Below are 72,089 nucleotides of genomic sequence, written 5' to 3' on the forward strand. Positions count from 1 at the left end.
GTTGCTCCACATGACCGCCAGATTGTCTCCATATTTCGGGTTGTGTTGAGCCACCATGATCATCAAATTATTAGTACTGCGGTCTCGATGGTACAGTAGGGCAGAACACGTATAGACTACCGGTGTACCCTAATCCTCCGGTCTGGGTCTATTATTTTGTGCCGGTCTGCCCCCCCTGGGTGGGAGAGGTATGGAAGTCTCAATATATTGTGTGGCTTCAGCCAGAGACTCGAAAAAGTGCGCCCTCCCCGCATGTTGAATCCTCATCTTGGCTGGGAACATCAGGGCGTACGGGATCTGGCGTTCTCTGAGGAGTCTTTTGACCGGTTCGTAGGATCTTCTGTTAGCTTGAAGAAAAATCTGGGTAAATGTGTACCCGGTTTCCTTCGTACTGTAGTGTACCAGCCTCTCTGGCCATTTGGAGGATTGCGTCTCTATCCCTGTAATTAAGGAGTCTAGCAATTATTGTGCGGGGCGGTGCACCAGGTTTCGGGACCGGGGCTGATGTACGGTGCGCTCTTTCCACTAAGAAATGTTCAGAGAATGCCTCCTGACTGAATAATGTTTTAAGAAGCAGTTCACGTTGTTTTTCCATTTGGCCTTTTCCGATTGTTTCCGCCACTACACGGATGGTATTTCGTCTCGATCTTGATTTAAGGTCCTCGCATTTGTTCTGCATTTTGGACATGGCCTCCTTGAGCTGGGAGATGTCGCGGCTGTGGTGCACAATGGCATCCCCGTTAGTGCTTATTCTATCTTCCGTTTCCGTGATGCGCGCACACTCTTTTTCAACCCTGGCCTTTAATGAGCCCATGGTAGACACTATATCGTCTAGCTTCATATTCACCGCACGGAATCCATTCTGCACAATTAGTGTAAACTTGTCCTCTTTATCGCCAAACTCTGCATTCAGGGTTTCATTGGTATTGCCGTGCACCTCTGTAGTAGTAGTTTGCACTTGGGTGTCAGTGTATGCATCCATAGGGCCTTTCTTCTTATTGCCGGGGGTCTTGCCTCCTTTCCCTGTTTTTTGGGGTTTGCCCATGGTGTCGACCAGTATTCAACTGTTATTGTGGCCCTCGTTGGTTAGCTACCAAGAGCTTGCTCGCCCGTGTCTTTGGAGGCCCTTGTGATGCTTCGGTGCGGTGTGTGTGGCAAGGTGCCGCCCCACCATCTGCTGTTGTTATGTCTTTCGTTAGCTGGCCGCTTTGAGCTCGCCCGACCATGGCTATTAGATTATTTGAAGTGTTTCAGTGCGATATATGCAGCAAGGTATTAGGGCATATCGGACGTGCACTGATCATGGACTGTGCTCTTCCACGTATCGTGTCAGCAGGTCCTGTGATTAATGGTGGACTGCAGTGGCGCAGCTCCGCGAGGCCTCACGAGGCCGTCTCATGCATCGGATCAAATGTTTCAGCAAGGCCTGATCACAATAAATTCAATCCCGGGATCGGCGCGTCCCACTGGCCAGTTCAAATCTGTGTGTGGATTCCAGGCCACTAGCTGCGCGGAGCCGGCAATCAGGGTTTATACAGTCCTTCAGGGTCTTCCCGTTGCTGTGCTAGGCTGGGGAACGCGGCGGACCAGGCCCGCTGCCCCCGCCGGGATGCAGGCACGCTAATGCGCGTGGAGGCAGAGGTTGAGCAGCAGATGGGGGCTGCCTGCCGGACACTTCCCACGGGCCACCTTTTCCAATCTCCTTACCTGTTGGGGTAGGTGCCTTCCGTACATCGTATGATGCTGACCGCTTGTCGGGACGCTCCCCGCCGCGGCGCTGCAGGGTACGAGGCGCCCAGGGGGTCCAGGGGCCGGGGCGTGGAGAGAGCCCCGATTCAGCTATCTCTTCCCAGCCGACCCGGGCAGCTGGTTCTGGCCTCACAGCACGGATGTGAGTCGGGTGCAGGCCGCAATCTCAGGCCCCGCCCCTCTGCGGCCCTCCGCATGTTCGGATCTGCAGTCTCTCTCTGATTCCCCACGGTGCTCCATGGCGGCCCGCACCTGCAGCGAGAGCCGGTCGGGGCTCAACTCGGCACAGCTCACTCATTTTCAGACTTAGCTAAACCAAACTTTCTGACAGTGGGGACGAGTGTTTGGTCCGTCTGCACCGCAATTTTCAGGATGTTAGGCGACTCCGAACAGGATGTTTCATTCCAGGATTTCAGGCAGCCTTCACTGTAGTGCGCAACAGCGCCCCTCTCTGCGACGCCTAAAATCTTAACGACATCTGGAGACATAGCCACTGGGAAGCCCGTGAATACTCATTTCATTCATGGCTCTACAGCACAGACTCGCGTCTAGACTACCTGTTGGTGTCTGTACAGAGCCAGCACCACTGGGGACAGTGTCAAATCCTACCAAGGACCCTCTCAGACCACTCCACCGTCACCCCTCGAATGCACTCTATCAGACAGCAGGAAAGACAGGCCACAATGGAGATTTAAACCCGGATTCCTCCAAGACTAAGTCTTCGCAGGTGAATTGCGCAAAGAGATAACCTCCTTTCTTGAACTAAACCAATCATCATTCACATCAGCCGGCACTCCCTGGGAAACGCTGAAATGCTACGTCAGGGGGGTGTGCCTGGCGAAGGACAATTGAATATTAAAGCTGATCAGAAGTGAACTAGCCTCCAGCGAAACCAAGCTAAAGGAGTGGGAGCTAAAATACACCCAGTCGAAAGACCCCAGATCCCTGGCTGCCCTCAAGGTGGAACTTGACAACTTCAGATCAATAGCAGAAAGAGAACTAAAGTTCCAATCCCAAGACCACAAAATCTGTCAATTCGGGGAAAGCCAAAAGCCTGGAGCCCTCATAGCCCGACTAATAGCAGCAGAAAGGAATCCCACCCTAGTGGAGAGAATCTGAACTCAACAAGGAGACCTAGTACACACAGGAGAGGACATTTTCGAAATATTCTGCATCTTCTACCAAAAAATGTACAGTACCAAATATACGGCAGACCCAGAAGACCTCCTCCAATATCTCGAGGACATTGAACTATACTGGACCAGCGCCGAGCTGAGAGAACCACTGAATGTCCCTATCACCCTCAAAGAAACTCTCACAGTGTTTAAAAGCCTCCCCAACACCAAAGCTCCACGGCCAGATGTCTGACAGGCGAATTCTATAAAGCGTACACCTACCTTCTGGCCCCCCTACTGCTGCAGGCGAATGAAGAAGCGCTGGAAACCGGAACGCTACCACCAACCCTTTGCCAGGCAAACATGATCCTCCTTCATAAGCCAGGAAAACCGCAAAAAGATTGCGCTTCATATAGGCCAATATCCTTAATAAATTTGGATAACAAAATACTGTCCAAAATCCTAACCTCCAGACTACTTCCTTTAATGCCCAGTCTGGCGCTGGCTGATCAAGCTGGCTTTTTACCCGGTCGTAACACTTTATTCGGCATCAGGAGAATGTTCGGAGCCATGGAGGCACTCAATCCCGAGCCTCAGGCAATAGCAACCCTACTAGACGCTGAAAAGGCATTCGATTAGTTGCAAAGGCCCTTTCTCTTCAAAGTCCTGCGACGCATGGGACTAGGCAAGTACTTTCTCAAACTAGTACTTGGGAGTGCTAACCTCACAGGCTGAGGTTAGAACTCCCAAATACTTGTTCTTCACTCAGATGACAGTGGAAGATCACCTTTCTAACCACACGACTGCAGCTATTTCTCAATTTATATTACACCAGTCCCAACACTAATCTTTTTAGACGTGCGCGTCCCTGGTACGGGTTTTTGCTTCCACAAAACCTAATCTTCACTCTCTCAAACTAATTGTCCTCCTATATAAATACCCAACCTCCACCATCATCCTGGGAAATACCAGATCTTCAGAAATAAATCTACAGAGGGGGAGCAGACAGGGCTGCCCTCTGTCAGCAGTGTTGTTTGCGCTAGTGATTGAACCAGTGGCATCCGACCTTCGAACTCGCCACCTGAACAATGGCCTCTCCATCGAACCCCACAAAATGATAATTTCCCTCTACGCGGACGATATATCCTTATTCATACACAACCCCGTAGAAAACCTGAATTCAATCATGCGAGAGGTCATCAAATTTGGTAACTTCTCTGGATTGAAGTTCAACCACTCCAAATCCATCATATTCCCCCTAACCGCGACAACATCAGAATTCGCAGACGACTTTGGTTTTAGCTGCCAACAATCGAAAGTCAGATACCTCGGTGTCTTTCTATCCAGGTCCCATCAGGACATTATGCAAGATAACTACGAGACAACAGTGGAAGCACTACAAAGTAAAATAAACAGATGGAAACGCCTCCCACTCACCCTCTGGGGCTGTGTCTCCCTGGTCAAGATGGTAATTCTGCCAAAATTGCTATACCTCTTTACAAACATTCCCCTATTATTAACACAGTGGTTTCTCCATCGGATTCAGAGCCTGATACTTGAACTACTATGGGGAGGAAAGGTAGTGAGAGTGGCATATTCCACGCACATCCAGCCCATGACAAAAGGCAGCCTTGCACTCCCAGACCTGTAACAATACTACTGGGCCGCTCAAGCCCAGTTCCTAGGGCATTGGTATTCTACTGACTTCATCAGACCCCATGTTCAAATTGAGCGAGCAGTGGCAACGCCATGCCTCCTCAGAATGACAATTTCAAGTAAACTCAGCATTTCCCAGACCACGCTAAACATAGTTCATACTACATACGCCGCCTGGAAAAGAATTGTGCAAAAAAGCGGCATCCATACCAGGTTCTCCCCTTTAATCCCAGCAAGATTCATAACTGGATTCCCCTTAACTACCAAGACGACATACCTAAGATGGGCAGACAAGTTGCAAATACAGTCAATGGGAGACCTCTTCGTCGACGGCACGTTCCTCACCCCACAACACGCCAGAGACTAAGGCGGCAACAACGCCCTGTACCTGTTCATATACTTCCGACGACTACGCCACTTACTCCAAACCAACTTCACCACGTTCCCTCAACAGCCACCTATGTGGCAGCTTCCTCACGGAGTGATACAATCACAAGGCAGTGGTAGATTGGTTTCGGAAATATACAAGTCTCTCCTGAATGACACAGCGCCCACATCCTCAGTATCTAAAAGAAGATGGGAAAAAACCCTGAAAACCACAATAGCAGACTAAGACTGGTCCTGCATCCTGCATCAAACCCAAAAAGTATCACTCAACACATTCTACAAACAAATACACTTCAATTACGTACACCAAGTATACTATACACCGACAAAACTTTGCTGGCTACGAGCGATGACCCCAGACCCCAGCAACGCGTGAGCACTGCAAGGCTCCGAATGCAGACTTCCTACACCTAGCGTGGACGTGCCCAAACATAGCCCAATTCTGGAAGTCAGTACTGGAAAAAACTGCAGTAATCACTGGAACGCAACTAGACCACAACCCCACTTTGGCACTTCTTGGGTTAACCAGACTCTTACCGTCCTTCAGCCGCAAACTGGCAGATCTACTACTGGTCCTAGCGTGAAGGAGGGTGGCAATGACATGGGGACGTGGACCCCTTTAACCTTCAAAGCTGGCTAAAAGACGTGACCTACAGTCAGGATATAGAAACAAACTTTATAAAGATGCTGCCACTCCATGCCCGGCCTCCAGACATTTGGGGCCGCTACATCGCGTACCTGATGTCCACCACTGACTCAATCTCATCACAGAACTCATCCCCTGGTGCAGCCTCTTGAGGTCACCGATACTACGCAAACGCCATCTGCTGAACATAAAAATAATGCATTACGGGTGGACTTGGTTGCTGTTGGGTTGGGGGAGGGAGTTGGAAGGGTGGATTGTTAGCTGCAGCCTGTGCAACGTTGTTGCGTTATTGTTATGCAAAAACCAAAAATAAAGTTAAAAAAAAATCCCGTTCTCTGGAGACCCGTAGATTAATCATCTACCATGGGTGGCGGTGGGCCAAGATCCTGTTCATACAATGGCTGACTTGGCGGGTTTCGATTGGGTTGAGCCTGGGGCTTATTATTCTTGTTTGTCTTTTCAGCTCTCCAGTCCCCTTCGATGTGTTGTTCCACCCATCTCCACGTGTCTCTGGGATCTGTGAAGTGCACTGTTGTACCTTTGTGGTATCTCTTAAATTGTGCTGGGAACAGGAGGCCATATTGAACATTTAGGGATTATAGTTGCTTCCTGAGTTGGTTGAAGGAATCTGGCCCTATGCACTTCTCTTCTGTAGTCCGGAAAGAAGGCAATCCGGGATCCGTTGTATTTTATCGTTCCTTTAGCGCTGGCCATCTGGAGTAGCGCATCCCGATCCCTGTAGTTAAACAGTTTTGCGATTATTGTGCTCGGTGGGGCGCCAGGTGTTGGCCGTCCGGTCGACATGCGATGGGCGTGTTCGATCGAGAAAAAATTGGAGAATGTCTTAGGCTCAAACATGTCTGTCAGCCACTGTTCCAAGAATAATTCCAGGTTCGGCCCCTCCAATTTCTCAGGTAGACCCAGGATGCGGACATTGTTGTGTCACCATCTACCTTCTCCTTCATCTACCCTTTCCGCCATCGTTTTCCGGCGACCCATGACTCTGGACATCTGTTGTTCCATGTTTCGGATTCTGTCTTCCTCCCCAGATAAACGATGCTCCGTGTTAAGAATAGATGTCCAGACCAAAGATGGGCACTTTGATACTTTATTAAGTATCTATCCGTGACAGCAGGCACTGCCTCCAGCAACCTGCACCAACTGAACCATACAGAACGCTCTCAAAGCATAACACTCTGAAAAGAATGTATTACCTCATAATGGCATGGATAGGTAATGAAGCAGAGTACAACTCTATTGTATGAACACCTAACACATTCTGAATCTAAACCTTGAATAAAGCAATACAAGTAATATTTGAATAAGTCAATGCAAGAAATATCCCAACACATCTCCTCCCTTACAATGTTGAATTCAATTAAGATAATAATCTCTTAACCAGATAGGTTTACTCCTCACTCTCTCCAAATTCACATTCACATTGCTATCTTTTAATGCATTATTGTTCACACTCATGTTTGCATTGGAACTCGATAACATATTATCATCATTGTCACTCTCAGTGCCTTCATAATCTTCAACTGGCCCATTGTTGTTACATTTCACCAACCTTGACATGGACCAGCATTCACCTCCCTCCATGATGGCTACATTTCCTCTCACTACAGAAATTCTTTTGGGCCCAATGAATTTGCTCTCAATGCACTTAGGAGACATTCTCGGGTTTTTTATGTAAACCATGTCTCCTTTATTCCAAGCTATTGTTTTGGACTTCCTTTCAGCATTCGCCCTCTCTATATACTCATCCTGAGCCTCTCTTATGAGTGACATAACTCTGGTCCTGTCCACATAAGTACTCCTAGCCAAATCCAACCATCCCGGACACAATTTGGTCCCTGGTTGCCTACCTTTGAGGGACATAAATGGGGAAACTCTGGTAACCGAATGTGGGGTGGTGCAGTAATTCCACACCATCTCCCGTAACACAATTTGCCAATTTAGACCTGAGACCATGGCTAACTGTAGCCCTCCTTTTATAAATCGGTTTGCTCTCTCTACCAAACCATTTGCCCTAGGCTGGTAGAGAGCGGTTCTGTAATGTTTGATACCAAACTTTTTAAAGAACTCCACCATTCTGTCAGAGCAGAACTGAACGCCATTGTCTGATACAATCTCTGTTGGAAATCCCTCTCTATAAAATACCTCTTCAAAAAATGTTATCATTTGAGCAGTGTTAGCCTCTCTTATCGCCTTCCACTCCACCCATTTAGAATGGTAATCCACAAGGACAATCAAGTATTTAAAATCATTTCCCAAATCCTGCAAAGGCCCCATCAAATCTACCGCAACTTTTTTCCATGGCTCACTTGGAACACTTACGGGTCTTATGGGAGCCTCCCTAATAACCTTACTCTTATCACTCTTTTCACATTCTCTACAACCTCTCACGCATTTCTCGACCTCACTCAATTCCTGGCCACCAGAAATATTGCCTGATATGTCTTTTCGTGCCCCCCAAGCCTAAATGACCTTGATGCGCAATGTTAACTAACTTGGACCTAACACTACAAGGAGGAACCACCCTTAGTCCCTTCCTGAGCTGAAAACCATCCTCTGATAAATTCAATTCTTCTTTTATACCATAGTAACCTTCATATTTCTTTTCAATGAGATCTTTCCTGGGCCAACCTATTTTTGTCCATATTTTAACTTGTCTTATTATCTCATCCATACCATCAGCATCCTTCCACTCATCTCTCCCTATGGCTTCGTATTCTACTTCATAAATGCTCAGACCATGCTCCACACTTACTTCCCTAGAGTCGTTATCTTGCACGGGCAACCTTGACAAACAGTCTGCCACTATGTTGTCTTTTCCAGGTATATACACAACTTTAAAGTCATAAGCCAGTAAATCTACCATCCATCTGGATATTCTAGGGGAACCCTTTGCCCATTCTACACTTCCTAGCAATTGAACCAATGGCTTATGATCCGTCCTCACAGTGAAAGGTTGACCCCAGAGATACAATTTGAAATGTTCAACAGCCCACGAAACTGCTAGAGCCTCCCTTTCTACAACAGAATAATTTTCTTCAGCACCCCTCAAAGGACGAGAAGCAAAAGCAATAACGTGTTCCACTTTACCAGCATCAAACTGGGAGAGAGCAGCACCTAAACCCAAAGTACTCGCATCCACTGCTAGTACAGTTTTCCTATTGGCAACAAACCCTCCCAAAGAGGGAGCACCCACAATACAATCTTTGATCTTTAGGAAAGCACTCTGACATTCATCAGTCCACATGTACTTAGCATTTTTCTTTAACAAATCCCTCAGAGGCGAGGACATGGTGGCAAAGCCGTCGACAAACTTGTGGTAGTACTCTGCCAAGCCCATGAAAGAGCGTAACTGCTCCTTGTCTTGTGGTTGAGGAGCATACTTAATACTGTCCACCAGGGATTTCTTGGGTGAAATTCCGTCACATGAGATCCTGTGGCCCAAATAATCCACCTCCCTCACGGCAATTTTACATTTTTCTCTCTGCACAGTCAAACCAGCTTCTCTGAGTCTAACCAACACTGCTCTCAATATTTCATTATGTTCAAGCTCATTCTCTGCAAAAATAAGAATGTCATCTTGAAAGACTGTGACCTTCCTCAAACCCCTGAGTACTTCTTCCATCACCCTCTGAAAAACAGAGGCTGCGGAGGCCAATCCAAAAGGCATGCGTTTATACTTAAACACACCCTCTGGTGTGATGAAGGAAGTGAGATGTTGGCATTCCTTGGATAATGGAACTTGATGGTATGCTGACGAAAGGTCAATGATGGAAAACCACTTTGGCTCACCCAAGGTTGACAAAGTCTCAGAAATGTTTGGCAGTGGATGTCTCTCAACTATGATGTTCTGGTTCAGGCTGCGAAGGTCAACACACAACCTTAGTTTCCCATTTGCTTTAGCCACCAAGACAATGGGCGACAACCATTCCGTGGCCGTAACCGGCTCAATGACACCCTTGTGAACCAAATTTTTGAGCTCTTCCTTGAGTTGATCTCTCACTTTCAATGGCACTTGCCGCACCTGTCTACCACAGGCTGTGCATTGCTTTTGAGATTTATATGGTGTTCGAATTTCTTCAGTTTGCCTAACTTTTCTGAAAATACTTCTGGGAAGTCCTTGGTCCAAATATCTTCTATTTCTGCTATGGTCACAGGATTGGGAGCACTGGCTTGAACTCGCACTCCCAAGCTCCTCTGCTCCTCCCAACCCAGCAACGAGGTACCTTTCTTCGCTACTAGTACCATAGCTTGACAACTTCTTTCTTTATACTGTATCTTAGCTGGAAATTCCCCCAGAATGTCTATAGCCGATTCTGCGTAACCGCAAGCTCTGACACTGGTGGGTCGAATTATGTCTTCACCTTTTCTTAAGACACTGACTAGGGTGTCTCGGGATATGATAGTCCAAGGCGAGCATGTATCCACCTTCATGACTAGCTCGCACCCATCAACAAGAAATGCGTCCACTGGGCCCTTCGTTTCCCCAGACAAAGCTGATATCTCAAAAACATGCTTGTTAATTGATTCTCTCACATCTGCCACTTCCTGTATGTCATATCCTCTTCTAACATTTTCTTCTTTGCTTTCTTCTGCTCTGTGTTCTACATAACTGACAGCAGCGACCTTGCAAACATTTGCAAAATGTCCCTTGCCCCTACATTTGAAACATTCACCAAACTTAGCAGGACACGATGGAAAGTTTGCGCCGTGCCTGGAGCTCCCACAGCGGGAACAAGAACTTCTCATATTCCAGTTCCCTTTTTTTCCACTGAAAGTATTAGGTTTCTTTCTTTGATCCAGGATGCACACAGCCATTGATGGTGTAATCGATTTGTCCACCCTGAGCTCCTTGACGTACTGTGAAGTTTGCTCAATGCCCCTGGCCAGCTCCACCGCCTCATCCAGACTCATGTCCTTGGCAAGGAGTTTTTCTTGAACTCTGACATTGTTGGTGCACCTTATCAATTGGTCTCTGATTAATGAGTCACTCAAATGTCCAAATTCACAGGAGTAGCTCAGGGATCTCAAGCATGCAATGTACGATTCTACAGGTTCTGATTTTTCTTGTGTCCTCTGGAAGAATTTGTGCCTCTCAAAACTGACATTTTTCTTTGGTTCAAAATGGTCTCGCAGGCGACCCAGAGCCAATTCATACTCATCCATATCGCCAGATCCTAACACTTGGTTTCCAGTAAGGCCATCAAAAATTCTTCGCCCTTCTACTCCCAAATTATGTATCAGAAGAGCCTTTTTGCGTGCAGGAGAAAATCTGTCCCCCCCCCCCCATGGCCACTAAATAGTTCTCAAAGACATCCTTCCATTTATCCCACCTGACTGCAGGCCGGCCTGGTTCATTCAGAAAAGAGAGAGGGGGTGGAATGGAAGCAGCCATGGTGACCAGAGACACTGTAGTTGTAACCTTGGCCCTTCACTCTTGAGTCACATATAATGTATTTCAGGATATTACATATAATGTATTTCAGGATGTTACAGCAAAGATAAGGATCACCATGTAACAATTTTGATCCCTTGTCCTGTAGTGATACCGGTGCAAGGCCAAAAGGGGGCAGGGCCAATGATGCGGGGGCGGAGTTTGCTCACAACGCCGTTCGGGGCTCCAAGGCTGCAGCGCCTGCCCAGCCGCTCTCTCTCCGTGCACGGCTCGAGCCACAAGATTGAGCTTGTGCTTGCGCTCCACTCGCGCTTCACCGCTCGGTCAGCGAAAACTATGAAACTGAGCTGGCGTTCGCGCTGAAGTGCTCGCGCTGTGCTCGCGCTCCCAGCTCGCTCTCCCAATGCGTTGGAGGAGCTGATCAGTGTCCGCGCGCGCTCAGTGAAGGGGAATACCTTGAGCACAGGCTCGCAGCGCAACGCACCCTTGACTTGCCTCAGCTGGAATTGTAGAGTCTTGATCTCCCTTTAATGCCCACTCGCGGCTCTCACCTCTTCTGCCTGCTGTCACGGCCGCCGGAAGATAAGGGATCTGCACAGCAACAAAGACACGTGCGCCAGGGCCGTCGCACGAAGGGGTTCAGAATAATCCCATCCTCGTCGCCAATGTTAAGAATAGATGTCCAGACCAAAGATGGGCACTTTGATACTTTATTAAGTATCTATCCGTGACAGCAGGCACTGCCTCCAGCAACCTGCACCAACTGAACCATACAGAACGCTCTCAAAGCATAACACTCTGAAAAGAATGTATTACCTCATAATGGCATGGATAGGTAATGAAGCAGAGTACAACTCTATTGTATGAACACCTAACACATTCTGAATCTAAACCTTGAATAAAGCAATACAAGTAATATTTGAATAAGTCAATGCAAGAAATATCCCAACACTCCGCTTCTCCCGTGCGAGAGAATACAGCTTTTGAAGGTGTGTCGGAGGAGTGAAACATCTGCACTAATACTATCCATCTTCTTTTCAATGGAGGAACGAGAGCTAGCAATCGCTTTCATGACGTCCTTCAGAGAGATGGTGTCTGCCATTTCTGCTGAGCTATCTGATTGCTCTTGGCTAACAGGGGTATTTGTTGCAGACGTTAACATATTGGCCCATTTTACTTTGGGTGGGCATCTTCTTAAGTTTCTCCTTGACCATGCTGAGGTGCGGTCCAGGGTGAGCCGCCACCTGGTGTTTTGTTGCCGAAATCAAGAAGCATGTAGTTGTTGTGGAGGCGATTCTCTTCTGATTCCAGGCGCAGTATGGATTGCGGAGGTGTCACCCGCGATCCTCTCTGTTGACTGGTATTGTTACTGATTCCAGATTGTCCGGTGCTCCCAGCGTGTTGTGCTAGGATACCTCGTCAGTGGGAGGCCATCTCTGGCCGGAAATCACAGGTGTCACTTCAGTGGTAGGCACCGCTGCCGGACCAATTTACAGGTTGTTTTGATCACTCCTCTGTGGTATCACAGCGCAGCAATGTCCGTGTGAGGCTTGTCTATTTTGAGGAAATGGGTGGTCGTGTGGATAGTTGGCGATCTCGTCTCCAGGACTTCTCGCCAGATATGGCACTTCTCAGATGGACCCAACCCCAACAGAGTCGCCCCAGTCGTTGGAGTAGAGTCTCAGTGCAATTGTCCCACACAAGGGTCTATCACTTCTTTCCCTGGCAGTTTTTCCTCTGCCAGTTCCCCTTTGCTTGACCCTGCTGCCACAATTTCTTCCTTTTCTCAGGGGGCTGCTCTGTGTTGCTGTGACACTGTTGCTATACAGCTATTTGGGCATTGTATGTTGTAATAATTCTCACACCATACTGCGTCCCCTTATATCGGGCTGTCTCAACCCTCACTGATGCGTTGTTTACCAATGTGGTCATGATTCAGCACCAATCAATACCCATATAGGGATTAGCACAGTTCTTTTGGGCTGAATTGAGTGTATCACCATACATCGGCAGCGCAGGGCATTGAGGGATAAACACATCTCTAACCTGTTCTGTATTTGTGAGGGAGTGTGTCCTTAATACCTGTCAGCACTGTTTTATTGCATCGGTGCAGAGGTGGGGCAATCCAGGGTTGGAAGGGCTTATGTCCCCAGCATTCAATGTTGGATTGCTTTTGCCAAATTAAGTGCCTGTTGGTGCGGGCCTGGCGCGGTGGTGTTTCCAACTGTCTATAGCATCTCAGCTGCAGTCCTTATAGTGTTCAGGTGGCCCACGAGCTGGTCTTCTCTGAGAAGCGGGATTGGTATGTCCCTTTATACCGCTTCAGGCGTGCGTATTGTTGTGCTTCTGTGAGTGGATTTATTTGAGTTGTGTCTGCCGGCAGCAATTAGGTGGGTTTCCTGCAGTTATCAGCGTTGAACCATAGTCTAATTAACTGGGGGCTATAATGTGTGCCATGCCGCAATGCAGCAATGGTGTCTGTGTATGTTATGTTGTTGGTGAGGCAACAGGGCTGCCGCTGCGGGCCGCCACTCCACCGAGTCACCAGCTGCACCTACCGGGGGGTGGTGTGCCTTGCTGTCTCTCCAGCCGCTGCCTTCGGTTCTGTGTAGTGTGTGTATTCTGGCAGTGCAGGGCTCTCCCGTTGTTGTCTGGGAGCTCCGAGTGATTCTGTGAGTCAGGGCATGTGCTAGGGGACCATATTAGTGCATGTTTCTCAGGGTGTTACGGGCATGACTTGGCCCAGCGTTCATTCTCCCCTCAGTTGTTTCTAGGGCTTCAGGTCATCCAATCCGGTCTCCCGGTTCACTCGATTCTAGCATTAGCGCCGGGTACGGCTGCTTTCCGCCTTTCGATAGCGCCAGTGCTGTGCCTTTGCAACCCCCAGTTTATTCTGCGGATCCGCGGTGACAACGCTCCACAGCTCGCCGCGACTGATCGGGTGGCAAGGGTTCACTCCTAGGCAGGTCTGTGAATGTTACATGCAGGGTCTCTGCTCCGATTTGTTTAGCATCCAGCACGGCCAGTCTCACTGCTGTGTTCTCTACTACGTCCTGTTTCCTGCCATAAATCGTGCTCCTCCCAGGCATGGCAGAGTCTCTGCGGCCATTTTAGCTGAGATTGTTCGCCGCACCAGGTCGCACGGTTCCGCACCAGATATCTCTGTTAATATTTCGAGCACACCAACCATAGGTTGTCCGATCGTTCCTCACATCAACGTAGTAGATGTCTTCTTTCCCTTTCTTCATCACTTATTCAGGATTTTAACACAGGACGTTACTGGTCGGCCACGGGAGCACCCAAGGACTCAGGTCCTCATTGCTCGCTGGCTAACCACGCCCCCCCAAGATACAGAAAAAATGTTAATGAAGGTAATGAGACTGGACACAAGAGCTATATGGGAACTGTTGAATAATCATGGCAAAGAAGAAAGCCTAGTCATGTCTAATATGGTGTCAGAAAATCAGTGAATTTTCCACTACGAGAAACTATTTGCTAAGAGAAGATGTGTTTTTTATAGGCACCCACAGGTGAAGGGATTGGGATGGTCCATTCCATTTGATAAGACAGATATGGCGGTGTTAATTAAGAGGACAAGTAAATTGAGAGGCCCTGGGCCTGATGGCATCATAAACATGATGCTCAAAGCTGCTCCAGAGGAATGGGCAGCTTTCATGTCCACCCTCTTTAAACAGATTATGAAGGAGGAGAGAGTCCCCAAATCATGGCAGTCAGCAGTCTTTGTCCAAATCCACAAGGGAGGCAACAGGGCGGACCTGGAGAATGATCACCCTGTCACCCTCCTTGATGTATTGGGCAAGATTTTTGGTGGAGTACTGCTGTGTCATTTACAGAAATGGATCGCTGCTTCTAAAAGATAAGATCCCAGACAGACAGGGCTTACAAAAGGGGTAGGAACTGACATAAGTTTGTTCTTGTTAAATGTTCTTAAGGGTAGAGCAATAGAAAAAGAGACGCAAATTTATCTGGCCTTTATCGACCTTAAAAATGTGTTTGATAGTGTGGACAGACAATTGCTCTGGACAAAAATGGAGTCTTTGAATTGCCCGACGTATCTGCTAGTGGCAATTAGATCTCTCTATACAGACACCAATGTTAGAATTAGGCTTAGTGCACAGGGACTGCTTTCAAGACCTATTTAGACAAAGAGAGGGTTGAAACAGGGCTGCCCGCTGGCCCTGACGCTTTTGAATTTATTCATGTCTGATCTACCCTCATCATTAGATGTCGCATGCCACCTTTCCTCCTAAGATTGGTGATCATAAGATAGGTAGGTTGTTATTTGCTGATGACCTGGTCCGGTTGGATCAAACCCCGATAGGGCTGCCGCAGAGCCTAGAGGTGCTGCAAGCATTTATGACCAAAAACGTCCTCTAGATAAACCCCATAAAACTTAAAACCATGGTTTTTGGATCAAATAGAAAAGGGAGTTCTAGGTATAAATGGTATTGAGAGAGATGATGTCCTTAGACTACTGGCCTTGAAACAAAAAGCATCTATGTTGACATCACAGGCGATTGTGATCCATTGGAAATTTGGTAAATATTCGATAGAGCCCGTAATGACCTTCTATGAAGCCAAAGTTACTCCGGCACTAATTTTTGGAGCAGAGGGTTTTCTTTTTACCCCCATACAAAGTGTGGTCCTCGTTAGAGGGGGCGTTTTGGTGGAAGATCTTAACGCTCCCAAATTTGATCGCGACCTCAGTGATCAGATATGAATTGGGACTAATCTCACTATATGCAAGAACGGTCTGGATGTTGCTATCATTATTTTGGAAATGCTTGCTACCAACCTCGTCTTGGGTCCCAACATCCTGGGAGAGTGGGAGAGTTGCTTTAGGGCTACACTAGAATCCATAGGCATGAACATAGAAACACTGGTAAGCAACCCTGACAAATTAAAAAAAGAATTTGGGTGTTGGACTGGATTTGCACAATGGAAGACAGAAACACACATTGTCTGCAGTGGACTCTAGGGAAAGAAGTTAAGGACTATGGCTATAGGCAGAGATACTTACATCGCTTTCCCTCGTCTTGGTATCGGACACAGTTCCTGAGATTCCATCTCAACTTGCACCCAACCAATGAAATCATGAGGATTTATTGTAAGACTAACGAGTTGGCTTGCAGATTCTGCCAATCTGAGTCTCAGGCAGAAACACTGTAACACGTCATAGTGTATTTTATGCGTTTGACGGCAGTCAGAACTAGGCATCTGTGTGATTGGATTCGGAAAAGACAATGCTATGGGGCAAAGGCGTTTTTTGAACCTCCTAATGGGTGGTGAAGATTTTGGAGCAATTTTTGTGTTGGTACAGTTTTCGAAAGACATTTTTAAATTATAGAGGAGGAGAGAGATAGAACAGAGGGATTCATTTATTGTGGGACAGGGAGGGTGCTTGGGGATTGGGTCTTTAATGGGATTTTATTGATGTATGATATACTGATAAAGGTTTGCAATAAACTACGAAATAAAATAAATATATATATATATTAGTCCAGTTTTGCAATATTTGCATTGGCTTCTTGTCAAACAAAGGATAGCCTTTAAATCACTTTGCTTGGTCCACTGGGCTTATAACCAAGCTGTAGCTGACTTCCCTCGGGAGACGTTCCAGCCTTATATTCCTGGTAGGCACTTCGTTCCTGCTAGGATCATTTGGTTGTGGTCCCTAAATTTTGTCTCTAGAGTGTCGGTGGTCCGGCCTTCTCAGTGGCTGCCAGTAAACTCTGGAATGGTCTTCCATTAAAACTGAGCCAAACCGAGAACCATTTGCAATTTCGTCGTTCTCTCAAGACTGTACTTTTTTAGTCCCAGCATAGTTGCAGTCTTTTTCGGAACATTCTTTCGCCAAGATGCCTCCGGGTGGACGTGCGCGCTATACATTTTCATGACATAACAGTATGTTAGTGCCCAACCCGTATCTCCTCAGCACCTGAAAAACCATACTCACTAAACAGAGTCAAAAGCTTTAACAGCGACTTGCAAGACCACCGCCATTTTCTCCTCTTTAGCTTTCACCATCTCAATGATGTGTTTTGTCGGCTACATAGATTCATGGTTGTGTTCCTTCCCCAGACAAACCCACACTGGTCTGGGTGAACCAAAGGAGACAGCCCTCTCAGCAACCTTGTGGCAATAATTTTACCTATTTCTTTTGCATCAAGGTTGATAAGAGAGACGACAGTGTCTCGCCTCTTTAGTCTCCTTAACTATCACTTATATTAGAGATTTCCTCATGAATAATGGTAGGGGCCCTTCGTGAAGGCTATGGGCCTCATTACAGGTTTCATGGTGTGGGAAAAGTGCTGATAGAAGTGCTGTAATTCCATGTCCGTGTCAGGTTTGATAGGAGCAAGCAGATTATCTTCTATGTCTGATATATCAATGTCCACCTCCCCTTTCTCCTCACCTGTCTCTTCAGAGAAGGGTTCTCGTCTGGAGGTCTTGGTCTTGAGTCTTTTCTTCTTTGTGAAGAGATACAGCCGTCCCCGGGAAGAAGCCACTCTGATTCCCTGATAAACAGGGAAGCAGCCGGCTCCCGTCCCACAGGAACCAATACGAGAGGAAAAAAGCAGCCGCTTAAAAAAAACCTCTCTACGGATGTAGCTGGAACTGATGCCGTTCAGGAAGCGATGACAAATGTCGTCCGGAATTGTAGGTAAGACGAGCAGGAGCAGCAGATAACCTCGGAGATGAAGGTAAGTTCCTCAATGCCGCGGAGGACCGGAGAAGTCCGGATTGCAGAATAGCTGGTACTGAGCAAGAAGCAGTGCAAAGGACTAGTGAAAAATCAGGCACCGCTGAAGGACTGTAAAGGAAGCACCGACAGGGACCAGGGAAGCGGTCCGGGAGAAAAGAAAGAGGAGAGAGACTCAAAACGGTGCGGGAACCGTAAGGACGGGAATATCAGAGAAGGAGAAGGGAGGAGGAGATTGCACGGAGGGAAAAATCCGCGCGAGGAACAGCGGAAAAACAACAGGTACGGAGCAAAGGTAAGAAGTAGCACGGCAACAAAGCAAAAGGAAACAAATTTGCAACGCACAGAGCCCAGAGAAGGGCGTGGCTAAATACGGAAAGGAGAAAACGAGGGAAAAGACTAGACCGTCAAACCAGGAAGTGAAAGAAAAACACGGGACAGTCTAATGGCGCCGCCAACGCCAAGCCTTCCATAGCCGCCAACGACCACCAAAAGACGGCGGCATGACAGTATGCCCCCCCCGCCCAAAAAACCCCCCCCGGCTTACCCGGGAACAGGCGGTAAAACCGTTGAACGAACGCCGGAGCGTGCACATGAGACACTGGTTCCCAGGAGTCCTCCGAGTGAGGATACCCCATCCAATGGATCAAATATTCCAAGCGACCCCGCCGATAGCGGGAGTCACGAACGGAGGCCACCTCATACTCATCGGAAGGAATAACAGCGGGGACCAGATCCCGTGGCAAAGGGCGATGATAGGGATCTCCCTTGCATTCCCTCAGGAGAGAGGAATGGAAAACAGGATGGAGACGGTGCATGTGCTTGGGCAACAGGAGGCGGAAGGCCACCGGGTTGATCCGGCGAAGTATAGGAAAAGGACCCAGGAAACGGGGAGACAGTTTAGAGGGGTGTAGCCAGCGAGGCAGATACCTAGTAGACAACCAGACCTTGGTGCCCCTCCGCCATGCCGGAACGGGCAAGCGCTTAAGATTACAGTAAGATCGATACCGAAGACTGCTTGCCCGCAAACTTCTGGCGGCCGACTTGTGGGCCTCCGAGATACTGGTAAGTAGTGCATCCACAGATGGAGTGGTAGAAGGGGGAAAGGAGAGAGAAGGAGTAAAGCTGGGATGGAAACCATAGGAACAAAAAAAAGGACTGAGACCAGTGGCACTGTGCTCGGCCTTGTTATAAGCAAATTCTGCGGTGGCCAGCAGACTAACCCAATTATCCTGTTGGGCATTCTTGAAGCACCTAAGATACTGCTCCAGTGTGGCATTGGTTCTTTCTGTCTGCCCGTTAGTCTGCGGGTGGAAGCCTGACGACAAGGCACGTTCTATTCCCAGTCTATCACAAAGCTCCTTCCAGAACCTTGAAGTATACTGAGAACCTCTGTCGGAAATAATCTTGTCCGGAGTACCATGCAAACGAAATATTTCTGTGGCAAATACAGCCGCCATCTCGGCGGCAGTGGGAAGACCAGCCAAGGGAGTGAAATGAGCCATCTTGGTGAAGCAGTCGACGGTAACCATGATGCACGAACAACCTTCCGAGGGTGGCAGATCAACAATAAAATCTGTGGAAATAAGGCTCCAAGGTCTCTTAGGAATATCCTGCTGTTGGAGAAATCCAATCGACTTCTGAGTGCAATGTTTGGATTGACAGCATACAGGACATGACTTGACGTAGGATGAAACTTCTTTGGCCATGCCGGGCCACCAGAACCTGCGACGGAGCAATTCCAGAGTGTTCTTAACACCTCTGTGACCCGCCGTTGGGTCATCATGACACCACTTTAAAGCCGAATGACGGGTGAAACTGTCTGGCAGGATTAATCGCTGTTGCTTAAAACATAAGCCATCTTGAATGGATATGTCCTTTGTGAGAGGAGAGCCAGAAAACATGCTGGTAGACTGTGTGGCCTTGCGAACCCTTTCCAAGAAAGACTCCACCGTACAGATTACCTTGACATTAGGAAGCATGAGACTAGGGTATTCCTTCTGAGACATGTCTGGATAAAGCCTTCTTGAAAGGGCATCAGCTAGGATGTTCTTGGATCCTGGCAAGTAGGTCAATGTGAAATCATATTGAGAGAAAAAATGCGCCCAACGGGCCTGACAGGAGTTGACACATTCCATCTTCTGCAGAATTTTAAGATTCTTGTGGTCAGTTCTGATTTCAAAGGGGTGGTTAGCCCCTTGTAGGAGATGTCTCCATTCTTTGCATGCGGATTTCATGGCCAGGAGTTCTTTTTCTATTACCGAATAGTGTGTCTAGCTGTCATTCAACGTCTTGGACATGTAGGCAACAGGATATTCCAAACCTTCATGTTCCTGTAGAAGAGCTGCACCAATCGCAGCAGAGGAGGCATCAGTTTCTACAATGAATCTTAAACTTTGATCTGGTTGATGAAGTACCGGGGCAGAGCAAAAATCCTCCTTCAGTTGTTGGAAAGCCAATCTTGCCTCAGAAGACCAGACAAAGGGCATTGAAGACTTTTTTAACAGTTTCGTAATGGGAAGGACTCTATCCGAGAAACCTTGGATGAATTTGCGGTAAAAATTAGCTAGCCCTAGAAACCGTTGAACGTCCTTGATGGAATGGGGTGTGGGCCATTGCAGTATGGCGTCTATCTTAGCGGGATCCATCCGGATTCCCTCCGAGGACAGGATGAAGCCAAGATAGTTTACCTCAGAAGCTTGAAAGACGCACTTATCCGCATTGACCTTAAGTAGGTTGTCTTGCAGTCTTTGAAGAACTTGGTGAAGGTGATTAGAGTGGAGTTGGGCGTCCTTAGAATAAACCAGGATATCATCAAGGTAGACAATGGCACAATGAAAAAGCAGATCAGAAAAGGTACGGTCCATGAATCTTTGAAAAATCGATGGAGCGTTGACCAGACCAAAGGGCATGACGCAATACTCGTAGTGTCCGAAAGGGGTACGAAAAAGGCAGTCTTCCATTCGTCGCCTGAGCGTATCCGCAAAAGGTGGTAGGCTCTTCTTAAATCAATCTTAGAAAAGATTTTAGCACCTTGAACTGCTTCCAGAATGTCTCCGATCAGCGGCATGGGATACCTATCCCTTAGTGTGACTTGGTTGAGGCCCCTGTAGTCGATACAAGGTCGAAGTTCATTTGAACCTTTCTTTGGAACAAAAAAAAGCGAAGCCCCAGCGGGAGAGAATGATGGTCGGATCAGGCCATGATGTGAATTAGAATCCAGATATTTCTTGAGGGCCTTCTTTTCCTTGAGGGAAAGAGAAAACATTCGCCCAAAAGGAACAACCGCATTGGGCTGGAGAATGATTTGACAATCTTCTGGTCTATGGGGAGGTAACTCCTGAGGGCCATCGTCCGTGAACACCTCCTGATAGCGGAGATAATCTTTGGGGATGCTATTAACCTTCAACACATCCGATCTGGAGGCTAGATCTGGAAGAATGTGGACAGTGGTATGCAGGGTCTGCGTAGAACATGACTGGCGACAAAATGTTGAAGTAAATGACAGCTGATTCTTTGTCCAATCAATGGTCGGGTTATGCTTCCAAAGCCAAGAGACCCCCAAGATCACTGGAAAATGTGCTGCTCGGATCAGGTCGAATTGAATGGTTTTGCTGTGATGGAGGATCTTCATCTGCATAGGAGGAGTGGTATGGTTAATGAGACCCGAGCTCAGGGGTTTTCCATCAACTCCTTCCACCTTTTGGTCCACATCTTTCTGCAAACGGCGAATGCCGGCCTTGTCAGCCCAAACCAAATCCATAAAGCAACCTGCAGTGCCGCAGTCCAGTAGCGCCAGGACCTCTTGGGACTGCTGAGAGATGAACAACTCAACTCCTACTACCATGAGACGGTTGTCTTCTGTGGTATTCATTGGTGTTACTGATAAAGAAACAAAGGGACCAGGAAATCCCCCTCGGTAACTTGTCCCTACTAGTTCCGAGGAATGGTGTTTCCCGATCGTCATGGTGGTACATCAGGACAGTCCCTAAGAATGTGCTGGTTGGATCCACAATACATACACAGGTTGTTCTCCCTGCGTCTTCTTCTTTCTTCCGAGGTAAGTGGCCCTCGAGTAGTCCCAATCTGCATTGGTTCTTCTTTCGACAGACAGGTAGGAGAGGGGGAGGTAATCCCAGGATCAGCCGTAGCAGGAAATCCACGCTGCTTTCGACGTTCAGACCGCCGCTCTGAAAGGCAGAAATCCAGCTGTACCACTGTAGACCACAAGTCGGTTAACGTAGCGGGTCTGGTTACCCTTGCCAATTCGTCCTTAAGGTCTTCCCTCAATCCTCGACGAAAAATGGTGTACTGGGCGTTCTCTTGCCAGCCTGCGTCTGCAGCCACCCGTTTGAAGCGGGAAATGTAGGACAGAAGATCTGAATTTCCCTGTCGAATATCAAGTAACTGTTCGCTGGCAACTACCGCAGTCTCTTGCCTTTCAAAGGCCAATTTGAACTGGGCGGTGAACCCGGCGCAATTGTGTAATAACGGGCTAGCACCGGTCACAAGTGGAGTAGCCCAGGAAAGAGCATTGCCCGTAAGATTAGAAATCAGAAAACCTATGCGGGCTGGATCTGAGGCATAGATCTGAGGTCTGAAGGTGAAATAGATTATACAAGCCTCCATGAATTCTTTAAATCTATTAGGTGAACCATCATATTTGCCGCAGGCTAAAGGCATGGGAGGTAGATCACTCCGGGACTGTTCGAATCGGTCGACTCGCTGTCTCAGAGCAGTGTTTTCGGCCTTCACAGCCTGTAATTCTAATGTCATATTCTGCATTGCTGTAAGCAGCTCTTAGGCCTGTTCCAGGGTACTCATTGATATCTCCTTTTGGCGTTGCAAACTGTCAGGTTTGATAGGAGCAAGCGGATTATCTTCTATGTCTGATATATCAATGTCCACCTCCCCTTTCTCCTCACCTGTCTCTTCAGAGAAGGGTTCTCGTCTGGAGGTCTTGTTCTTGGGTCTTTTCTTCTTTGTGAAGAGATACGGCCGTCCGCGGGAAGAAGCCACCCTGATTCCCTGATAAACAGGGAAGCAGACGGCTCCCGTCCCGCAGGAACCAATGCGAGAGGAAAAAAGCAGCCGCTTAAAAAAAACCTCTCTACGGATGTAGCTGGAACTGATGCCGTTCAGGAAGCAATGACAAATGTCGTCCGGAATTGTAGGTAAGACGAGCAGGAGCAGCAGATAACCTCGGAGATGAAGGTAAGTTCCTCAATGCCGCTGAGGACCAGAGAAGTCCGGATTGCAGAATAGCTGGTACTGAGCAAGAAGCAGTGCAAAGGACTAGTGAAAAATCAGGCACCGCTGAAGGACTGTAAAGGAAGCACCGACAGGGACCAGGGAAGCGGTCCGGGAGAAAAGAAAGAGGAGATAGACTCAAAACGGTGCGGGGACCGTAAGGACAGGAATATCAGAGAAGGAGAAGGGAGGAGGAGATTGCACGGAGAGAAAAATCCGCGCGAGGAACAGCGGAAAAACAACAGGTACAGAGCAAAGGTAAGAAGTAGCACGGCAACAAAGCGAAAGGAAACAAATTTGCAACGCACAGAGCCCAGAGAAGGGCGTGGCTAAATACGGAAAGGAGAAAACGAGGGAAAAGACTAGACCGTCAAACCAGGAAGTGAAAGAAAAACACGGGACAGTCTAATGGCGCCGCCAACGCCAAGCTTTCCATAGCCGCCAGCGACCACCAAAAGACGGCGGCATGACAGTCCGGCACTTTTACAGCACCACAAAACACACGTTTGCCAGTGGGAGTCACTGATTTATCTCCAGCCAAGAGCTGTAGGTCAATCAGGCCCCAACTCATGTTGGAGTGGTGAAGCTTCTAAACATCTAAAAGGGCAATTGGTGTTGGTACATCCTATGGCCATGAGGGTCGACCGGTTTCGATGGAGTAGGATGTTCAGACCATCTTCTTCAGGACCATTTGTTCAATCACTCATCAGATTTGTCTTCCAAAACGTGCCACAAGTGTGGGGCACAATATGAATGGGCTGCTCTGTCTCCTTATTGCTGGTAACTTGCAAGGCGTTCAATAAAGGTGCCCAGCCAGGAGAGTGGCTCTAATGGCCAACTAGGTACTTCATGTAGATGGTGCGTGGACTGTGGATAGAGCAGATGGTCTGAACATCCTACTCCATCGAAACCGGTCGACCCTCATGGCCATGGGTGGGACTATGGCCATCTTGTAGATATCGCCAATAACAAGGGGCGATACCTTACAAATACCTTTCTACGCTCTTTACTCACACCATGTGAGCCTTTTAAAGTGTGTTACACTCACAGGCATTGATGTACGAACACCAATTGCCCTTTTAGATGTTTAGAAGCTTTACCACTTCAACATGAGGCTTAACCAATATTTCCTTAGGGTTAATAAAACATGTACAGAAAATCCCACGGTCATTGGAACACTCATGTAAGCAATTCAGCTGTGCTGGGCAGTGATTTAATTAGTAGATCTGCTGCACTAAGATACATTGGAAGTGGTATGGAGTTGTTTTTTATGGTTGCTTCTCATTGCTACATTCCGTGTTCAGAATTTCTCAATGCAGGTCGGGCGCCCACATTTTTGGTAGATTAAGGGACAGTTTTCTTTCTACCCTATCCCTATTAGATAGCCATTGCATCATCCGCAGCCTAGGGACAGGCACCCCTGAGTATGGACATGGTGTTCTTCTAGTAAGGGCTAGATAGCTACACAACATTGGTTCCCTATCCCCCAACCTGCACCCAGTTCTAACCAACATCTCTAGACACCATTTTGCTATATCTTTTCTCCTATGAACCGTTTGTATTGTGCTATCACTAGTGGACCTAACGGTTGAGGAACGAAAGCTTTCCTTGTTTCAGTTGAAAAATGAAGATGGAGTTAGACTTCATAAATTAGGAAATCTGCTCTTAACTATTAGCCAAATGGTGCATGCTGAGAAACTGAACTAGCAGTGCTCCACCTATGATGGACCAATGGCTGAAGGATGTAACATGGACATATGATAACAAAGAACTATACATTAAGATGTTACCGTCAACCTCAAGATCCAAAGATATATGGGGATATTTTGGACACTATCTCCTGTCCAAATGCTAACTAGAGCTTGATGATCAAAAAGCATATTAACATGAAGTATGTTGTGTCTGTGGTACATATATTTAACAACAGGATAGTCACTTCTATATACGAGTCAGTATATGCACAAATATCCACTTCTCAGCACAAATCAAACTATATGCATATTTAAAAAGCTGGAAGCAAATATGAATGTACTCATGATAGATGTTAATTTCTATAGTATATCAACATGTTCTGCTCTTACCATACTATGCAATGTTGTAATGCCATCCCCCACCTTTACCTACCGACAACATACTGGTTAGCTCACCATGCACAACCGCCCCCTTTTCCGGTTCCTTCTCCTAATCTACAAAGCTATCAATGCTCTTGCTTGCTTGTTAGAACCTGATTGAATCTTAGATTACTCACCATCTCATTAACTCAAATTCCGTTCTGTACTCAACCTCACCGTGCCATACTCTCCCTGTGCCTCCTCTCGCTGCTATTTCTCCGTACTCACCCCACGCCAAAGGAACCCACTGCTCATAACTATCAAAGTAATTCCTCATCAATATTGACATCCTGTTCTTCAAATGAATACAAATACCAACTATCAAAGTGACACAATATACAACATATCACTGTGGCAAACTGTCAAAGTAGCACAACCTCAAAATGGCAAACTATCAAAGTGTCAAAATACCATAGTGGCAAACTCTCAAAGTGGGAACAAATCACAGAGGCAGGCTCTCAAAGTATCATAGTAGCAAATTATCAAAGTAGCACAATCTTAAAATGGTAAACTATCAAGATGGGCAAACATCACAGTGGCAAACTATTAAAGGGGCCTGGATTGTTGGAGAGGGGTGTGCAAGTTGGCTGCTTGCAAAGCTAATTCCGTTCTTATCAAAAGCTTAGAAAAGAAAAGGAAACAATTCCACTCCAACCAACAACACAGTATATGATGTTTGAAAGTCTTAAAAAAGAAGGAGAAGGAACAAAGATGTCCGCCGGACGGGAGAGGACGTGAAGACCTCGCTCTCCCTCTGGGCCTAGACAATAAAGCAGACATAGTGTGGGATTTGGTACAGAATTTGGAACGGCCCAAGAGCCCCCGTATGCAGTGGACTCGGTCCAGTGTCACCACCGAGACCGGTGGTCGTCAGAAAGAGCCAGGCCGGCAGCGCCAAGGTAGAGAAGCAGCAGACAGATCGAGAGGAGCGCCATAAAGGGGGCAGGCCCATGGCTTTCCTCTGCCCGGGGGTCGGAGACCACACGGCTGGCAAAGACGGCCGGGGCTGGGGAGCCGGCACATCGCAGCTGCGGGGATCCGTAAACAGCATCGCGGATCCCCGGCGCAGACTAATGGAGCGAGGAAGCAACCGCAGGGGAGGAAAACTGGCCGCCCCTAGGCACTGCCACACAGAGGGCCCAGCCCCACGGCGGGTTCTGAATCCAGGCATACTACGGCGGCCCACAGCAGAGGAGGAGCAAGAAGGGACCACTGACTTCCCTGGAGCAGAAAGACTGCACACCTCGGCCGGTGATTGCATTGTGCTGCCAGGGGCATAGGTCTAACGGATGGGGATCCGAGGAGGGATGAGGAGGGGGAAAGCATAAAGGAAGACCGTGGGAGACCTTTGGGGGCCTGAGGTTCGCCCTACGCCGGAAAGGAATATCCATCGAGAATAGACTGCAGAGATCGAACATAAGGGTCAAGGGGCTGCCAGAGGACATAGGGGACAAAGATCTCAAAGCCACGATGCAGAAATGTTTCAGAGACCTCCTGGCTGATGTCTCCCTGGAACAGATCGGCATAGACAGGATACATAGAGTGGATCCAAAAAGATCAGACACCGGGGCTCGCCCCCGAGACGTGTTGGCAGCCCAGACATCATATGGCCAGAAGGCGGATATTCTGAAAGCGAATAGGCACTCGCAACACCTTGCAGTGAATGGAAAGAACATAGCTCTCTATCAGGACCTTGCATAATCCACTCTACAGAAGAGAAGGGTGATGGACCTGTGACAAGGTTTCTCACCCAAAAAGGGGTGAGATACAGATGGACCTTCCCGTTCGGCCTCCTGTTCACCTGGGAGGGCCAACAGTACCGGGTAACCTCAGGAGAGGAAGGAGAGAGGATACTGCAATTCGGGGAAGAGAGAGTGAAGCAGAAGCTGGAGAGGCAGCAGACCGGCAGGAGCAGACGGAGCTGGGAATGGGAGCTTGTCCCACGGATGCATCTAGGAAAGGGAGGAGTGAAATGAGAGTAGGACTGAGAGGTGTTCCTACACAGGGGCTGGGTTCACTGGTCCTACTTGAGACGAAGGGTAGTGGTGGCGGTATTGGGGTCTAGGGGAAGGGAGAGGGATAGTACTTTGGAGGAAAGAAAGGGGAATACCTCACTGATCAAACACTCAATAAATGGGGGGCGGTATGGAGGGCCTGAGGGGGGACGGGAGGGGAGATGGTGGTCACAGGGCTATGTTGGTTTGCAGACCGGGAGGACCTCTGTAAAGCAGGGGACAGATACCTGGGTGTTAAACTGTTTCATGGCCGGGGCGGGGGAGGGAGGTAAGGGGGCGAGGTTGGGGAACGCACATCTGGGCGAGAGGCAAGGTGGAAAGGGCCGAAAAGCAAGTTGTAGAGGGTTAGAGGAAGAAGTACAAAGCATGCATGTTCAATTTCTTTTCTTATAATGTCCGTGGGTTGAACATGCCGGTAAAGAGGAAGAAGCTAGGGCAGCTTCTAAAGGGGGAAAAAGCTGATGTTCTATTACTACAGCAGACACATGTTAGAAAGAGGGACAGAGACACGTTTAGGTTGCCACAGTACTTGAAAATGTACCGGGAAAATGCACAAGGAAAGATGTGTGGGGTAAAGGTGGCTTTTAGGGAATTTCTGAATGCACAAGTAATGAAGATGAAAGGGGACAGAGCAGGCAGATACCTGTTTTTGTTTGCTCAGATAAACCAACAAGTTCATATATGCCCCTAATAGTAATAGTAAGTAAGTAAATATGTAATAAGTACAAAAATGTAGCACTGGCAAGTTAGTATCAAGACTCTAAAAAAACAAACATACATAAAACTGCAAAACAACAGATCACGCAAATACAACCACATTACATAGCCATATAGACAGTATAAACAAATTGGACCAAGACAAAAAAACATATAACACAGGGCTGTAGGTTATTACGGGCAGAGAGTGGAAGCAGTGAGCAAGAGGATGGAGAGAGGAGGAGGTGAAGAAGATCAGAGACTAGAGAGAGGAGGTGGAGTTGGGAAAGGAAGAGACAGACTAGAGAGAGGAGGTTATGGAGGAAAACCCCACAGGTGGGAGAGTGTAACCTTAACCAACTCCAACCACAGGGAACACCTTGGGGCTCCTCGATTCCTTGTTCAGATTCTTGTCACCCTTTGAGGCTATAACACAGTACAGGAGGAACTCAAGGGGGGGGGATTGGGAGGTGATGTCATAGAACCAGCTACCTTGCACCTAGGGACACTCCCAGGAAGGTGATGAGGCAGGCCTATAACATGATTTTAATGATTTTAATACTGTTTTAGGCCCTAGCCCTCTCTCCCTTCCTCCCCATGTCATTCCCCATATCTGTATTTGGGTTGAGAAGGCAGAAATGCAGGAAGAGTGGAACTCCAGGAATTACTTCACTTCTGGACTGATTAGGCCAGTAGTTCAAACTCCCAATCACGAATTAAAGTATCAGTGGCACCAGCAGTACCCCAAATTTGGGCACAGTAAGAATATGCAGGTCCTGGTATAGTCTAGAGCCTGAGCTGTGCTGTGGTGAAGGGTAATACCAATCCACAATGCCCACTTTGACGAATCCGGACAGTTTGTCCCCAGAGAGGAGCCACCCCCCTGGAGGCTAGGGAGGTGAGCCCACTCAGCAAGACCCTCACTAGGCCGCTGGGCAAGTGGGACCTCACTGAGAGTGACTCCCCTATTGGGGACAAGGACTCCCATTCCGATAAGGAACTCCCAGTCTAACGTACATTATCCCCCTGCGTGAAAAATGCAAAGCCTGTTGTTACTTCTGTTTTGAATCCACTGAATTCTGACATTTCTTCAATCTCTCTGGCTTCAGGTAATGCTGGATCTCACCTCAACACCACAGTCAAAGAAGGACTCACACTTTTTGTTTTGTGATGATGTATATAAAACCAAGAGGAACTTTGAATCCAAGAGAAACTCATATGAAGCAGGAGGAGAGAATTCAGAGGCAATCCTGTTACAGAAAGATGCCCTGCAGGGGCAGAGCACAACTAGACTGCAGCACCAGCTGGTAAGATCCCGGAAGGCTGGCATTCTGACCGACCGAGAAGCCAAGGTCAGGAGAGAGACAGGGACGGTAGAGCGACTTTCTCGGCTGGTGGCACGACCACAGAGAAGTTGTGGTGGACCTGGGGCCTGTCAACAGGCGCAGACACCAGACTGCATTGGAGAGCATGGAATCCCAAGCTCCGCACAAGAAGTACAGTGACTACCAAGCTATGGAAGGGAAGTAAATGCTTCCTGGAAGCTAACGCTGCAGTGAGGGCAAACAGTCTGATTGAAGGCTAGGGAAGCCATATGGGTTATGTGAGCCAGATAAACCCAAAAAGAGATAAAGTAATCCTACCAGAGGGCTAAAGGGCTTCAGAGAGCCCTAAGAAATTGAGAAACTTTGATATTCAAGGCTAGAAAAGCCACAAGGGTTATGAGAGCCAGATAAAACCTGAACAGTGATGAAGCAAGTCTACCAGAGAGCCAGAGGGCTTAGAAGAACCCAAAGAAAATGAGAAATTTGAATATACAAGCTGGGAAAGCCACAAGCGTTACGGGAGCCAGATAAAACTCGAACAGAGATAAAGCAAGTCTACCAGAGAGCCATAGGGCTTCGGGACTCCTAAGAAATGGAGAAATCAAAAGATTTGAATATTCGAGGCTGCGAAAGCCACAAGGGTTACGGGAGCTGGATAAACACGAACAGTGATAAAGCAAACCTATCAGAGGGCCACAGGGTTTTGGAGAGCCCTGAGAAACCAAAAAACATGAATATCCAAGGTTGGAAAAGCTGAGAGAGTTACGGAAATTTGAGAAACCCGAATGTTGTTGTGGGCACAAGGCAAGACCCTGACAGATAATATATAAAACAGGGCAAGAGGACTTTGGGAATTCTCCAGGATGATAAAAATACCTTGTAAGAACTATATTTGTTACAACCTTCATTTGGAAAGACATTCATAATTTGATGAACTTTGTTTAAAACCTTTGTACGGAAGGGGATCCAAAGTTTGATGCATTTTCTTAAAAACCTTATTTTGGCACAAGACCTAAAACTTGACAAACTTGTATTCTTTAAAACTTGTATTTACTGAGGTACTGCAAGAATTTTGTTGAACTTTTACCAACCTGCTTCCTGGGAAAAAGGAATCCAGAATTGATGAACTTGTGAAACCTACTTGGAGAAAGAATCCTAGTGTTGGGCCACGAAAAAGTCAAAGGCAGAGGCCTTGTCCCTGGCCTCCTTATTTTTGTTCAGTTTTTTAAAGTGGTAGAGCCAGTTAATTGGTTAGGATTTGGACAGAGTATTTTTTACTTTGGATTTGTATGTGCACTCTTAGCTTTAGTTTGTTAGGTAGGGAAATTTACTTATTGCGATAGGGCTAGAAAGGTTTTTTATTTTGTACTTGTAATAAAAACCCTTGGACATGTCAGTAACTCGTCCGACTCCTTCTTCTGGTTCGTCAGACCACCCATAAGTAATATGTATTAGAGATGGAACCAGGCCTTTGCATGGGTAACTATCCAGGCCTTGAGCAGGTAAGTCTTTGGAATCACGTCCATTATGCACACCCAATAGTCGTATCGATAGGAGACGGGATCCAAGCTTGTGTGCAGGTAAGTCTATGGGGCTGAAAAATAACATAGGCAACATGTAACTCACAGAGTTATTATTTCTGATGTTTGCTCCATCTAGTTTCTCTAATGTTGCATTTGATTACATTTGACCTTATTACAGTTGCCTACTGCACTTCTGCTTTACTTCTATCCTTTATGACACCCTTTATTCATGGTTGAATTTTATCCAAATGAATGCACTGGCACCCTCTCCCCTTTCATTAAATAACTTTTAACAGCTTGGACTCTATTGTCTACATTGGGCCTCATGACGAGTCTGGCAGGTTGCCACCAAACTCGTAATGAGGCCCAATGTAGACAATAGAGTCCAAGCTATTAAAGTTATTTAATGAAAGGGGAGAGCCGTTTCCGCCGCCTGATATCCCGGTGTGGCCGGAAAATCAGGCGGCGGAATTTGGAGCAGAGTAGAGCTAGGTTTTGAGAAAGTCGGTGTTGGTTGAGGGAGGTACGAGTAGAAGGGTATTGCAGAACTAGGCGAAAGAGTGGATTAGAGTGATGAGATGAGAGTGGGAGGCAAGGGGACAGCAGGTGGAGAAAGGTGGAGAAAAGCAGAGGCTTGGAGAAGGGAACAATAGGTTGTGAAATGAGATGACTAGCATAAGTTGGAAGGAGGGAAACAACAAGTTGTGGAAGGAGAACAGCAAAGGTTGAAAGGATGGAAAGAACAAAGGTCGAAAGGAGGGAATCAACAGTTTCTGGAAAGAAGAGAATCCCAGGTGATGACCAGTGAGAATCAGCTTCAAGCAACTTTGAATCAGGAGGAGGAGGAGAGGACTACTGAGTTTAGAACTAGTTAGAGATGGAAGGTACGAAATGGTACTCATTGCCCATTGAATTGGTTAGCAGTGAAGCCCCATTCTGAAGGCGCTGAACACAGAATGGGATGAGCAGGTGGCAGGGCAACAAGAAGGGCTCAGGTCCAGTAGAGGCTCAGTAAAGCAGGACAGAGGCTAGATCTTAAGACCAATGGGAAGGGAGGTGAGAAGGCCCTCAGATGTTCTACCATGAAAACTGGGGCTTGAAGGCTGGGGTGGCTCTCCTGCCTCTAGACATCATGCAGCGGCTGTTGGCATACCTCATGGCCAAGATGCAGCGACAGCTACTGGGAATGGGGGTGATGAACGCCCTCCACATCAGGATAGAAAAACCGAAGAATCCTTTTAGAACCAAGCCTTAAGAGACTGTGAGTGCTGGGGTAGCATTCCCACCAGCCAAGGCTTGTGAAACATTTAAACAGACTTCTTGTTGTCTTTCTTTAAACTGATCCAACAAATGATAGACTGTGATTGAACTTCATTTCACTTATATTTCTTTTTTTGCAACTTGGGGAGTCAAGAAAGAATCCCTTCAGATTTAATTTTTCTAAGTTATTTCTTCTCCAGAGAGAAAGAGAAGGGTAACAAAATGGAAAGCATAGATTGGTATTACACCCAGGGTTTATTTGTTTATCTGTTCTTGAGATTTCGAATTTTGAATGGAGAATAAAGAAAAATACTTTTGAAAAGTCAACCGATATGTCGTCCATTATCTTGTCCTATGTCCATAGTATGACAGAAGTAATAATGTTCCCCTTTTGCGTGTTTAAAATGAAAGACTGAGTGAACATACACCCTTGAGTCTGACTGGTGTTAATCTCTTTTGGCTTCACAGGTGAGATATTGTGATGATCCTAGAACTTGGTGTATGTTTTATCTCTAAATACTCCAAAGAACTATTCCCCCACCAGAAAGGGAATTTGTCCAGCAAAGACATAAACGTAGAGCGGTACTCAATGATATTTAAGCCTTTAGATTTCACACACCTCTCCGAGAACCTTGAAACATCCTTGAAGTGCACCAATTCTGTCATCATCTGTAGCATGGGCTCTGAGTTTTTCATGTACAGGAGAATGTCACTGGCATACAATTCCATTTTGTAGGGCTTCTTCATCCTTGCAAGGCCTTGAATGTTATCATTTGCCTTAATCTTCTGGGAATAAGATTCCATCTAAACAGCAAAAAAGAGAGAGGGCACAGCCCTGATGATGTATCTCTAGAGATTTTATCAAGGCTCTATTGACTTTGATTCTAGTAAAAGGGTTTTGGAAAAGCTCCCATGATCTATCAGAAGAAACTGAGCTCAGATTCAATGGTGGCAAGTGTACTCTGTATAAACCCCCACTCAACTTGATAAAACGCCTTATTGTTGTCTAATATCAAAATAGAGAGAGCATCACACGAACTTCTGCCCAGATCAATAATGTTGATAGTTCTCGAATATTTTCATCGGCATCCCGGTCCGCAATGAGACTTGTCAGGTCAGCCTTAATAAGGTATGGGAGGACCTGGATCATTTGAGAAACCAAGACCGTTGCTTAAATCTTGGGATCTACATTTAGTAAGGTGATAGGATGGTATGCACCACACTCAGTGGAATCTTTTCTGTGCTTCAGAAGAAGTGTGGCAATAGATTCTGGCATGGTGTGTCAAACAAACCCTGCACCCCAAAAAAGTTAACATTTTTGTTGCAGGGTTCTGAAACTGACATTTAAATATATTATAGAATAAAGCTGAAAAGCCATCTGACCCGCACCCTTACTGCTTGGCAAGAGACAATCACTGACTTCACCTCTTCCTTCAGTAATGGTGTCTCAAGGGTGAAAGGAGGCTGCTTAACAGATGTGTAAGGCTTTGTAAGTCAGTGTACATTTTGTGATGCTTTGAGGCAGAAGGATCTCCTGTCATATACGGACTAAAATAAGAGGAGAGAATATTCATCTTCTTGCCTTTGCCATATTGTAGGGAACATTATTGATCCATCAGTCAAGAAAAATAAGGAGTGGCCTGTACATTTGACCAAATGTTCCTTGATCTTTGCTCTAGTTATCCGTAAATCTCTCAATGCCTGACCCGAGCCCCTAGATTTATGGGCCTCTTTGCAGGCCTCATCTCCTTTAAAAAACAGATTTGTATGCCTTCCCTAGCCTTGCCAGAAGCAGTGGCACGACTTATAAATTCACCTCTACAAATATCATCTTTAACACATCCCATACCGCACTTGGTCCTAACTCTGGGGTGCAATTTTCCGTGAAGTAAATTGGGATTACCTTGAACATTTTACCCCACTTCACTGGATCGCTCAGCAATTTGTCTTTCAGATGCCAGGGAAACGACAGAGGCATTGCTGGTCGGTCAGTTCTCAGGTAGATCGATACCGGGGAGTGATCAGAAAGGACCAGTGCACTGTGTTTTAATTTTTTTGTATATTTGTTATTATTGACATTTTCAACATATACGAAACAATCCCACCCCCCTTCTGCAGCCCTTCCCCCCTTCCTGTGCCCGATTTCTAGACCAGTAAGACTGTGCATACATTGTCGCCTCCAACCGCCACTTAGCATCTACATTATGTCCAGTATTTTCAGGTTTTGGGGTCACCATTGTTGCATATAGTCTCCCCGAAGTAGTCCAATATCATTCTCCAGTCCTTGCTGAATTTGTCTCTCACCTTGTATCCGGTATGTCACCCATTCCAGGACCAGAATGCCCCAAACCTTATGCAACCATTCAATATTCGTAGGTGGCGCTTTTTGTTTCCATTTCCTAGCCAAGACTAACCAGACTGCTATTAACAGAATCATGAATGCTTTCCACTGAGATTATGTAGAAATTTGGAACTCAGTGTCAAAGAGTCTGCACATCCATTCCTTTGGGGGGAATAGGTTGGCGGTCCACATACCATTTGCTGTATCTGGCCCATAACTTCTTCCCAGAAGCCCTTCAGTATCGTGCAGTCCCACCAGACATGCCTCCAATCCCCTCTCCCCGAGCAAACCTCTGCAGCATTCTTGCATTACCCCTGGATACATTGAATGTAATCTTTCCGGAGTGTAGTGCCACTGTACCATTACCTAGTACCATGCCTCCCTGGTTTGTATGGATCTCGCTAATTTTGTTATTTGTTCCCATAGGGTCTCCCAGTGTTTTACAGGTATTTATTCCTTGAGTGTCTTCTGCCATCGCATCATATATGTCCACGTGCGGTCCGTGCCCTCCCCCTGTAGGATTGTATATAGCCTTGATACCAACTGTTTGACCCATGTATGTGTTGTAATAAACTTCCCGAATGGGGTCAAGCCCCATAGCACTGTCTTCCTTATGTCGGGTTGTTTCAGCCAGTGCCTCAACTAGTATTCCAATCTTTCTTTCTTTGTTAGCCCGAGGTGTTGTTTACACTCCTCGAATGACCTGACCTCTCCCGCCACCATCATGTCTCCCACCTTTCTACACCCCACTTCCCGCCATCTTAAAAATGGCTCATCCCCATGGAGAACTGTGGGTTTCCTAACAGAGGAGTAAACGGATATGGGATCGTCGTTAGGTAACCCTGACTAAGGAGGCGATCCTGACTAAGAAGGTGATCCCAAAGGACGCAGACTACCAGTAATATCAGATTCAACCCTACAGTCTGAGGTCTTTCTTGCCTTTTTAACCATAACAGTCCTTCCAGGGGAGTTCCTGCTACTGCCTGATTCATCCTAGCCCCCGGCTTCGACATATCATTTGAGAACCATTCGCATAGGACCCACAGTTGGACCGCTTCGTAGTATTTGGCGAAATTCAGCAGCCCTAGCCCCCCTGCCATCAGAGTCTCTAGGAATATTGTAGGGCGTTTATTTTTCCATATGCAATGTGATACCAGTTTGTTAACTGCCTTGGAAAATGATAGTGGAACTTTAACGGGAAGCACCTGAAAGTGGTATAATGGTCTAGGAAGCGTAGTCCTTTTTATTATAGCTATTCTTCCCAGCCAACGTATGAGCATGGGGGTCTATATGCCTATGATCTGCTTTGAGCTTGGAGAGCAGCTCAGGGTAGTTTTCCCCATATAAGGCCCAGATAGATTCTGTTAAATTCACTCCCAGTAAAGCGATTTTACCCTTAGACATTTTAAACGGGGAGAGCATTGGCAGAGTCATTACCTGAGTTTTGGTAAGCCCCAAGCTCAGTAGCACAGATTTAGCCATATTCATTTTTAGACCTTCAACCCTTTCCATATCGGAGAGTTTATTTAATAGTGCCGGTATAGAAGTTTCTGGGTCTGTCAGGGTCATCCCTGTCTTGTCCCTTGTGAATTGTGTACCTTATCTGACAGGTGAGAGTTAATTTAGAGGCGTATCGTGGGAGTGCTATTATTGGCCTTGACCATGCTTACAAATTTAGGGCCTATCCCCATATGTTCCATTGCCTCAAACAGAAAGAGCTATTCGACCCAGTCGAAGGCCTTTTCGGCATCGAGTGATATCAGCACTGCCGGAACATGACGGCGCTCCACCTTCTCTATCAGGTGGGCCAACCTCCTGGTATTATCCCATGTTTTTTGTCCATTTATGAATCGGGCTTGGTCTGTACACACCAGATCCAGCAGAATGAGTGACAGTCTGGCCGCCAGGAGCCCTGTATACATTTTAACATCCAGATTTAGCAGTGCAATGGGGCGATAGGACCTGCAGATGATCGGGTCTTTGTTCGGTTTGCTAAGCACCACCACCTTTGCTTCCATCATCGACTGGGTCACAGAACCACTGTGACTCTTCGCGTTAAAGAGATAGGCCTACATTGGGCCCATTTGTTTATGAAACTTGTGTTCCTCGGCAGGCCCTAAATTACAGCCACCACTTCTTCCCTAGTGATTTCTTCCACTAATCTCTCCCTGTCCCAGGTTGCACGTTTCCGCAATTTTTGCTTGTTGGTCGGGACTATCGTTTGTGTATCTGTATCAAAGCCATTATGGTACAATTTGAATTGGCCCATCTCAATTGTGTGGCTAGGATCCGATTTGTCATGTTCGCTTTTATATGGTAAAGCTGCCTTGTGTTCATTAGGGATCCTTCTGCCCAGAGTAGTTCTAGTTGGCCTCTGAGTTCTTTCAATTTTTTATAAGTAGCTTTACACTTTTTCCTACCTAAGGTCAATGTGGTCTCTTGGAACTGGGATTCTAAGTCTATTTCCACTGCTGTCCTTTCTTTCTGCTTTTGGGCTTGAAGAGCTATGATCTCCCCCCTCATTACTGCTTTAAATGTCTCCAAGATCCCTTCTTGAGTGGTTTCCTGGTTGTCGTTTTCTGCAAAGTACCCGTCTATCCTATCTCCCAACCGCTCCACCACCACCTCATCTGTCAGGATACCACATTGAAATTACCAGAGAGGATAATTTCACATATTGCAAACTTTTCTAGCTTTAGGAGCACTTCTCGTAGGAATCCTTCTTCCCCTGTATTTGGTGCGTATAGCGTGTAGCGTTCCTAGAGTCACTTTCTTAAGCCCCAAACCTGTAGGAATAGAAACCTCCCCAATTTGTCTTCTAATGTGTGCAGCACCTTTGCAGTGAGCTCCTGAGGCCTATCAAGACCCCTGCCGTTCTTCCCTGTGATTTTGCCTGATAGAGTTGTGTGAAGTGATGAAAGCAGGGAGTATATTTGTCAACTTTCTGAATGTGGGTCTCCTGGAGCATTATTATATCCGCTCATCAACGGTTCAGTTGCCCGTCCCCTTTTTGCATTTAGCATGGGAATTTAATCCCCTTATATTATGTGATATAATTGTGAGCGACATTGTTACATTTACGCGTCATTCCCTTCTTCCCTGCCTTTACCGGAGGTATAATGTGTTTCCAGCTTGTTCTGCACACGTGGGTTTTCTTCTCCCCCTTCTCCCCTCCCCTCCTATTCAGGCACTTTGCTCTCCTCCCAAACTCTCCAAAACATAACTCTTTCCCTCCCTAACCCCAGTAACTTTAACTCACCCCTCCTGCCTCCCCTTCCCCGGTCAGGGCCAGTGTTCCCGAGAACTACCACAGATACTATCATCAGAGTTTTCTTTACACCAACATACATTATAACTGGAATGCTTATATTACAAGACCCCAGTGGATTGTCATTTTCCATCAGTGGGGTATGCACCTCCTGTCTTGATTGGGGGGACCTCTCAGTTTTGTGCCTCTGTTGCCCCTCCTTCCCTGACCTCCCGACCATTCCCAAGGTTTGATGCCTCCGTTAGGAAATGTTTTATCATCTACAGGCTTTCATCACATGTCGTGACTCGCTGTTGCCTGCCTTCCCACGAGAAGAGAAGCCCGAACGGGAATGTCCATTTATAAAAAATATTTTTAGCAATTAGCCTTCCTTTTTTGGAGAGTAGATAGCGCCAAGCCGTAGTAAAGTTGGATTTGGGCTCCATTGATTGTCACTCCTGGGTGGACCCTTGTTTCACAGAGTATGTCTTTTTCTCCAGCATTGGATCTTTCATGGATTCACATGCTTAGAATATTCCCCGTCGTCAGACTGGGAACCCTCGGTACACATATATAGTCGTTTTCTATAGGAAAAAACTTCCGACACTTGTGTGTCCTATCCACATCTACGTCCTCTCCGGGGCCGTCCACGCAAGCCCCGTTGGACGTAACGGTATAAAAGGCCCGCCCCCGCGGGTCCTGTCAGATTTCAACCGTCTCCAAAGATAGTGGGATCTCCTCGCGTAGTCTCTACTGCTAGAATTTGTCAAATTGTCGAACTCCTGTGAGTTTGGGAGTTTTATCGGAATGTCGGGAAAACCTCTATTTCGCCCGTGTGCCACGTGCGGATTGAAGAAGGTTTATGAGGGGGACGGCCATTTAGACTGTATTTATTGCCTCCACCCTCACCACTCGGCAGACCAGTGTGAAATATGTAAGGGTTTTTCCCAGAAAACCCTGAAGGATCGAAACCGACGACTGGTATCCTGGTTAAATGACGGTGCGGGAGCGTACCCTCAGTCTGAGGTGGGCTCTGTGCGCAGCGTGGCCTCGGCGAAAACATCAGGAGCTCCCCGCCGCTCAACTTCGTCGGAGCCTCCGGCTAAAAAGTCACGACCTGTGGAAAAGGACGTTCCACGAAGTCACTCTTCTAAGGATTCTGCTAAAGACTCAAGAAAGACATCTTCGTCAACTTCGTTGAAGAAAGGAAAGGAGAGGCCTAAATCCTCCTCGGGCGATCAACACAGATCAGCCACGAGTAGAGATTCGGAGAAACGCAGGGAGAGTGCTGTGAAGGCGGGACCGCCTAAACCACCTGCAGGCCCAACGTCGACGACGACGATCCAGTCGGTGTCCTCACTGCCTCTGACGCAGTCGATTTCACCCGTCGTCAACCCAGCGACAACCTCGACGACGATGACCTCGTCGACAGAAGTTCTGGCTTGGAGACCAGAAGTATTTGATGTGGAGTTGCCTGACACATTGCTACAGGAACAGGCAGCTTCGATTGCCTCGAAAGAAGACGACGGCTTCAGAATTGTGAGCCCGGAGGACCTCGGTCTACGAGCCAGGTTTCCAGCAGGAGCAACCTGCTCTCAGGTGTTTACCCAGCCTCCAAGCTCTCAGGCGACCCTGTCCATGGAGGTACTGTCCTCTTTGCACTCGCTGCTGAAATCGCTGGACGAAAGGCTTCCACCTATACCGTCGACACCCCCCGTCGACGAGCCCGGCCCTTCACACCGCCCGACCAAGTTGATCGGGGTTCCAACTACTCCAGCGGTCCAGGAGGAAGGTGAGCTTTCGGACTCCCTATCTGACCACGGGTCAGTGTCAGATATATCCCTCTCACCATCTAGGGATCCATCCTGGGTGTCGGATGTGGAAATGGAAACACCAAAGAGTCCTACTCACCCGTCGCCACCGGACGATATAGGTTCCTTTCATTCTATGATGGAAAAAGCGTGCAAGGAGTTTGGCCTGGTCCAGCAGGAGGAGAAACGGACTGTTTTCTCTTTGACCATATGGGCAAGAGTAGACGCTCAATATTTTCAATACCCATTTTAGACCATGTCTGGAAAGAAGGTGTTCATACCATGCGTCACCCTTTTTCTGAGCCGGCTGTCAAAGGCCGCATTGAAAAGAAATTTAAAGTCCCAGACTCTACACCGAAGTGTCTTTCGTCTCAACCTACAACGGACTCGGTGGTGTCGTCGGCGGCGACGAGAAAAGCAAAGGCCCAACATAAATGTTCTACCCCTCCAGATAACGAGGCGAGGCGCCAGGACGTGTTTGGAAAGAAGGTTCTTTCTGTAGGGGCCTCGACGGTGAAAGCAGCTAAATCCCTGGCGATTGTGGCCAGATATGACAGGGAGATGTGGCACAGACTGGCACCTATCCTGGACCACCTCCCGGAAGAACATAGAAGAACGGCGATGTCCCTGGTTCGAGAAGGCGAAGAAGCATCGAATCATGCTATTAATATAGCGGTGGACCTGGCAGATTCGGGGTTTAAACAAATTAATAACGGAGTTGTTCTAAGACGCCAGGCTTGGCTTAAGTGCGCCAACTCCAGACCCGAAGTACAGTATAAAGTCTTGGACATGCCCTTTGAAGGTGATCTTCTTTTCGGAGAAAAGGTGGATGAGGCCTTGAAGGGCATGAAGGAGGACTCAGATACAGCACGCTCGTTGGGTTCGCTCCAGAGCGGTAATCCTTTTCGTTCCTTTCGTCCCTATAGAGGAGCATCTGGAAACTCAAGATTCTCAGCGACCAGGGATAGATCTTTTGGTAGATCAGCGTATCCTTCCCAGGGATATAGACGCGCCTCTCAGACCTCAAACCGGCGCAGAAACTTCCAGTCTTCCAAGAGACGACCAACTTATTCGTCGTCGACGAGCAAGCAGAAAGACCAGCAATGACGGGAAGCGTACCGTTCTGGGAGGAAGAGTGTCAAGCTGCATCGAGGAATGGGAGTCCATCACAACAGATCAGTGGGTTTTGGACACGGTGAGGTACGGGCATTCCCTACTATTCAAATGCAAACCCCCAAAATGTCCACCAATACACCTATCCCAGCCACATCTAAACATCTTGCGGCAGGAAGTAACACTCATGTTACAGAAAGGCGCCATCGAATTAGTCCCTGCATCGCAGAAAGGCCTAGGGGTATACTCACAGTGTTTTGTGGTAAAGAAGCCCAACGGAAAATGGCGCCCTATTCTCGACCTGCGAGACCTCAACAAGACCCTACAGAGTCAAAAATTCAAAATGCTTACACTGCAAGAGGTGATCAAATCCGTCCAAAAGGACAATTTTCTGGCTTCACTAGATCTACAGGACGCCTACTTCCACATTCCGGTGTGTCAAAAACACAGGAGGTTTCTGAGGTTCATGGTAGGTCAGACACACTACCAATTTGCGGTGCTCCTATTTGGTCTAAAGTCTTCCCCAAGAACGTTTACAAAATGTTTAGCACCCGTGGCAGCCTGGCTGCGAAAGATAGGGCATCATGTATACCCGTACCTCGACGACTGGCTTGTGAGGGGATCCTCCCCAGCGTCGACCAACAACAGCGTACAAGCTACCTTACAATTTCTGCAACGATTGGGGTTCGCAGTGAACTTCGAAAAGTCTTCTCTAAAGGCCTCAAGGAGCTTGAAGTTCTTGGGAGCTCAATTCGAAACCCACTCGGGAATAGTGAAACCGTCCCTAGACAGAATATTGAAGATCGAACAACTGACGAGTCAACTTCGCCTACAGAGCACATTTTCTGTGAGAAAATATGTGGCAATCCTGGGTTCCATGGCGTTGTGCATCCACCTAGTAGCGAACTGCCGATTATTCATGAGGCCACTACAGGAATTCCTGTCGGACAGATGGAAGCAGGCCACGGGCCGGTGGTCAGACAAGATCCGTGTCGACGACGAGGGTGTCATCAGATCCCTCCAATGGTGGAAAATCTTTCACAACCTGGACAGAGGGGTTCCTCTACAAGAGCCGGAATTTCAGAACACCATCATCACGGATGCCTCCCTGACGGGCCGGGGTGCACACATGAACGATCATCAAACCCAGGGCAGATGGTCTTCGACCGAATCGCACCTACACATCAACGTACTGGAACTGAGGGCAGTGAAATGGGCCTTGAAATCATTCCTGCCACATATCAAAAGATCAAGAGTAAGAGTGCTGACAGACAACACGACAGCCATGTTCTACTTGATAAAGCAAGGAGGCACCAGATCCAGGACCCTCTCGGCGGAAGCACAAAAGATCTGGCACTGGGCGTTGAAACACAACATATCCTTAGTAGCTTACCATCTCCCGGGTGTGAAGAATGTGCAAGTGGATTCCCTGAGCAGGACAATGACTCAAATACACGAGTGGGAGCTGGACACCGGTCAGATACAAATAATCTTCGGAAGGTGGGGGACCCCCTCAATCGACCTCTTCGCAACGAAAGAAAACAGGAAATGCGATCAGTTTGCGAGCAGATGGCCTCAAAAAGGATCCCTGGGGGAAGCGTTCTCGTTTCCTTGGACGGACAAATTCCTGTACGCTTTCCCTCCGTTCCCCCTTATACGGAGGACAATCCAGGGGATTCTCAGGTACAAATGCCGGGTCATTCTAGTGGCCCCGTACTGGCCGAGACAACCATGGTTTTCCGACCTCCTACATCTGTCGTTGGAACGGCCTATAACTCTCCAGAAAGTGCCGAACCTACTGTCCAGGGACAAGGGAACGGTGTGGCATCACAATCCGGACAGCCTCAACTTAACAGCATGGCTCCTGACTTCTCAGAGTTTGGCAGCTTGAAAGTCTCGTCGGATTGCCGGAGAATTCTACAGGCGGCTAGGGCCCCTTCGACTAACAAATCATACATATACAAATGGCGAAGGTTCTGTACGTGGTGTCAAACCCAACACGAAATTCAACCTTTAGAAGTAACCCCGGAACAAATTCTTCCGTATCTTCTTCACCTAGCTGAGAGTGGGCTGTCATCATCGTCCATCAAAGTACACTTGGCGGGCGTTTCAAGGTTTACGAGGAGGAGACAGTCTTCACCATTATTCAGTGACAGACTGGTGAAACATTTCATGAGGGGTCTCTTTAGAACTTTCCCCCCTACGAAACGGTTCCCACCGTCGTGGAGTTTAAATGTGGTGTTGGCTGCCTTAATGAAGCCTCCATTTGAGCCAATGTCCTCTTCATCCATGCAGTTCCTATCGTGGAAACTGGCTTTCTTAATTGCCATTACATCGGCTAGAAGAATGTCGGAATTACAGGCACTGGTCATAGATCCTCCGTATATGAGATTCTTTGAGGACAAAGTAATTTTATCAACTAACCCTACTTTCATCCCAAAAGTGCCGACAGTCTATCACAAGCACTTGACCCTGGTCCTTCCTACCTTCTTTGCGTCCCCGTCGTCGACGGCGGAAAAAGCCCTTCATACTCTGGATGTCAAAAGGGCGTTAAAATTTTACCTGCAAAGGACGCAGGATATCAGAACTACCAGACAGCTGTTCATTGCCTATGGCCCGTCGGTAAGAGGAAGGGCAATTTCCAAGCAAGGGCTGGCTCGATGGGTCTCTTCGGCGATTACCTTTAGTCACTCCAAGGCCGGGAGACCCCTACAAGAGTACCCTAGAGCCCATTCCACGAGATCGACAGCCTCCTCCGGGGCTCTATGGGCTGGAATTCCTCTAACAGACATCTGCCATGCGGCGGCATGGTCTGTTCCACACACGTTTACACGCCATTACTGCCTGGAAAGGCAGCAAGCGGATGAGGTACAGATGGGAAGGGCAGTGCTGCGCCGTCTGTTTCAATGAGGTAAGCCAAATACGGTGAAGCTGTTGTCTCTTACCTTGCCTATTTTGTTCCTTGATCTTATTTATGTATTATGAATATGTTTATATCTGAAAATATGTTGCTGCTTACACACATATATATATATATGTACACACATATTGGACTGAGAGTGTTTCTTGTAAAAGTAAGTTACATTGCATTCTCACCCCCGCCTTCAATGATACTGCTATACAATCTATTCTAAGCATGTGAATCCATGAAAGATCCAATGCTGGAGAAGGGAGTAGTTTCTTACCTGTAACTCCATTTCTCCAGCGTTGGTATCTTTCATGGATTCACATGCGCCCTCCAGCCTCCCCGGATTGCAATGTGCAAGATATGTGCATAATCAGCTTTCCCTTTTTCTACTTTGGAGGGGCCGAAATCTGACGGGACCCGCGGGGGCAGGGCCTTTTATACCGTTACGTCCAACGGGGCTTGCGTGGACGGCCCCGGAGAGGACGTAGATGTGGATAGGACACACAAGTGTCGGAAGTTTTTTCCTATAGAAAACGACTATATATGTGTACCGAGGGTTCCCAGTCTGACGACGGGGAATATTCTAAGCATGTGAATCCATGAAAGATACCAACGCTGGAGAAATGGAGTTACAGGTAAGAAACTACTCCCTTTCATTGTATGAGATGATAGGGCCACTAGGACGTCTCTTGGCCTCAACCCTGGATCTTGCCTCTTAGGTCTTACCCTATGCACCCGGTCTATTCTCACATCCTGGTTGCATCTCTTTCAAAAGGCTTCCGAAGCATTGTTGTATGGTGTCTCTCAGGTCCACATCGAGGGTTGACTTGGTCAAGCCTTTCACCCGAATGTTTGACTGGCAGGAACGGGTGCAGGGTTCCCCTCAGGGCAGGTAGGCGGATGGTGGGGCCCCCCCAGTGCATCTCTCCGGGGGTCATTCCGAGTTTGGAGGTAAGGGAAAAACGATGCTGGTAAAGGATTACCGGCATCGCTTACCGCTACGGGCTATTCCGACCAACCACACCGCTATTAACGGCATCGTAAAGTACGATGCTGTAAATAGCGGTCTGGGCACGCGCACGCAACACTCCATGCCGGCATTAGCAGCATGCCGTAAACCGGAGATGATCACAAGTGAGGCGGATATGCAAATAACAGCCTCCTGAAGGCCGAAAAAGTGCATACCGACATAGTGTAAATACCGGCATCGCCGACCAGGCGTAAAGAACCCTGAGCAGTATTTCCAAGTGCCACAGGTGCACAAAATCAGCACAGGTGGAGGCAATGGAGTCAGGGCCAGTACAAAAGGAGCACACCCACACACCACACCCCCTCCCACACCAAGATGATACCAATAGTAGTAGCATTACTGGAGCTGGAGGCCCTGCTTGCAATGCCTCAACAACAACAGCCGGCACCACATAGGAGACGCAGGAGGAGAAGGAGGGTGAAACAGGCCCAGCATGCCCCACCAGTGCAGCCACCCTTACCACCCTGGCAGCCCCAATCCCTTGCATCAGAGCCTGTCCATTCAACCTAACGCCTGATCAGATCCACACCCTGTACCGGCTTGACCGGGACACCATCACCACCATAGTGGACCTGATGCACGACGATATAGTGTGCCTCATAGAAATACGCACTGCCATCCCTCCTCTACTGAAGGTAGTGTCTGTGCTCCACTTCCTTGCCACAGGCACCTACCAGCACACAGTGGGGCACATGCATGGCATATTACAACCCTTATTTTCTGGCTTGCTGAACCAAGTGCTGGATGCCCTCCTGAAGCACACAAGGGACTACATATCCCTACCACGGACTCCCCAGGAGATATTCGATACAAAAGTTGCCTTCCATGCACTGGCAGGCATGCCAAATTGTGCAGGTGCCCTTGATTGCACCCACGTGGAGTTGGTGGTCCTGCATACCATGGAGGTGGTGTATCGCAACCGCAAGCAATACCACTCCATCAATGTGCAGATGGTATGCAACGCCAGCAAGATCATCACACATTTCTGTGCCAGATATCCCAGATCAACTCATGACCCTTTGGTCCTGCTGAACTCAACGCTACCACGCTACATGGAGCGACATGCTGGACGACGTGCCTGGCTGCTTGGTGAGTTGCCTAACTGGTCCATGGCAGTGCATCGGGGTTGTGAGGTGGGTGGCTGCATACTCCACCCGGGTGGGAATGGGGAGGGATGCATACTCCACCCTGTGCACATCACCAAACACTGTGCCCCAAAGCAACTGAAACGGTACATGAAAACCAAATTCCAAAGTGATGAAGTAAGGCCGACACCTATCACTACATGACTAACAGGTAACCAGCCCACATCCCACAACACATGCACCACTCATCAGTGAATTTACTCCAACACTGCTGTATGCATATACGATGCACGTGCAACAAGATGTCAGTGCACACCATGAACCATCTTGAAGATGCAACCCACACCATAAGTCCATTGCACAGGACACATAGCGGGACCTGAAATGGGGTCAATGCATCCACGGACATGTGCATGTGGGCACAAATTATCTGCAGGCATGTGAGACTAGTACAGCTGTCCAACATGAATGTGCGAACATTTACCTTCATTCCCCTCTCATGCAGGTGATGGTGGCTATCCCTTGAAGCCGTGGCTCCTCACCCCTGTCCGAAACCCACAGAACAGGCACGAGGAGGACTACAATTGTTCCCATACCCGTACACGTGTGGTAATTGGGCAGACCTTTGGCCTTTTGAAGGCACGATTCTGCTGCCTCAGTCGGTCGGATGGGGCACTCCACTACAGCCATGAGAAGGTGGCCAAGATCACCATGGCATGTGTAAAGCTGCACAATATGTGCATCCACCGGAACGTGCCCCTGCCCCCTGACATGGAACTGCAACCACCTGATGATGATGAAGGGGAGGAGGAAGATGTGGGAGGACCTCATCACGGTGCCGATGCACAGGAGGGCCGTGCTGTGCGGCAGTCAGTGATCGCACAATATTTCTGACACACGAGTCAGCAGAGGGTGACATAATGTTAGGACATAGGGCACTGGGGGTGGGGATACATGTACACTATGCACTGTGCTAGAATAAATGACACATGCACAATGATGAATGTCCACTCTGGTTATTTTTTTTGTAACACAACCGGTGCATTGAAAGTGAAAATATGAAAGTGATTAACAAACCCTCCACACCCTCACCCCACTCCATCTCCCCCCAAAACTCCCCCATACACCCTCAGCACCCTCCCCCTCCCACCACAACAACCCCACATTAGACCCATAGGGTCCAGGTAGCCCAGATGAGGCTGCCAGTACAGTTACTCTGCGCTCCCGGAGCCAGGGGGAGGCATGTCCCGTAGGCACTGCGCACGGAGCGACCGACAGAGCAGGCTGGTCTGAGTGGAGTTGCTCGTGGACGGTGTGTCCTCATGCTGAGGCTGCTGGCGGGTAGGAGCAGCCTCCAAAGCATTCGCTATGCGGCCGAGCACCTCGCAGAGGCGGTTTGTGTTTTCAGTTATGGTCTGGCCCAGTGCCCTCAAATCCACACACCACTCCTCCCTGGCCTGCCGATTGTCCTGCACAAATTCCAATATTAGGGCAGTGAGATGGTCTACCCACTGTGCTGCTGCGGCTGAACCAGTGGCCCTGCTGGGGATCGGGCTGCCATGTCCATCTCTCATCCTCCACGGGACTGTATACGGGACTGCCATGTCCCTGAGTCTGGTCTTGTCCAGACTGCTCTGGTGTGTTGTTATCACCAGAGTCACTGAAGGAAACCTGGGGGGTAGACAAATCTGCATGGGTGTGGACTACTTCCACAGGTTCGTCCTCTATAGTGCCCCAGATGTCATTGGGGCTGTCCTCAACTGCGAGGGGGGCCGTGGCTGCCACCTCCCCAGCCACACTGGACTCCTCCGACCGTGGCGTTGGGCAGGTGTCTGCACGCAGTGCAGTGAGGGGTGGGGGTGGGGTTGGTGCACCCGCCACAGGCCTTGCTAGTGTTATATGTACCAGTGGTGGCTTCCTCACTGGGACACGGCGGCCCCTGCCTTGGCCCCTGGAAGTGGAGGGACAGTTGCTGTCCTGGTCCTCACTGTCATGCTCACTGCCTGTGGGGGTGAAAGAGAGGGACGGCATGAGTGATGTTTGGATAGCCAGCATACATACATTGGTACGGTTGCACATCCACACAATTGTGGGTAATCAGCATTTGTGTAGGGAATGGCACGTCATTCCATACATGGGTGGTAAATGCAGGCATATGTCAGTGTCACTCATGTTGGCCAGGTACTGTGCTGTCTAACATGCACATTGTTTACATCAAGGACCCTGTGTGCCTCATGGAATTTGCAGCTTTGTGTGGTATGTGTCAGGTACATTACGGCCTTGCACCAGGCACTGGCTTGGGTCTCACTTGCTTCGGCATAATTTACTGGGTGAGTTTGTGTGTGGCCGACCATAGCGTCACTCTTTGGCCAGACGTTAGCAGCGACTTTCATCACATTTGGCTTTTGAGTTTTTACTTTGGACACTCACCTCCATCAGTGGATGACGTGGCGCCACACTCCATTTCTCCAACCCCTTCTATGGATTCGGCCCCTATCTGGCTCGCACATGTCTCCTCCCAAGGTGTGAGCTTGATTGGAGAACCTGGTCCACCTCCAGTCTCCAAGGGCTGGGCACGGTTTGCAGAAAGGATGTTCTGCACCCTCAGCCGCAGGTCATCCCACCTTTTGCGGCAATCCTTGACGGTGCGGGGGGTGTTGCCCACTGCGCTCACCTTCTGGCATACTAGTGCCCAGATTTCTTTCTTTCGCAGCACAGCCTCCCTCCTCATGTTGCTGCTAAACACAGTCCCAGTATGCTCGTGTAGGGTGTCCACGAGCATCTGTAGCTCTTCTTGGCTGAACCTCTCCTTTCGGAGGTGGGCAGATCCCTTTTTTGGTGCTTTAGGCATTCCTGGGTGATTGTAGGAACTTTCCGGTCGATCACCAGTGTGCCAGGGCTCCTGTGTGGTGAGGTAGGCAATGGATTGTGTTTTTAAAGATGGCCGCCGTGCTCCTTCCTGTTCCTGTGCGATGACGCTATTTCCAGTTCCGCAATTTAACGGTGACTGTAAATAGCGGTGACCGCTAATTACGGTGACCGCTATTTACAGTCACCACTAATACCGCGTTGGACTATGGGCTAGTGTTGTCTACGGTGTGATTCATGCCGGTAGGGGGTTTTTCGGGCACTTTTGCGGCATGGCGCTAGGTCCCTTACCGGCATGGCGCAAAGCTCGTGCCCGCAAACCCGTAATAGTCCTCTTTTAGCGGGCTGCTGCCAGCTCGGACACACTATTTGCGCCATGCCGGTAAGGTACAGTACTTACCTCCAAACTCGGAATGAGGGCCTCTGTCTCCTCTAGAATAGGCAATCACAAGTACCCCCTGCTTGCTGCCTTTCCTTGTGTCGCTGCCATACCACAGGTCCTACTCCCATGTGCTGCTCCCTTGGCGAGCTCCTTATTGTGCCACTGCTGTTTGGTGTCCTTTAGGGCCTGCACCCCTTCACCAAGAGGGCGTAATTGCCGCCAGAGGGAGGGAGAGGCTCGTGCTCGGCCACACTGTTAAGTATTTCAATCAGGCGATACACCCTGGTCTCAGCCTAATATGCAGCGCACAGCTGAAATTCTTATTTTATTATGTCAATATTCTGAGTGATATACCACTCATATCACACCCCTTCTCAAATACCCCAGGTCACAATGGACCAGGAATCCGGCTGGTTGGTAAAGGTAATATTTATTTATTTATTTAAAATTCAAATTGAACATATACTTTTGAATAGGGAGCAGCAATCACCAATGTGGTGACAATAACAGATAAAAAGGTATGTAAGGCAGTTAAATTCACTTTTAGCAACACAAAATATAAAACATCAGAGAAAAGAACACTTTGGCTTGTTTGGAAGGATAGCACTTAAGTTAGGATTTCCCCCCTGCAATATTCCTCAACCCACAAATAAACAATTCTGAATAGATATGAGGAAGCAGCAGGTAATCAGGAATAAAGAACAGTCAACAGCATTTGAATACAACCTTCCCTCCCCAAACATGAGAGAAAAACAGATTTGAAATCTTACATTTTAAAATGACATTCAAAAATGGCTATGTCAAACAATGAATGTGTGCAAAGGTTCTTAAATCAATACAAATTTCTATGGGAGCAACATTGACAAGATGAGAACAATCATGAGCTATAGTTTGAGCAGAATTAACCACTTTGAATCTGAATGGAACGTCGGAAATAATTTAGAGTGAAAATCACACGTGCAAAACTTTGCAGAAATATGGATTCCCGCCTAAATTTAACCAAACGGTTTTTAAGAAAAGCGTGTGAAATATACTGATTTGGAGTACGTTCTTTAGGTTGGGATGTATCTATAGGTCTTAGGTATACTCTAGAGTTGAAATGAAGTCTCTCGCTATTAAATTGAGTGAGTTATGCAATGTTGAATGAGAGGCGTTTTTGGAAATGAAGGCGCGAAAAAGAAAACAGAAATCAGATTTTAAAAGGATAGTTATGCTCTACACTAGGGGATTCAGGCTAGGTTACCAGATTGAAACACAGTAAGCTCTAGAGTTGATCCGCGGAACCAACCCCAGCACCTCCACACCCGCCCTAGCGGACCCATTCCAAGTACCCGAGGGAGGATTGAGAGCTTTAGGATTTACACAAGAGAAAATAATTTGAAAAAGTTAGTACTAGCGCAAGGAATCAAAGGCAGGGTGGCAGTAAGGATTCTGACAATGTTACACGTTCTTAAGGTAATGATAAGATGGTTTAGAGATTGGGATAGAACAAAGCAAGGCAAGGTAAGGTATGCTATGATTTTCTATGCTTCCTATTAATACTTACAGTCCACTTTAATTTAGGATTTTGGACCGTCAAGGGTTCTGGTCATCACACAGATCGGGTCTAACCAAGGACAGCAGGGCGCATCTGACGGAATAGGGTCTGCACTTGTTACTAGAGACTGGAGATCAGTGGGATGGCGAGTTTGCAGGCATGCATCTAGCAGTTGCAAGCCAGCTGGATCAGGATGCTTCCCTGAGGTTTTTGGGATTTTTAGAGTTTGAGGCCTAGCTGAAAAAGGGTTCAGCAATGCATAGGCATTGGCTTTGCAATGAAATCTGGAAGATCAAGTATGAAGAACTCAGGAACTGGATGCCACGAAACTCAGGAAGAAAGTCAGGAATCTGTCTCTTTGTGTGTGTCAGGTTCACTTATTTATCATGCCAAATGACATCACTAAAGTATATGACGGGGCAGGCATATTACCCACACCCATAATGCTATGATTGGGCAAGAGCATAGTTTCCGCCTTGCTCTCCGCTGATTGGATCACAGAAAAGGATGTCATGTTTAAGGTGTTACTTTTACAATGTCTAGAAACCTCCCCTAGACACTGGATCCAAAATCTAATTTTGCCACACACACATATTTATACATTGATGACCTCGGAAAAAAATCAGATGCACAGGTTACATATTTTGTGGGTCACATTTCAATCCAAATCCCCAGTCTGTGGGACCTGGTTTAGGCTTTCCGTGACATTTTGGCAATTTTAACCATGAAAGATCTGGCCTAAAATTTCCCAACTTCGTACACAGATGCACATTTATCCCTGGGATATGTGTGCAAAATGTAAAGTGTGCATTATCAATACTTTTCCCACAATCTGTTATTCTTTACAACTTCTGCTCCTTATGCAGTACCATGTTCAATCATGTCTTCAAAGAAAGAGCATAAAATTAGATTTAAAACTACCACTTTTCATATTTTTCCTCATTGTTGCCGCAAAGTTAAATCTCTTTAAAGTTCAGTTACCAAATAGGCTTTTAAACCCTAATGTCAATCAGTCAGTTTTTTTTCTTTTCTTCCAGCTGCCAGCAGCTGACAATTCCTTTGAAAACAGGATGAGGGGCCTTTTTGCTTTGATTGAGGTTTCCTGCCTTTCACACTTGACAGGTGAGAGTTTTAGCCGGCTATTGTCTCAGCCTTAGGCAAAGACGAATGTCTGATGCACTGGGGGAAATCCCATTGTCCTGGGTATTCAAAGCCTCCATTCTAGCAATTAGCCTTTCCTGTTCTAGAGGTTTATGAGGTGTCACCCTTTCTCAGGGCTAGCACTGGCAGAGCAAGTTTTTTTTTCCATGACATAGTTTGCCAACTCAGCCTGGGTTTTAGCTTTGATTTATACTTTTAAATCTTAACTTTAAACATATAGGGGGTCATTACGAGGTTAGAGGTAAGTAACAGTCCTTACCGGTATGGAGCAAATACTGTGTCCGTATAGTAAAGAGCCCGCTATTAGAGGGCTATTACGGGTTCGCCTGCACGAGCTTTGCTCCATACCGGTAACGACATTACCGGTGTGCCTTTAAAGTCCAAAAAATGGCCCTTAGCAGCATCATGGAAAGCACAGACAGCACTACCGGCATCAATGGAAATGACATTAGCGGGCACCGCCATCAGCGGTGACCACTATTAGCGGTGACCGTAAATAAGCGGAACCAGAAGTAGCGTCATCGCACAGGAACGAGAAAGAGCACGGCGGCCTTCTTGAAAAACACAATCCATTGCCATCTTCAGCACATCGGACCCAGAGCATATTGCTGACTACAGACATCAACCTCCCACAACAAAATCATGCCCAAGGCAGTAAGAAAAGGTGCCTCCTGCCAGCGCAAAGAGCGCTTTATTGAAGATTAATTAACAATGCTGGCTGAGACCCTGGCTGACAATGCCGAGGTTGTTTTCGCAAACAGCCTCTAGAGAGAGGCAGTGATAAAAAAAAAAGAAATCTGGGAACTTGTTGCCCAAAGAGTCAGTGCGGTAGGCAACACCCCCCGCACAATAAAGGATGGGATGACATGCGCCTGCGAGTCAGGAACATCCTGTCCGCAAACAGGAGCCAGGCCATGGCTACTGGTGGAGGACCAAGCTCACCAATAAAGCTACGCTGGTGGGAGGAGATCTGCGCCAGCACGATTGGCATATAGGCCATCGAAGGTGTGGGCGAGATGGAGCATGGCGCCACCTCATCGGTGGAAGGAGTTGAGTGTCCTAAGAAAACACTGTAAAGCAAAGTATGATGATAGTCCACCGATTTGTCTGTCTAAAGAGGCAATGCATGGCCCGATACATACACATTCCCTGCTTAGATGTCGTCCGCAGCACAGACACATGCACATGCATGCAGCATGGCAATGCCATACCTGACACACACCACACAAATATGAAAATGGCATAGGTCACACTGCACACAGACCACAACACACATGCATGTCACATAGCATACGCCCGCCCCAACATGAGTGACCCCGACGGATGCCTGCATGCTCCATCCATATAGCAAGCAACGTGATCATCAAAACTCCACTGCCTAATCCCCTCTAATGTGTAGAAGAGCAATAATACAAATGTATGCATGATGCTTGTCAAACCATCACTCATGCCGTCCCTCTCTTGGTCCTCCACAGGCTCAGATCCTGACAGCAAGGCCTGGAACTCACCCCCACAGGCAACTACACCCCGTAAGTGGGCCAGGGATGAAGGCAATAGGCCTTCCACTTCGAAAGGCCCAGACAAGCTACGACAGGCTTTGAAGACCAAAACAGCCCAGGATGCCACGACACTGGTGCCGCTAAGACCCATCACCACAGTCCCCGCAACACCTGTGACACCTGCACAGGAGACAGTCGAAGGGGCACAATCTGCAGAGAACAGCTCTGTTGGGGAGGCGGAAGCCACGGCACCCCTGACAGATGATGACGTGCAGGGCCAGGTGTGTGTGCCTGTCGAGGCAGCCTGATGAAGGCAATAGACACTGGCCCTCATTAGGACCCTGGCGGAGGACCATGGTGCAATTTGCACCATGGTCCATGGCGCTAAGCTGCCAACTCCGCCAAGGTGGGTGGCGGACTTACCGCCCCATGCCGACCTTGGCGGGGCGGTAAGTCCCCAATCCCCATTTTACCCTTCCTCATTCCCATTCTTGCCCCATAGGGAATAATGGGAGTGGGGAAGGCGTTAATTACGCCACCGTAAATTACGGTGGCGTAATTAACAACAATTCCCGTAGCGCCATGGATTTCTCCGCCTGCAAAAAGCAGGCGTAAAAATCATCCATGGCGCTACGGGAACTCGTAGTCTGGCGGAGAGGTACGCCATGCACTACGCCGGCGTAAAACCCTCTCCGCCAGGGTCCTAATGAGGGCCACATGAAGCATTTGCTTGAACACCATATGTGGGGGAGTTGTGGGGGGAGGCGGAGGGGGGTGAGGGTATGTGGTGGAGTTGTGGGGACCAAAAAGGGGGAGAGGGTGTGTGGGGGAGTTTGGGGGGGAGGGTGGAGAGGGTGTGTAGGGGAGTTGTGGGGGGAAAGAGTGTGTGGGGGAGTTGTGTGGGAGGGGGAGGGGTTGGGGAGAGGGTGTGTGGGGGAGTTGTGGGGGAGCCGGAGGGGGGAGAGGATGTGTGAGGTTGAGGGTTTGAGCACTTTAATCTTTTTTGGACAGTTAAATACACCCGTTGTGTTTAAAAATAATGGACATTCCTTATTGCATATGTGTCATTTATTGATATACAGTGCATGGTGTACATGTACTCCCACGCCCAGTGCCCTCTGCCCAACATTCATGTCAGCCTCTGCACCCATGTGTGTTAGAAATATTGTGCAATCACTGACTGACACACAGCACGTCCCTCCTGTGCATCGGCACTGCGATGATGTGCACCCACATCTTCTTCATCCCCTTCATCATCACCAGGTGGTTGCAGTTCAATGTCAGGGGGCAGAGCACGTACCGTCGGATACACATGTTGTGCAGCATGACACATACCATGATGATCTTGGCCACCTTCTCATGCCTGTAGAGGAGTGCCCCACCCGACCGGCTAAGGCAGTGAAACCATGCCTTCAACAGTCCAAAGGTCTGCTCGATGACCACACGGGTACAGGTATGGGAACGATTGTAGTCCTCCTCGTGCCTGTTCTGTGGGTTTCAGACAGGGGTGAGGAGCCATGGCTTCAAGGGATAGCCACTATGACCTGCATGAGAGGCAATAAAAGGTATATGTTAGTCGATTCATGATGGACAGCTGTACTAGTCACACATGCCTGCAGATTATCGTCGGTCACATGCACATGTCCCTGGTTGTATGCACACAATTTGAATGCCCTCAATGTGTTCTGTGCCATGGACTTATGGTGTGGTTTGCATCTCCAAGATGATACACGGTGTACACTGCCTTGATGTTGCTCATGCATTGTTTGTGTCAAATTTGTGATGCGTTGTGTTCTGTATGATTTTCTAACTCGCAGCGTTGGCAGTGTGCTCAGCAATATTAGGCATTCAGCGCTGATTATTACGATGGTGACATGCTGCACTTCTGTCGTGGTGGCGGCCCTGTGACAAGCAGTGGATTACCTTGGTGATTTTGTTCAGTGCACTCCCATGGATGCTTGTCCTGTGTAGTGATTTGCGGCAGACATTTACACAGTGAATATTCACTGCATGTTGCTGGATTGTGTTACGGAGGGTGGGGTACGATGATGGGTGGTGGACGTGTTGTGGGATGTGGGGTGTTTTTGAGTTTGGCATGTTGTGATAGATGTCCAGCTTACTTCATTGCTATGGGATTTGGTTGTCATGCTCAGTTGGGGATGCTTTGGGGCACAGTGTATTGTGATGTGCACATTGTGCTGTCACCACAACAATGACACCATGGTGGTGTGTGCATCTATCCCCCCATTTCACTGCCATGTGCCTGTCATGCAATTTACCAAGCAGCCAGGCACGTCGTCCTGCATGTCGCTCCATGTAGCATGGTAGCGTGGAGTTCCGCAGGACCATTGAGTCATGTGTTGATCCAGGATATCGGGCACAACAATGTGTGATGATCTTGCTGGCGTCACATACCATCTGTACATTGATGGAGTGGTATTGCTTGCGGTTGCGGTACGCCACCTCCATGGAATACGGAACCACCAACTCCATGTGGGTGCAGTCGAGGGCACCTATACAATTTGGCATGCCTGCCAGTGCATGGAAGGCAACATTTGTATCAAAAATCTCCTGGGGAGTCCGTGGTAGGGATATGTAGTCCCTTGTGTGCTTCAGGAGGGCATCCAGCACTTGGTTCAGCATGCGAGAAAATAAGGGTTGTAATATGCCATGCATGCGCCCCACTGTGTGCTGGTCGGTGCCTGTGGCAAGGAAGTGGAGCACCGACACTACCTTCAGTAGAGGGGGGATGGCGGTGCGAATTTCAATGAGGCTGACAATGTCGTCGCGTATCATGTCCACGATGGTGGTGATGGTGTCCCGGTCCAAACGGTACAGGGTGTGGATCTGCTCAGGGGTTAGGTTGAATGGACTGGCTCTGATGCGAGGGATTGGGGGCTGCCTGCGTGGTACCACTGGCTGCACTGGTGGGGCATGCTGGGCCAGTCTCAGCCTCCTTCTCCTCCTGCATCTCCTCTGTGGTGCCTGCTGTTGTCGTTGTTGTTGCTGGTGTAGCAATGCAAGCATGTCCTCCATCCCCAGTATTGCTTCTACTAGTGGAATCATTTTGGTGTGGGAAGGGCTGTGGTGTGTGGGTGTGCTCCTTTTGTGCTGGCCCAGACTCCATTGCCTCCACCTGTGCTGATTGTGTGCACCTGTGGCATTTGGGAACACTGCACATAGCAGTTTGCGGGTGCTTCGCGATGCCGGAATTGCCAGCATGCTGGTATCACCTATTATCACCTTCATGATGCCGGTATTTGCATGTCCGCCTGACTTGTGATGTCCTCCTGTTAGCGGCATCCTGGTATTGCCGACCTGAAGGCCCGCGTGCTTGCGCCCTTGCCGCTATTAGAGGCTCCGTTATTAGCGGTGCCTCTAATACCGGGTTCTTAGGTCGGAATAGCCCAGAGCGGTATGCAATGCCGGTAATCCTTTACCGGTATCGTTTTTCCATTACCTCCAACCTCGTAATGACCCCCATAGAATTAAAACAGTTTATACGTGTATCTTTACCATTAACAAATCTTTTTACATTTCTTAAGTAATTAAGCCTGGACACAACAATGTACTTTTAAAATAGGTTATAGTCATCTGTTCTGAGTCTCTCTCTGGACAGCTGATCCTTGATACTGTTGCAAAGAAATATCCGCTTTTCCGTGGGAAATGAAAACCAAAACCTTGGGTTGATTTTTCAAAAGATACATTGGACTGGAGCTGTCACTCAAATGAGGCCCTGTTCCTCTGAGCCACAATTAATGATCCTTGGCATTACAGGTCCTTTATAATCACAGTCGTTTATGAGAAAATTATGCTTTTAGCGCCAAGCAGCACTTTTTAAGGTTGGGGAAGTGTCATTTTAAAGAGGCATTTTTGGGTTTTCCGCAGAATGATGCTGCTTCATTCACTTTGCTCCATGTAAAATATTGGAGAGCATACTGGCACATTTCTGCAGTGAGTGCTCTGTTTCACTCCACCTGAAATGTGTGTGGCAAGGTGTGCAGCCATTTTCCGGTTGTGACAAAAACGCAGTTTAAACATCTGGGCGTACAGGAGTCAGCACAGCCATTTTGTGCTGTTTCTTGTACCATTGCAGTAAAGTGATGTAGTGAGGCACCTCTGAATGGGTCAAAATATCCCACAACACTTCCTCCAGTCTCCTCTGTGCCTCTGTGTCCTTTGCCTTAGATTCTGACTGAGGGTGCGGAAGGGGGAAGGCCTCTGCAGCAGCCCAATGCTGGGGTCCCTGCCTGTGGTTTTTAGAGGAAAGTTCACACACCCTTCGCTTCCCTTCACTCACTTCACACCGCCCCCACTGCTCCTGATCTGCACGCCACCGACACCCACTGCCCCAACAACGGCCCTGGGAGGCGCGTCCCTCTTCCTGCTTCCGATGGTGCACCGCAGTCTGCAGGGGATAGAGATCTTCTCTGCTGGAGGATGTCTTAGCTGCCTAGCCACGAGGCACCATTTCACAGTGCTCAGTCAGCGCTCGTCTGCTCCCAGCTTGTCTGCTGCTTCAAGTTTCTTAATATATCGCAGGGGCTACTTCCTTTCTTGGACAGCCAGAAGGCCTGCTTCTGTGGGCCAAGGCGGAGGACAGGATAACACCCCCTCACAAGTCAGTGGCCATCTTGGAAGCCACTGTGTTTTTTTAGACCTTTATTTATTGATTGATCGCAGCACAGACGCTAACAGTTCAACATTATGTATTGTGCTAGTATATCCACTTCCAGTCAAGTTCTTCATGACCGTCCCTCTTCTTCTGCCTTTTGTAGCAGGTAACTCTGGAATGGAGACCGGATGTTGCAGGGTCTCCTTTGTGCTGGGGCGAGTTCATGTAAAGTTGTTTCAGTACTTGAACATCTTAATACCTCTTCAAACCATTATTCTTCTGTAGGTGTTATTGGAAGAGACCATATTTTAAGAATGCAATGTCTAGCTAGAAGTAGCAATAATGACAGAAGTTTATTTGACCCAGCTACACCATCTAGATGCCACCCCAGGAGGCAGAGCAAAGGTTCCAATGGTACAACTGTAGACAGAATTTGGGAGATACTCTGCAAAACAGCTGCCCAGAACTTCTGTGCATACTGGCACAACTACATCATATTGAGAGTTCTAGCATTATCCTCTTCACATCTAGGACATTCCTCAGTGCATGATGGGTCACATTTCCTTAAATTCTTGGGGGAGATATATGTTTGGTGGAGTATTTTTAGTTGTGTTACATTGTGTTTGGAATGAAGGGATACTTTATAAGTACAAGCAAATATTTTCCACCAGACTGATTCTGTAAGTGGGGAACCTGTATCCTTCTCCCACTTGTTTTTTGAATGTCATGCTCACCAAAGGGGAGTTAAATTGTGAATACCAACCGTTTACCTCCCTGTGATACAAAAATGAATGATAAAATGGGGGAATGTACCGGCTCTTTTGGCAAATTTGCACTCCAGCTCCGAAAGGCACTGTGCATCCAGGATAGCTGAAAAAATGAGTTAACGTCCCTTCCTCCTTTACTTGTGAACTGTTCTTTTGTCACAAATTCCCCCTCTGTGTACATGCCTCCTAGATGTTTTATTCCTAATCTGCCCCATGTGTTTTTCCAAGCATCACTTGTTGGTTGCAACTCATGTATATTCCACAAGGGCATAGTGGGGACCTAGGGGTGTTGTATGTTTAATCTCATTTGTAGTCTGCTCTAAGCATTCACTGGATATCGTACAGAATCAAATGTACAACTATCTACTTGCCATATTGACATTAGAAGGAACTGTAGGGAGTAGGGAGGCGCTCAATGTATTTCAATGTGCACATGCAGAAATTCTATGGGACCTGCTATCCAGAATGATGCAAATTGTGCTTGCAGCAAAACCAAAAGGTGATCGCTGGAAGGTTTTGGATTAATCATAACCACGGCACAGTTCTGGACAACCCTCCAGACCATCGTTTTTCAGCCTGGCAAGACATTACTGAAGGGAAAGACCATCTACAAATCAGGCTTGGTCCCACCCAAAAAGTGGCGCGTCCCATTCCGAACTGCTAGGTCACATCCCTTCTGGCTGAGACTACAACCATCCCTAGACATGTTTCGGCCTCATGGGGCATCATCAGTGAGGAGTAGCTTGGGTCTCTAGGCACAGCAGGCACAGGCCCACGTCAGGGCATACACATTCCACTCGGGGGTGACTCGAGCAAAAGCCAAAGGTGATGGCTGGGAGCTTTTGGATTAATCATAACCAGTGATATAACTAGGAAACCCTCCCGACCCTCGTTTTTCTGCCCGCCAAGACATTACAGAATGAGAAAGACCATATGCAAATCAGCCTTGGTCCCACCCCAAAAGGGTCAGTCCAGCCCAAACTGCTAGGTCACATCCCTTCTACTTGAGACCACAAGCATTCCCAGACATGTTTCGTCCTCATTGGGCTTCATCAGTGAGAAGTAGCTTGGGTCTCTAGGTCCAGCAGACTCAGGACCCACGTCTGGGCATACCTGTTCCACTCAGGGTGACTCAAGCAAAAAGTCAAAGGTGATGGCTGTGAGCTTTTGGATTAAACATAACCATGGGCACAGCTCTGGGCAACCCTCCAGACCATTGTTCTTCAGCCAGCCAAGCCTTTACTGAAGGGGAAAGACCATATGCAAATCAGACTTGGTCCCACCCTAAAGGGGCAGCCCGGCCCAAACTGCTAGGTCACCCCCTTCTGCACAGGACCACAAGCATCCCGTACCTAAAAAATACAGTTCCATATCAGGAGCTGCTAACACCCCTTGATTATATGGATGGACCAAAATGTCCAAAATGATATGCAGGCTTTTTGGGGCCTATGCTAAGTGAGTCAGAAAGGACTTCTGGTTTTTGAAGAATTCTCTACCTGGTGTAATGAATTGAGAGAATTCGTCCCTTCTTCCCAAGGGGGAAAGTAAAGCTGGGGAGGGGAGCCCACTCTGCAATACTCTCCCTGAGGGTAGAGGCAATTGGGACCTTACCGGGAGAGACTCCCCTTAGGGGACAAGGACTGCCATTCCTGTGAGGAACTGCCTTAAGTGGTGCATATTATGGCCTATGTGGTGTGTTTTACAATACCAGGCCCTGTGAAATACCAAGACAGGGACGAATAAACTAAAATACAAGACCCTGTGAAATACCAAGACTGGGATGCCAGAATTACAATACCAGAAACTGTGAAGTATCAAAACTGGGACAAAGAAACTCCTAATATATACTGTTATCTTATACGAAAATGTCACGTCCCTTTAAATCAGGATTCCCAATCCACTGAGACAAGTATGTGGACCAATGTGCATTCAGAGAGAGAGACGAACGAGAAGGCGAGAGAGAGAACCATTTATGGCAGGTGGGGAAGGCCCCAAGGTATGTCAACCTTGACGGAGAAGGAAACCTGGAAGCCTGCAAGTTTCAAACGTGCTTAACTTTGCAATACGGTACACCAGAACTAAAGGAAGAGCTGGAGCCCAGTAGAAGGTGTAGGGGCCATGTAAGGGAATCCGAGGAGGACAGCAGGTCCAGGCAATGTCGTCGATATCAGAAGCACAAGAAGGCTGCAGGGTATGCAATGGAGGACTGGGACATTGTGAAGAGATAGGAAACTGCAAGGAGAGAGACGCTGACATTGGCGGTCCGCAAACCGAAAAAGTCTCTCAAGGAAGAAGGCTCCCGAAGATGTTCTCCTACTGCAACAAAGGTAACGGGGACAATGGGAGGCCCAGGAGGACCCAAGGTGATCCTTATACCGTACAGTTAACTCGTCCCAGTAGAAAATCTGAAACAGAGTTAAACTTGAAACAAAGGAAGTACAAGTGTTGTAACTTTAGAAAAAGAACTGTTGAGCAGCTAAATAATGAGAGAAGAGAAGTATGGATACTAATACCCTGGGTAAAAGAGAAAGTAAGTCGGCATCCTGTAGAAAACCATTATAAGCTTGAAGAGGAAGCAAGATATGGAAAAGAGCTTAGAGAAAGTAAGCAATTGAACCGCAGGTGAAATGAAGGCCAACAAAGCTCAGTTAATGTTCCAGTATACGCTGAGAAGCACAGACAAGAAAGTAGAAGTAATAAGAGAAACCCAAGATGGATATCCAAATACAAGAGAAAGTGAGTGCAATAACCCAATTAAGGAACCAAAGTGTTTCAGCCAAAAAGTCACAACAGCCTATTTGCCGATCAGGTACAAAAAAGACTGGTACTAGACGTAATGTCAGTAAAGGTAGTCATTCTCCAGAGTGAGTATTGGGAAGGAAATTAGCCTTTCCCACCCCCCTAGGTGCTTTAGAGTGAGGCGGGTCCCATAGAAAGGCATGCAATGTACCAGGGGTGAGAGGGCCGTGCTAAGAAACCTGGCATGAATACAATATTGCAGGAATTATAGATGCATAGACTTAGTGTGCTCATATAAAGAGACACCATTTTATAGTTACGTAGACACATTCAGTCCTACATGGCTGCCCGGTAAACGTAGGCCCGTACAAGAAACCCGAATAGGCCCAAACGCTGAGGGCAGATGAACCCACACTGATAATTATCATAGAAACTTCCCTTTGTTCCTTACCTGTCACAATTACTTATCCAAGAGAAGGAATGCACACTGCAAGACCATGAGATGGCACCAGGCGCCTCGCAGCAGGCATTCATCGCAGCCAGACCAACAGCAGGCCTCCAACCCACACCCAACCCACCAGGAGTAAAGACACCCACCACTGACCCAGTCCAAGAACCCCTGCATTCCACGATAGTGGGCAACCTCCAACCAACAACACTAAAACAAATGGCCATAAAAGATCTAAACGGATACAACCATTTCACCTTATCCCATAAATACACACTTTGTAGTCCGAGGTACAGGGAGAAATACATTTTAGTTCAAAACGAGAGTGGAAGCCTTAGGTTCGTAGAGTGTGATATGAACCGAGAGGAGAATGTGTGGATCAGCATAACTGTGTTCCTCCCACTGTGCCTGTCCCCACGTTTTCCAGGTGCATGTCATAGTGATTTAGCAGTGTTATCGTACATCGGCAACATGCGAAAAGCCTGACCTTCAGTCTCTGGAGTGACAAGCCCAGCTGACCCCATGTGAGACGAGACAAGAGGTCGCGGCTGGAGCAATCATAGCCTGGCATCCCCTATGGAGCAGGCCCATGCATAAGGTCTCACCAACCAGCCGTGTAAGTTTCGACCATATACAATGATGTCAATGATGATGCTGTGTACCCTTATAATGTGTTGTTCATGCAGGCTCTGGCAGAACGTTCTCGAGCAGCCGAGTCCTTTGCTTGCACCTTTACTTTTGCATGATTAAAACTTGTTGTCCTTGAGAGCAATCTCTTGGCCCTTTCCCCTAGCGGGTTGTATTCCTTCTGCCGTGAGCGTACAGGGGCGTCCCTTCAAGACCTAAGGTAGTTTTCATAGTGGTAGGGTCAGGAAAAGGGTCGTTTTGGACATTGGACCTATTCCTTTTGAACATTCACGACTGACTGATGAGCACCTTAGTTAATAACATAGGCAGGGACCGCCCACAGTGATAGGGAAAGATAAGGTTTATCCTTTTACTTAAAAAAAACAGTTGACAACAAGTCCTCAGTGAGTCTGTGTCCTTCTTCTGACTCGCCACACTGGTCAAACTGGGATGTTTTGAAAATAATACAGTAATTTGAAAATAATTAGCATGTTGGCCAATGCTATCCTACTATAAAAGGACAGGGGAAGGACTATCCACCTCTCTATCATGACACTAGAGCTATAAGGCGATTATACTCTAGATGCTGAGAATGGGCTCTGCAGACTATTCTTCCAAGGTATTTGACGGAGTTCTGTTCCCATCTATAGGTCTCATTGATTGCTGGTTTCATTTTTGCGTTGTTTAGCGGGGAAAGTGTAGATTTGGCCCAGTTTAAGTGTAACCCTGAGTATATACCAAATTGTTTTATTTATTGTGCTAAAGGCTGTAGGTTTTGGTCTGGTGTCTTTAGATACACTAGGATATAATCCACGGATAGTGAGATAATCTCCTTGCGGCATCCAAATCGCTAGATCTCTATTGTGTTAAAGCATCCTACTTCTTGTAGCTAGAAATTCAATGGCCACTGCAAAAAGAATGGGAGATAAGGGGCATCCCTACCTTGTACATTCACCTAAATTAAACCTCTTGGAACACCTCCCCATTGTACAACGCCTGGCTTTAGGACCTGCTTACAGCAGACTCAGGCTGCAAGTAAAGTACCCTGAAATGCCCATCTTGTCAAGCACTTGAAACGTTAACTTCCATGACACTGAGTCAAATGCTTTCTCAGAATCTAAGAGTGCCACTGTTGTTTGGATGTGGAGGTCTATGTGGGCCAAAACTGTGAATAGTCTTTGTATGTTGAGGGCTGGAGACATGCCTGGCAGGAATCCAGACTTATCCAAATGGATACTCGTAGAGACCACCTTATGTAGACACTCCGCCTGTGTTTAACAAAGATCTTCGTATTAATAATAAGCAGTAATATGGGTCTTTACAAGGCACAACATTCTGGGTAATTATCTGGTTTTAGGAAGATTGTGATAAAGGCCTCATTCGTGGTGTCTAGAAGTTGACCCAACTCCATTGCCTATTCCCATCCTTTTTGAAGATGCAGAGCAAACCTCTTATAAGATTCCTTGGCCTTGACTGCTAGGAGTTTTTTCCGCTGGCAGTGTATTAATTGCCACCAGTATATCAGCAATGGATATGGGTGCATGAATAGTGGTTCGAGCTTCCAGATCTATTGCCAGTGGTCAGTAACCTTCAAGGTATTCAGACATTTCCTCAGGAAACCTACTCTCAGTATTGCCGTACAGTGATGTGTAGTACTGACCGAATGCCTCTAGGATATCATCTGGAGGTTGCAGCTACTTTACCTGCACTGTCTTTTATAGCTCTAATTTGAGTCAGGCTTGTTTGTGCCTGTATGAGCCATGCCATGGTGCTGTGCGGTTTCTCAGACTCACTGTGTGTATGTGCAGTGATGGGTTTATACATGAATTCAATTTCTATTTCAGTCACGGTCCAAAATCGTTCTAACTGGGCTTTTAAGTCGTGATATATTGTATTGGTCTTTGCAATCTCCATTTCCCTCTCAAGACACTTTATATCCCTTTCAGTGTCCATCAATACCTTTCTTATAGTTTTCAGTATCCCTCCCTCATGCCCAATGCAAATGCCCCTGATGCAAACTTTATATGCTTCCTAGATGATAGCCACCCATGGTATTGATCCTGTATTAACGTCAGAGGAATTAGAAATGGCTAATTGGATCTCGGATCTAAATACCATGTGAATTAGAGATTCCGTTTAATAGTGCACTGTGTTGAGTGGATCTATCCTGGTTGGTGTGATCAATCCTAGATACTACGGGAATCGATGTAGAAAATTCCACCATCATGTCAATATGTAAGTGTCCACTATAAACAAATTAGAAGTTTGTTTAACCTGGTATACAGTGTTTATAACGAAATTAAAATAGTGACAAACTTTTTTAGTGAAACATAAATGACAAAAAAAATGTCGAATTTTTAATAAAAGTATATGTGGGGTGTGGGGTAAGGGATTAAAATGAGTAGGGGGATTTAAAGGGGTAAGTAAAGCAGGGAAAACAGGGGGCTTGGGGGTACGGGGAGGACTCTGCAAAATAAATAAGAGGGGAAAAAAATCAACATTTCTTTAGTTATTTTAGAGTCACTGAAAAGTTTGTCACTATTTTTTTTCTCGTTATAAAGACACGTAACCGTTTAATCTTTCTCAATGGAGTGGAGGAATCACCATCCCTCTGACAACCCAACTTCCCTGAGGATTCTTGCCAACACAGTTGCATTTCTAAAATATGCGGGGGTATAGGAGAAGGACTTATCATTATTTGGGCCAAGAATCACATTGAAGTCACCTTCAGCTATCACAAACCTGGCGGTGAATGCAGCCATCCTCGGGAAAAGTTTGGTGAAAAACACCTCCAGTTTATCATTGGGAGCCTAAACCAAGACAAAGGATGTCAGGTGAAGTGCCGAATTATTTTAGGGAAAGGAAAGACCCATAATATTCTGTCTACAAATACAACAATGATACACCACAGAGCCATATTGTGGAGCCATGTCCTTCCAGCACTAACCTTCACCTTCTGGAACCAGCACACTCCTGTGTCTTTTACTGCAATCTTGTTTCAGCACCGGCCTTCTTTTTTTTCTTGCATTGGACTCCTCCTTCTTCTATCATTATGAGCCCATAACCCCCTACAGCACTGGGCACTGAGTCCTACTTTTTCCACTACTGGTCAGGGCTCATCTCTTGGTCCTTCCACCATCAGCCTGAGGCTAGCTTTGCAGTTGAGGCTCATGGCCTGAACAGTTGGATGCACATCGATCAAGTTAAAAACAGATTGGGGGACTGTTGTATGGGGCAGGGCGGGGTCATAGGATTGAGTTAATCTGTGCATTGGGTATGGAAGCATCAACTATAGGTTGAAATACAGTACAGGATGGTGTAATGGGAATGCTGATGGCAGATGTTGTTGTTTAGGACACTGGGGTTTTCATTCCGGGGATGGGTCATGGGCGTCTGTGGAATGGTTTAAAAGAGGACTGTTAGGGTGTGGTGGGCATTTTGGAAACAGGTAATGGTTTATGGGGCATTTGGGGGGTTGCAGGTTTATGGGGCATTTGGGGGGTTGCAGGTTGGAATCAATCCGTTTATGGGGCACATTGAGGTGCACTATGAGTTAAAAGGGGACTACAGGAGGGTGTGATGGAATGCTATGGAGAGGTGACTGTACTATAGGCAGAAGGGATTGCACTATGGGCAGATCAGTGATTGGGCAAAGGAGATTGTGGGGAATGGGATACTTCAGGATGGAGTGAAGGGGGACAGCAGACTGCACTATGTGGCGTTGTTACATTACAAGACAGGTGATGGTGAGATGGGGTATTGCGCTTTCAATTAGACGATATGCCACCCTCGGTGGTGGGTCCTCCATGTAGGTAACGGCCCGCAGCCCTAGTTAAGTGCTTGAGCGAGCAAGGGTCCCTTAACAAGGGTGGTGGGCCGTTACCTACAGGGTGGGCCCGCTACCGATGGGGCATATCGCCGTAGGCACCTGTGTAGATGCCTACACAGGTGCTCATTTTTTTTCTTTTTTTAAATGACTTCATCAACATTGAAGAGGGACTGGCTGGCTGACAGCACTGTCCAGCGTCTGGTGGCGAGAAAAAGGTACGTTTTCTTTTTTTCCTTGTGAAAAAAAAGAAAACACCATTAGCACCCGTGTAGGGAGTGTCACGAGTGCTAAGGTGAAGGAGGAGCATGAATGGGAAGCGCCCGACATCAATGAGACTACTCAGAGCACAGGCTTTCTTTAGGGACTACAGCCCGCAGTTCGAGCATTCTCATCGGTGGAAGGCCCCTTCCAGGGTGCTAATGTTGTATAATGGAGAATGCTGACTTTGGTTATTAGTGTACTATTACTGAGAGGTACTGCGATCTGTATACATGTTGCAAAGTACATAGCTCTCAACTAGACACTTGTCAGGTGGTTGTAGCTCATCAAGTCTTGTTTATTGCTTGCATTAGAGGATGTGTAGTTTTGCCTTTCTGTGGAATCCAAACGGTATAATTATGGTTATTTTTTGTGTGTGACTGTAACAGATTGCACTGAATTCACTTAATGTGGGCCTGTTCCCATATTACCTTTTTGTAGTTGTTTCTGAATTAAACATGTGATCCAAAAATATAAAAAATGTAAGCAAAACAGGAATTAATAGGCAATACCCTCCTCTAACCCACATCTTCTAACCACAGACCTCAACCCCATCCAACCCCGAGCCCTCTAACACCCAGACCGCTAAACCACAATCCTCTAACTCCCCATTCTCTATAGGCCCAACCTATATCCCCAACCTCAAACCCCTAACCACTAACCTCTAGCCTCTTAGCCCCCAGCCAGCGAACACCCAGGCTTCTATCCCTTAACTCCCTAACCCAATTTCTTACCTGAATGTTCAACCCAACCTCTGACTTCAAACCTTATCACCAACTTCTAACCCCATCATTTTACCACAAACCTCTAATCTTAACCACTAGTCCACACCCCTTATTCCCCAATTTCTATCCTTAACCGCTAATCTCAAATGCTAATCCTAATCTATAACCTTGAACACCAACCCTTATCCCTTGCAACCTCTATTCACCACCCACTAACATCTAAGCATTAGTTCACACCTATCTCCAACATCTAACACCACCTGCAATATAAAACCCCAGTTTGTCACCCTTACCCCAATCCCTCACTCCAAACTTTAAACCTTAACCTTTTACCCTTAATCAGTAATCTCAAAGCATTTAATACCAACCTCTAACTAAACCTCAACGTTCTAACCCTCAAATGCTAACCCGCAACCTAAAAGCTCACCTTCAAACCCATCTTTTTAACCCATTAACTCTAACCTGAACCTCTAACTTCAATATTTACCCTCAAACTTCTAACCCCAACCTCTAATTCATTCTCTAGTCTAGCCCCATAGACCCAGTAAACCACAACCTTTTAACCGATGACTCTCTGCCCCAACTCTTTAGCCCCTAACCCATACATCTAACCTCTAAACCCAACCTCTAACACAAACTTCTAACCCTAACCCATACCTCTTAGCCCTAGCTTCCATTCAATTTTTCTCCCAAACCTCTAACTCCCAATTCTATACTTGTGCACTTATGCGAGTCGGCAATGTATTCAGCATTTTAATAGTTACTGGTGAGGTGGCAAAAGTAAAATCTAACTACCTTTTCATGTACTCCTCTGATTTCTTTTTTATGAAAGCCCAGCCACCACCAGCGACTGTCATGTTAACCTGAACTGTACTGTCTATAACTGCATTGCCCTATACCATTGTGCGCATGTCTTTAGTGAAGTGTATTCTAGGTGCTCTGCTAGATGTGGCTTGCTTCTACTTTACCCTCTTCTGACGTACTTCCTGTTTGGCACTAGCAAGCGTATTTTAGATCTCTGCCTCGCTAGGCAAGACAGCTTCAGCAGGTAGAATTTGCATAATTAGGAGGACAGGCATTGCCTGAGCTGTGTGAGAACCATAGTCATGGTAGAAACTGCTGATCTACTAGAAATGTAACTGACACTGCCTACTGCATGTTGCAATTGTTACACCCGGGCGCCAATCCGCGCACCTCGGCCTGCAGCGTGTCTGACGCGTAAAGGATTGGGTGTCTTTCCTTGCTTCCCCGTTCTGGCAGTGTTGGCGGTTGCTGGGGAAACCATGTCGCAGGTCTGGGCGGCGGTTCCTTGATCAGCTGACTCAGGCATGCCCCAGCGAATCAACGCGCGTAGACAGCTCACGCCCTCTTCTGCATATAAAACTCACATGACACGAAGCTCGGTGCTTCTAATTAGCGTTTGTCTTTCTCACCGCCGTTCGTGTGTTTTGGATTTGGACTTCCTCCTACTTTGACTCCAGAATTGCTTCTCGACCTTGTTATTGCGCGCTCCTTGTCTGCCATTGGATCCACCTGCCTTTCTCCGACCACGGAACGTAACCCGACCTGCTTTTGTCTGTTCCTTATCTGTCATTGAATTCCTCTCTGTAAGGATACCCGAACTCGCTACCCTGCCACAGATCATTTGCGTGGCTGTGCATTCCATTGCACCTATTGTTTCTGCTCCTCTTGAACTTCCCTGACACTTTGGTTGGACTGCATCAGCATAAACCACTTCCTGGTGTCTGCAGAAAGTGCTATTTCCCTCTTATCCACGGTGAGAAGTTTCAACCACTGTGCTTTTGTGTTAGCCGCAATATTCAGTCATCTATGAAAGTAACCTGTTAGAGACTAACAAACTTCCTGAATTTACCACACGTGCAAGCTGGATGCTGCGCTGAATTCCTTGCACCATCCCGACCCTAGTTGCGACCCTCGTGCCATCCGGGAAGTTACCCTTTATTAACCATTCCTGTTTATTATTTTGTACTATCGCTGTGTTCTTTGTGGACATCTCTAAACAACTGTGGGGGTAAGGCCTTCTCTATAGTCTTCTATTATTTTTGCCCATCTGAATAGAACTTCAATTGTTTGAGCCTTCCCTTCTTTTTCCTTCTTTAGATTCCTCTTTTACAACTAGCTGCCAAACCTTTTCAGGTACCTACCTATATCCTAGACCTCTAGTATTCTTGTACTTATTCCAGTATAACCTGTACCCTTTTTTTTTTCTTTGCAGCTTGGTGTGGCGGCGTGGTTTTCCCCACTCTTTTGGGTAATACACCAACCTGCCTGTTCTATTTGTACAGTCAAGGGGGTCCATTATCATAAAGAGCTGCCTCAAGTGAGGTAGTCCAGTCTGAGGAGCCCTTTTAGGGCAATTCTCAGCAGTGACCGAAGTTTCCGGTCCATTGGGTACTCCGTCTGTCCAACGCCCCGGCCAGTCCAACTGGTGGAGAGTAACAGCAATGTTTACTTTGCAAGGTGTTAGACGCTCACAGATTGTCTGCACCCTCTATGGCGAGAAGCTTGTATTGCACGTTGAAACCCTATACTCTTGCCATTGCCATACATTATCCAACCCCTTCCATAGAACAACCTGTGTGCCTTACTGTATAGAAATCCTGTGAGCCCACTAAGGGGTGTTGCTGCGCCGTAGACAGTTCGTTCGTTGATTTTGCTTCCTGTTTTATGGATTGTCTGTATGCTGCTTTGCTGACTGCCATTAAAGGCGCTTACCAATCTTGCTGCAGAGTCTGTGTTTAATTTGCCAGAACACTCGTATCCAACATTACTGTTAACTCTATTACACGTGTTGCTTCTGAACAGAGATTTTCAAAGCATAAACATATTCAAAGTCCTTCCTATACTGTTGCACGTTTTCATGACAGTTTGGAATCTCTTATGTTGATGTGTGTAGAGAGAGAGACACACATTGATACCCATACAATCCGGACATTATAATTGCTCCAACTGCAAAGGGTGCAGCACTTAAGCACTTGCAGACATTTCCAAATAGACTCATCTAAGGGCTTCCGTCATTTGATTGGAGGAGGACCAAAGTTACTTTGAGGGCACCTACCCAATCAGGCCTTTTGAGTAAATTTCAATGTTTCCATACAGGCCATTCCACCTCTCTACAAATCAAATTGATAATGGGCGTATGGGCTAGTATGGCTACATACATGCAATGCTCATTTTGGTCAACAGAAATTTTTAAATATTCTGTACGTTTTTATAAGGTTTGTTTCCTTCGTATGAAGGAATATATATTATCAGATTGACTGTACATTTTGAGTTCATGAAAGATACAAATGTAATGCACTTCGAAAATGCGTATCTGAGAACTACAGTTATGTTTCACTTGGAAATAAAAAGTGTAAAGACTACTTTAGGGGTTGGTTCTTCTTTTTAAAAGGTTATGGGTAAGAACATATATATATATATACCTTTGAGGCACTGTACTAAGCCAGTGACAGTAATACTACTACTGTACCTATTTACCACATCCTTTCCTAGGCCTCTGTATCGCGCTGGTTGCCACTTTGCGAGAGTAAAGCATTTTCTTGAAGTGGCCCAGTCATTTTCACATCCTCTAAGGTTAAAGTTCAACGGTAATCTAATTTTGCTTGCTGGCTTTGTCTGCCACGTTCTTTCTCTTCTGCCAAGTAACATGCGCGAGCAACAATGTTGAAATAATATACAGAAACTTATTGGCGATGACTTGTGCAGCAGGACAGAATTTCCAAGTAAGCTAAGTTTCACTCGTAAACAATGGAATAAAGGCCGATACGTCGAAGAATTGCGACTTGCAGCGATCGTGTTGCATGTTTTATGGCTGGTGCTGCGAGGACGGTAGTGGACACACTGGGCAGCCGTTTGCGGATCAGCAGAGGGCTCTTAATGCGCTTCTGGAGCACTTGCTGATGGCCACATTTCACGTGCAACGCTTGCTTCAATACATCAATGGAGGGAGGACTTTCTAAAAGGAACAGGCTGTTCACAATGTAACCCAGCAACCTCTAACAGACACAAACTAAAAAAACGGACATAGCTACTCTGACAAACATCATTTATGCCTATTTACTTGCTACTATTCCGTTAACAGCCTCGTTTGTTGACTCTCTGAAGCTTGGCCACAATAGCGCCATTGTTTTGTTAAATGCACGGCCACACAATCGTGCATCAACCTTGTACATACACCACCTGATACATTTTCTTCTTTCCTAGCAATCAGACATAATGCTTCATGGCAGAATAGCGTGGAAGCCGCTTTAGATACAGTGGATCGTTGAAATGAAAGGGAGGAGCAGGTTAAAAGTTAGACTAAAAATCCTCTACAGGTTTTTACCGAAGAACACAAACTTGGAGATTCTTTCAAAGGGTCAAAGCTGTCTTAACAGCCATGTTTCTAGTAAACCGGTGTGTCGGGGAGCAGGGTGTATGGGAGAAAGGCGTGATTTTATGATCTGCCTCATTTAAAATGGGGCAGATTGGTAAAACATGGCGTAAAAGCAAGGCGTACTCATTTTTCACCTTGATTTACCTCTCTGCCCCATTTTTACAGCGGTGACAGGGCGTAAAAGCCAGGCATGGTGTTTGTAGTCCTTCATTTACATCTCTGCCCCACTTTACAGCAGTGACAAGGAAAAGGAGGACTGGCTGCATTCCTCCTCCATCCTGTCAGCATGCTTCGTTTCACGCCTGAATGACATATTCATGCAGGCATGAAACAAATGGAGTACTATTGTTGTGGGGAAAAAAACAGTCAGGTGGATTAGTGAGCGTCTTTAATAGCAGTCAGCAAAGACAGCAAAACACAGGCCAACCAGCAACCCAACAAGTGAACAAGACTCGGTGCTGCAACCCCTCTGCAGTGAATGCTACTTCCACGGTTCTCACGCGTTTCAAAGTGAGATGATCGCCTAGTGTTGCTAATTTTACCTGCTGAAGCCACTTTGCCTGGTTAGGCAGTTCTCTAAAAGATGCATCTATATGGCAAAGGGGAAATATGTCAGAAGCAAGGGCCATGGAAGCGATCAACCTTTTGCAGTAGAAGGTAAAGTGTATCTGCGGTTAAGACATGCACACTACAACCATAGGATGAACGCAGTTATGCCAATAAGGCATGGTTAAACATGGCAGTTGGTGAGTGACTAAACCTATTCAGTAGAGCAACTGGAGTGGATCGTGGATAGTTTGACATATTCACATCTCTTGATTTCCTCCACA

General features: G+C 47.3%; 1 protein-coding gene across 1 annotated transcript; it reads right to left on the bottom strand.

The window, feature by feature from the left end:
• Positions 1–22,828: 22,828 nt before the first annotated feature.
• LOC138480611 (nuclear apoptosis-inducing factor 1-like) lies at positions 22,829–48,256 on the bottom strand. The gene is made up of 5 exons (XM_069612312.1): positions 47,836–48,256; positions 36,632–36,841; positions 34,285–34,319; positions 32,490–32,674; positions 22,829–22,961 (listed from the first exon to the last, which is right to left on the bottom strand). Exons 1-5 carry the CDS (start codon positions 48,254–48,256, stop codon positions 22,829–22,831), a joined length of 984 nt encoding a protein of 327 aa, XP_069468413.1.
• Positions 48,257–72,089: the final 23,833 nt, after the last annotated feature.

The sequence above is a fragment of the Ambystoma mexicanum genome, chromosome 5p (genome assembly GCF_040938575.1).
Source record: "Ambystoma mexicanum isolate Mex_15411 chromosome 5p, UKY_AmexF1_1, whole genome shotgun sequence".
NCBI classification, from domain to species: domain Eukaryota; kingdom Metazoa; phylum Chordata; class Amphibia; order Caudata; family Ambystomatidae; genus Ambystoma; species Ambystoma mexicanum.

Excerpts from the sequence above, each read along its gene's own strand:
- LOC138480611 (XM_069612312.1), bottom strand. The coding sequence starts at position 48,256 with ATGCCTAAAGCACCAAAAAAGGGATCTGCCCACCTCCGAAAGGAGAGG. Across the intron at positions 34,320-36,631 it reads AGAGACCACATTGACCTTAG|TGGAAAGCATTCATGATTCT; the intron begins GTAGGAAAAAGT and ends ACATAATCTCAG. Across the intron at positions 22,962-32,489 it reads GTTTCAAGGTTCTCGGAGAG|TACCAGCTATTCTGCAATCC; the intron begins GTGTGTGAAATC and ends CTTCTTGCTCAG.